This window comes from Nyctibius grandis, chromosome 7 (assembly GCF_013368605.1).
Source record: "Nyctibius grandis isolate bNycGra1 chromosome 7, bNycGra1.pri, whole genome shotgun sequence".
NCBI classification, from domain to species: domain Eukaryota; kingdom Metazoa; phylum Chordata; class Aves; order Nyctibiiformes; family Nyctibiidae; genus Nyctibius; species Nyctibius grandis.
In genome coordinates this window covers 48,504,863-48,576,951 of record NC_090664.1, presented here as the reverse complement: position 1 = coordinate 48,576,951, position 72,089 = coordinate 48,504,863, and the positions used below count along the sequence as shown (strand labels likewise).

Genomic DNA, 72,089 nt, shown 5'->3' with positions numbered 1-72,089 from the left:
AAAATGTTCCTTTGTAGGTGATGGGCACATATTCCTAGCTGGTACCATACTGTCACTTGTACAGTCCCAGCAGATTCAGTGGAGCAGTAGTTGAAAATTTGAATACTTAAAGCAATAGAACTTTATGGCAAACAGATATCTAGGTGCTTTTTGTTGCTTTTGTTTTTTGTCCATTGCAGAAGCTGAACTAAAACTTATTGCAGAAGACTTATTTTAAAGCAGCAAGTATTTTCCTGCAAAGAACTACCATGATACCAGGACATCTGTGGATCTCACTTGAGGAAGGGCTGTACACAAAGCACAGGCCTTTCACCAGCCCCAGCTTGTGACAGAAACCTTCCCCGATTGTATTCCTGCCCTGGGAAGGTTGTTTAGTCCCTGTTGCTGAGGGACATGAAGAACAGAATAAATGAATATGTCAGGAATAGCAGAGACATAGTTGAGGTTGGGATAGGCAACAGGTTACCTTGCAGGAATTTGACTCTGCATGTCTGAAACTTATGGCTTTGCAAAGGTAGATGGCAAACTTCAAGTTGTATTAATAAAGAAACAAAATGTTAATTGAAAACTGAAAGGCAAATTAATGAGTCGTCATCAAAACCTGGCATTCCGCTTAGCTGGCTTTGAGCCATACTTTTGACAGTTAGCAGCCTGCTGGCTACTGGGATTGTATCATTAGTGAATCATTTGCAATTAAACAGGTACAACCTGGACACTAGTGAAAGAATGAAAGCCAAAATTATTGTGTTTTGGTTTGGGAGAATGGAAGAATAAAGCCATGCTGGGTCCAGAAAAAAATATCTGATATAGTGGAAGTATTTCAAGCCATATGAAAGCCTAGAGAATTTTATTTTCCCATTACTGATTTTGGCTTTGGGAATCACAGCAAATATAATCCTTCAGCTGACATAGTTAAGACCATAGTGTTTAAGTTTGGTGATGAGACCAAGAATCATGATTTATATTAAATGCCTCCCAAATGTATTACCTTACTTACTTATTGGTGTAAAAATGCTTTCTTGGTCTGATGGTGCGAAAGGCTTTTGCCTTTTCTGTCTTAGCAGATGAATCAGTGTTAGAATCATAGAATAGTTTGATTTGGAAGGGACCTTTAAAGGTCATCTAGTCCAACCTCCCTCCAATAAGCAGGGACATCTTCAACAAGATCAGGTTGCTCAGAGTCCCATCCAACCTGACTTTGAATGTTTCCAGGGATGGGGCATCTGGGCATCTACCACCTCTCTGGGCAACCTGTTCAGTGTTTTACCACCCACATTGTAAAAAATTTCTTCCTTATATCTAGTCTAAGTCTACCCTCTTTTAGTTTAAATCCATTACCCCTTGTCCTATCACCACAAGCCCTGCTAAAAAGTTTGTCCCCATCTTTCTTATAGGCCCCCTTTAAGTACTGAAAGGCCACAGTAAGGTCTCCACGGAGTCTTCTCTTCTCCAGGCTGAATGACCCCAACTCTATTCTTTACTCAGTTTGATATTGTCATATGTAGAGAGCCAAAAAATGGCTTTCATGTCACTTAAAATATGCAAAATTTCTGTTTAGGAGGAGAGAAAATCTAGACCATCAGTTGATAGGTAGATTGTACCTGAATACCTCAACTTTTCAGCCTGTATAATTTAGCTGCAATTTGGAGCAAAACTGCTCAGGTTTTATATGCAGTGCATGTTTCTGAAAATTTAGCTTCCAGTTAGCTTCATACATACACAATGGAAAGTTTTTTAGAAGACCATTCACAGTTCCTCATTGACTCAAATGGGATCTTCAGCAAAGCTCTTGACTTCCTATCACAACCCTTTTTTTACCCACTTTGTACTACGTGTGCCTCCCCCAAACCAAGCTTCCTTTCACTCTTCCATCTTCCTAGAGTATAATCTTATTTCCTCAAAGTAAGATCCTAGCTTTGACCCCATTTTATTCCCCAACTTCACATCCTTTTTCTGTATGTTGTTCTTTTATCATTTTGAGTTAAACTGAATTTTTTAAAATGTGCTAAAGCAGTCAACTGCAAGTTAGTTGTGAAGGTCAGAAGCCACTTTCCACCCTAGGAGCCAACCAAATACTTCAGTATCCAGATTGTCCAAAGAAATCACTATTTTTCAAACCTGATGACACATTGCATAAGGAAAGTTAAAACCCCTCAAAAACATTGCCAAATGCTGAGATGAATAATTACAACTTAGAGGAAATAAACTATTCAGCCCTGACATTTGGAGAACATATATAGAAGTACAGTTGTACTATTCATGGATCAGTATATGAATAGGTAATTGGAGGAATTTTTCTAGGCTAGGGATGAATGCAGAGCACAATAGAGGGAGAAGATGAACTTATACTGAGGATCTCTTGATGGTACTCACATTTTCTTCCAAAGTATCTATGTCAACAGCAGTTTCTGTTCATTCAGGAACAAAGGAGCCATGTCAGACTGAATGTACAGCTGAAACAAGTGACTGAAATAGCATGGAGAGTTTTATGATAGCAATTGACAAAGGATCAAAACCTAATGATTTTTGTGATTCGTTTATGTGTTTAAACTCTCAGATTTGGAAAAGTTCATAACTTTTTTCCTAACTTTTCCTATTTCTTTCCAAAACTTTGGACATATTAACGCAGTTAAGATCCCATAGTCTTATGAGAGTGTAGGAAGTATAAGTGCATGGGTCATGAGGTCTAATCCCCTGCTGTTTTAGACTCATACCATATTACTCCCTCTAAGCCATATAAACAGGAATCTAAAAGTGGAATTTTCCTTAGACACCATGAGGCTTTTTTAAAACCTCACTCCTCTGGTGATTACAAACAACTTCCTAACTTCCAGCCTCAGTTTATGGGATGCCAGTCAATATTTGACTTTTGTATGGAAATTTGCATAGGTGGCAGAACCATAAAAAACTCCTTCTGCTAACATTTGTGCATCCAAGAACAGTTGTTACTCAACATTAAACCTTTTAAATAAAACCCTCCCCCTCCTCATTAGGCTGTTTCAAAGCATTAGTGTAAATTCAAATTCAATATTTCACTGCAGTGAAGCTAGCAAGGGTTGTAAAGTAAATCATAGAATCATAGAATTGGTTTGGTTGGAAAGAACCTTTAAGATCAAGTCCAGCCATTAACCTAACACTGCCAAGCCCGCCACTAAACCATGTCCCTAAGCACCACATCTACTGTCTTTTAAATACCCCCAGGGATGGTGACTCCTCCACTTCCCTGGGCAGCCTGTTCCACTGCTTGATAACCCTTTCAGTGAAGAAATTTTTCCTGATACCCAATCTAAACCTCCCCTAGTGGAACTTGAGGTTGTTTCCTCTCATCCTATCGCTTGTTACTTGGGAAAAGAGATGGACACCCACCTCACTACAACCTCCTTTCAGGTAGCTGTAGAGAGCGATAAGGTGTCCCCTCAGCCTTTTTTTCTCCAGAGTAAACAACCCCAGGTCCCTCAGCCACTCCTTATAACACTTGATCTCTAGACCCTTCACCAATTTTGTTGCCTTTCTTTGGACTCACTCCAGCACCTCAATGTCTTTCTTGTAGTGAGGGGCCCAACACTGAACACAGTATTAAAAATATCTTCTTACTGAAATATCCTCTTACTGAATGTCATGGGAGTGGGACAATAAAACAAGTGATCACTCGGTTTAAATTAAGATCCAGATTTCATAAGCATCTGAAAGAATGGGGAAACCACAACATATCCATAGCACAACCCTGTCAGACTGCCAGTGAGAGGGAAATATGTGCGTGAGGGGCAGTAGGGCTGTCAGGGCTTGCTGAACCCACTGCAAGGACATGGGTCTCCCAGCTGCAGCCCCTCACAAGCGTCAGGCAGGTACTTGGTTTAGCCCTCCCTTGAGGCAGGACATGAGATATCCCAGAGGCAGGATCAGTGCTTGGGCTGGATTTTTGGCTTTGCATTCAGCCAAAATTGGGATTTAGAAATAGAACACTTAACTGAGATGTTTAAAGTTAGATAGAAATGAACTGGGCCTGAACAACAAAAAACCCAATACTGCCTGTGTCTTCCAAGGGGGAGGCAGCTCATATTTGGGGCATCAGGTCAAGTAACCAGAGCTATGCCCTGAGCAAGGCATATGCTGGGCTTTTAAAGGATTTTTAAAAAACTTATTAACAATATTAATTCCGTATGTTACAAGACAAAAATGGTACTTTCAAGTGTCTAAATTGATAAATTATTGTCCTAATCCAAGAAACAGGATGTTATGGTCTTTATAGGCAAAATGAAAATGATTCTTTAAAGATGTTGTGTATTTGAGGGAAACAGTATTTTTCTTCATGTTTTTATTGTTGAGTAATAAGGTCAAGTTAAGTGTTTTTTAAAACAGGCCATATGGTTTGGGTACTTATCTGAACAACAGAAGCTAGTATCTGCAGGAATGATTAAATTGTCCAATTCATCACCTGGCGAAGACACAATCATCCTCTACAGCACAATTTTCTGCATTACTCAGATTATATTTTAATTTTCAAATTGCTTCTCATGAATACAGCTCCGTATAACAAAATGTCCCCTAGTAGTCAGGATCCATTATTAATTATATTGTTATAAACTTGCTTACTGATTCCCTCATTATTTGCAGAGTATTTTTTCATATCCTACAGAGAGAGGCAGCCAAAGCCCAAGGCACTAATTAAGAGCAGGTGAAGAATGTAAGCAGGAAACCAGGGATAAGCAGTGGCTGAGGGCTATTGCTAAATAAAGCCTTTCTGAACAGCGAATTTCACAGCTTAACAGGATTGTGTTGAGAAGGAGTCTCAATTACAAAGGCACCAGCTCAGAAATACAGAAGGGCTTCAGCATAAAGGACAGCTCTTCATTTTGATTTCTTTTGTCTTCCAAATCCCATATTCATATTTAATTAAATATCCTAGGGCACTGGCTGTATTATGTAGGGTATTACTAGAAAAATATTTATTTTTCCTATGTGAAAAATCTATAACTAGTTTGATAAAACTTATACTTACTTATTAAATGGCTTGATACAACATATTAAATGGCTTGATACAACATACACTTGTTTATTAAAGGGTTTGATACAATAGTTCAACATAAATTGCATGTCAGCTAGCTCACAATATATCCTATGCCTATGTTGTTAAGGAAAGATGAGGGTATTAAAATACAGTAAAATAAATAATAGAACTTCATTAATAGAAAGCATTTTATTTTATTCAGTTGGACACATACAGTGTGATTATTTGGAACTTTGTATTAACTCAGTAGTATTGTGCAGTCCAAGGAATCCCCTTTGCAAACTGGAATGACCCCTGCCACGGGATCTCTGCAGTAAAAGTCACCCCCCAAACCCCCCTGACAACACAGTGCTGCAGGGAGGCTACACACAGACTCTGCCTCTCCACAGCCGACTGCAGCCTGCTGTGTAGATTGCTGCTTCTCCTGAGCACAAGCTTTCAGGCCTCTCACCGAGCGCCCGGTTCCTCCACATGGTCTGTATAAATGTCCTTTTAGACCGTCACTCTGTCACCTAAGGGCCAACCTCTGCCTGGGTACAAGCAAACAGAACTGGAATTGGGAGCTAGATTGGGATTTGGCTTCTGTGCTGCCAAAGGAAAATAAGATGTCCCATAAAAGCAACTTTGTTCTACACTCCACACCCAAACTTACACACAACATACATGAACACACACAGAGTTTGCAATACCTTTTGTTTTGCTGTCTGCTGTAGCTCTTTGGCTCAGCTCTCTTACAGAGGCTTTCTGACCGTTTCACTATCCCAGGTGCTGATCTCCTGTACCTTTTCAAATGTCCCAGGTAGAAGCTCCTTGGTACAATCAGAGAGAACTGGGAGCTTTGTGCTCTATTCAGCCTGCCTGCGGGCCAGTGGTGATGGGTAGAGCTAAGAAGAGACTCCTGCAGCTGGTATTGCCTAGCATAACCATGCAGAAGTTGTAACAAGTGTTTGCTTCTTTAAACCGGTTCTTGAGGGCAGGCTGCCTTACTCTCTCCCCTCCCCAACACACTGACTTTTGCTTTTATTCTGGGGACATCTGTTTCTCTAGCTACAGGAGTCTGTCAGCACTGACAGTGTTATAATTATCCATATTTGTTAAAGGGATCCAATTTTTGCATTTGACAGGACTCAGACTTGCCATGGAGACCTGCAGGTGCTGTGGCCGGCACTGATGGGAATCAGTAGTTGCCAGCCCCCCTGCTCACCTGCACCCTCCTGCATGTTCAGGCTTATCGGCCCTGAAGCAGCTCACCTGCAGATGTCAAGATTATCTGGTCTTGGAGCCACCCAATTAGCAATGCAGGAGAGAGAGGACATGCATGTGGGCAAGGACACTGAAGTGCTTTGCACTCATGTAATTGAATGCAAAAGGGTTCAGACTGATATGCAGCTCATACAGGCACACACATAAGGTGGGAGAGGACGAGAGCTCAGGTCTCTCAAAGGGTCAGAAGAGCCCTCCTGGTGACGCAGCTTCTGTGATAACAACAGATACACACAGAAAAGGGACAGATTCCCTGGCCCGTGAGGGACAGCAAAACAGCACTCGGTCCTTTGTCCTTGCTGGGTGTTGCTGCCAGGGGAAGCATGCTGCCCCATGAGGTGCCACCTCCTCCTCCATGAGCTCACCTCCCTCGATGGCCCCACCAGCAGTGCACCGCTGCCAGTCTCGCCCAGTGTGTCTCTTCCCTCTGCCCATTTCCACGTCAGGAGCAGCCTTGGCCTTTCATTTTCCATGCAATACAATTCAATTTTAATTACATTGCTGAGGAACCCGGAGCTGCCCAGGCAGAAAGACCATTTTCAGTTTTGAAAATATGGTTTGTGAGTGCATCTCATAAATGCATAAATCACATAAATACAAGGTCTGTGCAAAACCTTTAAAATTTTTATTCTCTGATTCCTCTTCAGTCCATTACGGTGTTATTAACTACTATTATCTCTAATAGCATAAAGATGTAAACGCTTATTTGTTCACAGCTTTATATATAATGTATCTCAGAGAAGGCTGTTATGTATGTGACATTGAAAACAGAAAAGAACAAAAGAGCAAAACCAGAAGAAACATATAGTGAATTACAGTATGAAAAGGAAATCTATTTACACACATTAATCTATACAACATCATAGTCTGTACATTTTGTAAAAAATAATCACATTCATTTACATCATCTTTAATTTTTACCATACTTGCCAGAGAAAAAGTTATTGATAAAGATGACAAAAGAGAACTTCAAAACAATACTCATACTACTGTGCCAGGAAAAAGAAAAGCTGCAGGTTATCATACAGTTATTACAGTGCTTTGGGAAATAAAGGAGGTCGGGACATTTCAGCCACTGGTTTAGCTGACAATGGAAATGTTACTGACTTAGATTTAACTACAGACTGTTATCATCGGGCAGAACCAAGTTCAACACAGAGTGGTTAAACCATATCATGGAATGCTGCTTTTAAATGTTTTTCTGATGTACTCTCATAACATAGATATTAGAACACATTATTATTATTATAACATTGTTTTTTCATCAACAGAATAGCACTGCATACTAACTTCAGCTACTTGGTTATGTCAGGATAGTACTAACAGCCCACAGCTTGTATAGGCACTCATGGTAACGTGAAGGTACTTTTGTTCGTAAAAGTATTATTTCCTCTGTCCCTATGCACAGAGAGCAATTGCTTGGACAAAAACCCTTATATACACAGCAGCTTTCTCTGCAGGTTATTTGCCGGTTCTTCCTTTTTATCAGACATATTTAATGCTTGATTTTTCATTAGAGATGTCTGAAAAAAATCTGTATAAAGTGAATTTGGACTTTATTCACAATCGCTTTGCTGAAATGGACAAATTCACAGTCAACAGATGTTTTGTAGAACTCACAAAAATAGGAGACAAATAATGCAAATGACTCATCTTAGTCCTTATGAATGGAGTGTGAGACATGCACTTGGCAATGCCTTATTTCATAAAGCTGTCCCAGACAGATTCGCTGGTTTGCTGAGGGTCTATGCCTGTTGCTTTCCCCTTCATCATGTTAAAGGCAGAGGGAAGCCTGTCTGGGGTGCATCAGGATATGAAGTAGATACTACAGGGTGGGGCAGGCTGCCTCCAACTTGACTGTGCAAGGCTTTTTGTAATGCTTTTTGCCACCAGTGAGTTATTGCTGCTACAGTACAGTTCTAAAGTATGCTGAAACTGGGTAGTTCCTCAGCTGGCTACCTGCAGCACCCAGCACCATGCTGTTTCAGTGCAATCTCTTGGGCTCTCGTGCACTCCAGCATGGAGTACATGGAGTACTTACTTGAGTACATGTCAAGTTCTTAAAATTTCATGAAAGCCAGCACTGCTTTCAATGGCTAAAAGGGTGCTCACCCTACTGCTACGGTTATTTTGCAAAGCACATTAATGCACCTGACCCAGACACCAAGGCCAACATATTTTACAAAGGTACTAGTTTATATGGCAAAATACATGGCAGCAATAATCTCATTGCGTGTCACTAGCCAGCTCCTGGTCAGTTAAAGTGACTATGTAAAGTCAAAGATTTCAAAGGCATGACCGGGTGAGCTGCAAGTGGGAGTGTGAAATATGGTCAATGGTGTGTGCACTCCTGAAAGAGGAGATACTGAAATACTTTCTTTGCTTCTCTTGGACAAAGCTATTATGAATGGAATGGGGCACAGAAGAGAATCAGGAATAATATTTGAGAAAATGCCTCGCTGTCAGAATTTGAAATATTTGACATGTTTAATTTCTCAGAGAGGAAACCAAGACATGATTCAAAGAGCGATTTTCAAGAAACTTCACATAAAGAAAATTTTTGGTAGTCTAAAGCACTTTAACGTATGACCCCTCTACAAAAGACAAAAAGCCAAACACCTAACCCAAACCAAGAAGCAAGTGTTGAAAGCTGAAGCCAGGCAAATCAAAATGGGACGTAAGGCTATTGGCTTTATCACGGAAGGCAGTCAGCCACTGGGACACCCTACCAAATGAACTGAGGGATCTTCCATTGCCTGAACCTTCGAACCATCCTGCACATTTTTTGGAGGATAACTTTGGCCAACCCAAGCAAAAAGGAGTATCTGGGTAACATTAGCCACATAACTGAATGGTGTCTTCTGGAGAGATTCGTCTTACCTCATTTTAGATGTAGAGTGAGAAATCTAAGTACTAGCCAGCTACCCTGGGCCCATTTTATAGTAAGTATACAGAAAAAGGTGATTCAGCTTACCTACCTTAGATGCCCAGCTGAACATTGGATGACCCATCTTCAACTAGTGCCTGTTTCTCTATGATGACTATGGAAGGCACTTAAAAGGAGTCCTTAGCTCAGAGACAGACATCCAGCTTTTAGATACCGAAACCATGGCAGATGAATTTCACCTGAGTTTATTGAGCCCTACATGAAATTGACTCTGCAGAGGAAAATTTAAGTCAACGCTTGCTATATATTTAGATTTTGATCATCACTAGCAATTGGAGAGTAATCCATTGCTCTGTCCCTCAGGGATCAGCAGCAGGTAATGCTGATAAAAACCACCCAGAAGAAATGGTGCTGTCCTGGCAGCTCCAAGGAGAGTAAAGCACAACAATTAACTGCAGGATGAGAGTGAATTGTAGTACCATTCTTGTTCAGTAACTTTACATGATGTGCTACTGGCTTTTCGGTGGGGACAAAAAAACAGGTTTCCTGCTCTGAAGACTTTACAACTCAGTTTGGACCCTGATGCAACCAAAGGGAGAAAGGCAGTAAAGGAATAAAGAAAGGGAGGAGCACTGTGTGACAAGGCCATGACGGGAAAGCATACGCTTGTCTTGCTGCCTCTTCCCCTGATAAACACGTGTAATTGGTGATGCATCGAAGATGAGTACGTTTGAATGCTTGTCAAGTGTGCCTTTCTACCCTAGAAATTTGGGGGCAAAAGTACATCCTGCACATCACATCTCAGGGAACTGAGCAGTCCCAACACCACTTCAGACAAAGAAGCCTAAAGTGCACAGACGTATTTAATTTAGGTATAGGAGCAGCTCCCAAAGCTCCAATGTGTCTTCATATATTTGCAGTTAAGAGTTTGTTGATAAGGTTGTTCAGAGATCCAGGAGAAATACTAGAGTTTAGCAGTGGTTTCTGAGTCTAAAGCCTTTGGGAATACATATAGTTTAAATACAGGTATAGGGGTGTATCTTTAGACCCCACAGGACTGTCATTGGGCAGCCTACTTCACTCCAGATTCTCATAGTTACTTCCTCAAGTGACAACAGAAAACAGTCTGAATGACTGGCGGTGATCAATGGCTTCTTTAAAGTCAAATTTGCCAAAGCAACAATTCATCAAGTGATTATTGTTTAACTCGAACAATACCTACTGTGTAAAGGTTGGTGTCATGTAACATTCACAGAGTTACCTGTTCTGCAGTACTCATGTGAAGCAGGAGGCATTTTCTATTTTTGGTCTGACATAACTTTGTATCCCTCCAGGGCAATCCCATTAAAATAAATTGTGTTTTACTGATATAACTAGATTAAATCAGACAAAGAGATGTATGGACACTTTGATGGCTGCCAACAATATTGCCAGTACTGGTAATATTTTCAAAAGCGTACACGTATGCCTGCCAAGACATGCCCTTGCTGCTGTTCTTCCCTTTCCCTGGCCATATTATGGACCTTGGATTCTTCTAGCTCCATAGAATCTGTTATCTGAAATATCAGTGCAATTGCTTTTATGGATCAGAGGTACTCTGCAAATATGTATTATTCCCACTTGCTATCTAGAGTGGACATGGTTAAACGTGACATGAGAAGTAAACATCACTGGGTTTATTTCTTTTAAACAGTGCAAATGGTCCGTGTATGTTTATAAGAATATGTCAGTTCTATGCCTTTTTTTTTTACAAAGTGGCTACATAAGAGGCTTGGTGCTGTTGAGAATTCCTTCTATTTATGCCTTTTATGGTAATTTTTAGGGATTCTGTCTAATTTTTTTTTGCTGGAGTCATGGTCAAGACTAAATTTTAAATCAGCTCAGACAGATACAGAATAGAATTAAGCTAAAAGAATTTCCATTATTCTTTAAATGGGAGTTGTAACTGTATTGCAATATTCCTTGTTTTAGATGCCAAGTATGTAGTTCTAGAGATGTATTTCAATGAAAACATTATATAAAAATGATATTTTCAATGGGTAGTATGCTATCCAAGGCTATTTATCCTGTGCTAGCAATAAAGCACCTCTTCAGAAAATTATTTAATACAAGATCAACACAAATCTTTCTGATTTTAAATGGAAGAGAACGACTGATGATTGCAATAGCGCTATTGGAAAATGCTTTTTTAATCAAAACTGTTACAGTAGCCTTTTCTGTATGGACTGCAACGATAGCTCTACTTTCTGCACCTAAACATAAAACCAGGCACTTTTGAAAGAACAACAGGATTGGAATCAAACTCTGTACAAAGTAATCTCTGAAACTTATACAACTAGCTGAAAAGTACTACCTTTTTTCCCTCCCTATAAATAATGTTAATGATTTCCTGGATTAGCACATTAAACTCCCAGTGTGGTTAATTATAGTCTTACATTTCTCTATTTTTATTTTGTTTTCCATAATTAGGAACAAATTTCCTAATCTTTAAGGAAAGAAATGTTTCCTTAAGTATAAATAATGTGTAAGAAATTTTCTTGCTTCCCATCAACCTTTTCAACATGTACCAAAGCAGTCTGCATTGAACAGGACACCATACATCTATCCTGTAGGCATGTTGGAGGGTAAACGGACCATTATAGTAAATGAGTTTTTAAATAGTTAAGGCTAGTAAACGGCAAGAGAACACCAGAATTAATATGAATACCATTTAAAAAGCAGAAAGCATCCATGGGGCACGTGTTATTAACTGGTTGGCTGCACAAACCAATTTCCCAAATACCAACATGTAGAAAAGCAAAGCACTAAACTGTACATTTTATAAAATATCACATCAAGCTGCATAATGAATGATATATCCCACAGTTTTTCATGTTCTGGGAGACCTAGCTCATTTATATCATGGTGGTCTCTGTCTGCATAAATGACTGAGCCCTTGAATTCCGGTGGAGCTGAGAAATGCTTTCTGATCCGTTTCGAGAAATTGAAGAGCTGTGGAGTCTGTAATCTCTGCCTGCTGTCTGCTTCCAGCACAAACTCCGCCATTTTCTTTTCAGCTCCCCTTGCACCTGTGTTAAAAAGAAAATGCACAAGATGAGCTGAAAATGTTCTTTTATGTGAGAAACTTTTTCACGTTTATTTGCTGTCACATGGGGACCTCTAGGAATAGAATCATAGAATGGTTTGGGTTAGAAGGGACCTTAAAGATCATCCAGTTCCAACCCCCCTGCCATAGGCAGGGACACCTTCCACTAGACCAGGTTGCTCAAAGCCCCATCCAACCTGGCCTTAAACACTGCCAGGGAGGGGACATCCACAGCTTCTCTAGGCAACCTGGGCCAGTGTCTCCACCACCCTCACAGAAAAAATTTCTTCCTTACATGTAATCTAAATCTACCTTCTTTCAGTTTAAAACCATTACCCCTTGCCCTGTCACTACAGGCCCTGCTAAAAAGTCTTTCTCCATCTTCCTTATAATCCCCCCTTTTTATACTGAAAGGCTGCAACAAGCCAAAGCCTTCTCTTCTCCAGGCTGAACAACCCCAACTCTCTCAGTCTGTCTTCATAGGAGAGGTGTTCCAGCCTACTGATAATTTTTGTGGCCCTGCTTTGGACTCACTCTAGCAGGTTCGTGTCATTCTTGTACTGAGGACAATCACCTCTCTCGACCTGCTGGTCATGCTTCTTTTGATGTAGGATACAATTGGCTTTCTCAGCTGTAAGCACACGTTGCCGGCTCATATCCAATTTTTCATCCCCCAGGATCCCAAGTCCTTCTCTGCAGGGCTGCTCTCAAACCATTCATCCCCCAGTTTGTATTGATATTGGGGACTGTTCCAATCCACATGCAGGACCTTGCACTTGGCCTTGTGGAACTTCATGAGGTTCACATGGGCCCACTCCACAAGCCTGTCAAGGTCCATCTGGATGACATCCCTTTCCTCTAGAGTATCAAAGCAGTTTTTACAAAGATTACAAAACTAAGGCGAAGACTGCATCTACACTGTCTGTGAGGAAGTACCCCAAAGCTAATTTCAAAATCAGTTTTGTGTCACTTGTGCTGCAACATTAGCTTTTGGTATCTAGGTATTAATCACGCATACTTAAAGCACAGAATCAAATGATTAGCCCAAAATCAGGCATCTTGTGAATATCAAAGACTAGAATAGCACTCAGGAGACCTCAATGTCAATTCCCTGTGCAAGCAGGTGTCTTCTTCTGACAGATTCCTCCTGTCAGACACTGCATGCTGTTTACTGCATCTACCTTAAAATGTGGCTGGCATCAGAAGGATTTCCTTCATCTTCCTCAGCTGAGATTATGAAAGCTACTACATGCTGAGCACTTGGGAAAATCTGTTGCTGTTCTGGGGGTTAGATTCTGTCAGATTACCCTAAAATACTTATTAATGGTGTTTCAAGTTGTGGATAAATTTCTAGGCTTGTTACACCTTCACTTGCACAATCCATATTGCTTGTAACAGAGCTAGAATTAGATCATGTTAAATAACAGAAGACACACTTACTAACACTAAATTTGCAAGGAATTAGATTTCAAACAGCTCTTAACTCTTCACACAAATACACCAATTTCTCCTGTTGCATGGAAACTGCCACATATGTATTCTATAAATAGGAATGCAAACATCTAGAACAGCTTCATGTATCAGAGTGGAATTATAGGGGCACTTATTAATTTACTGAAAACAGTATTGAACATCTTTTGTAGGAAAGGTGAGACTTACTTCACTGTTCAAAAAACAATACAGGACTGCAACAATCAGCCCCTGGAAAGAGACAATATTCCTTAGTCAGTAGGCAGCACCAACCTAGGTGAACAAAAATTCTTTTGAATAATAACTTCAATATTTACCTGAAAAGATCCCAAACACAACTCAAAGATTATTTTATAATTATTGGAACTGCGGTCAGGAAATAGAGCAAACACTGTGTAGTGAACTCCAAATAATGGAATAAGCAACAACGTGGATTTTGCAAGTCTCCTGGGTAAATAAAAGAGAAAAAGCTGGAGTTTAATGATAAGCTCTTGTTCCACTAAGCTAAGAACCCGATGCAACATCGTTTACATAAACCTCGTATGACTTCAGATTTATAAACAGTCTTAGAAAGAGTCATTTATTGCAAATTGTTTTCCTTTCAGGCTTGCTATGAGATTAGCCACATAGTAACCTCATAAATTATCGTGTGCAATTCCATGTTAGACTTGATCTTTCTGACCTTGCACTCTTCCAAAAGGTGGCAAAAGGCTGCAGGGCCTCTCTAAACCAAAAGGCCCTTTTTCAGTTGCCCTCTGTACAGCAGCAGGGTGTAGGACCTGCCTTTCACTTTGGCTCTTTGACACAAATCCAGTTCCCAGCCTGGTTTCATGGAAAGGTTTTTGGGGATGGGGCTTTACTGCATTATTCCACAGGACCACATTCGAACAAGTGTCACGAGCTGCCATCAGATCTCTCAAGATATTTTTTACCTGGCATAAAGGGTTCAGAGTGGAAAAGAATAATGTCTTTCTGCAAAGTCACACAGACAAGTCCTCTTGTATAGAAGGTAAAAATCTCTCTCTTGAAATTAATTGATGTTAATTTCCTTTAAAAGTGCAACTGTATGGTTAGTCTGTACATTGTACATACACAGTATGCAAACAGGACCTAGGAAATGTAATCCAGAAGAATCTCAACTGTGAGATTTTCATGAGCAATTTCAGATTTACCCCCAAATACTAAAATCTCATAACTATACTGATGGTATTAAGCATATATCATTAACTAATTTTTAATGTCATCAATTACACATACATTTCAGCACGAGACACTACTGAAGCTAAGGAAGGAGAACTTTAAATTATTAAGCAGAGCAGCTCTGACAAACTGCCTGCGAAACCACTGAAATGATGAATTCCTAATTATCCTTTATCTGTCACTTATTTCATTCTAATAACATCAGGTTTACACATTATACAGGGCCAGTCATGCATGATTATGAATGTCTAGTATCAGATAAAATTCAAGAAGTTATAATGTTGAGTCCCATAATTCATCACTGTCTCGATGAATGTAACTTGATTCAACAATGAAAGGATGCTGTTGTGAATCCGCCTATTTTAACAGAAAAGTCAAGGTATTTCAAGCAGTTTTATTTTTCTGTGTCAGACTTCACAGCTTTCCTTTGTTCATAATGTCCCAGAGGCTGCATCTGTTTATGTGGAAATAATCAGTTCTGACAGCAAAGTTTCTCAAGAATAGTAAACCCCCTAAAATCACATCTGAAGGTGATTCCAATAAGCAGAACAAATAGGATTTCCTTAGCAGAAGAAATACATTTACAACTGGAGGAGATGACGATGGCAGCAAATTTCCTGGTTTCCCAAGTGAAATGGAAAACTGGTTTTATTTGAACTTAACCTTCCCCACTGCAAAAGTAAAATGAGCAACAAAGAGGACGGAACCAGGTACAAGCAAGTGGGACAGAGGAAGGGAAGAAAAATGGTGACTTGCATGAGTAGTATTCATTTTAGATTCATATTTCACTTTCACTCCATTCTTGTTTTAATGATTTTTGTCTAGCTGATGTTACTTTCTCTGTACTGCACTTACATTTTAGTGAAGGAAAGGGACAGACAAAATAGCCTTATTCTTCTCTGTATTTTAGAAAATGCATTTGCATTTTGAAAAATGAGCCTTCCAGACCTTTAATTTGCTCTGTAGATGCAGTATTTCTTGAGGAGGTTAATCTACTGTTCCCATGGGTATTGGCTAAAGACCATCCAATCCAAACTTAATCAGGCAATCAAATGCTAAAAGCAAATAATTCACAGGGCTGAATAATGAAAGACAAGGTTGCTATTAATGAACATTTTATACTATGAAGCGCTACAGTAAACTGTGGAGAAAATGATGAGACTGATAGGAAGGGAATGACTCGTTTTCATAAAATCTATATACACCACACGGAAAAAAAGAAAAGTTCCTATCACCCAAAGTAAACTTGAAGAGATTTCCTGTCCATAGGTCGGTCATTGTGCTAAATAATAATGTGGCAACTGCATAATTTCGTCTAGGTTGATTTGGTTCTCCCACATGTTTAGTTAATTCAAGCAGCAAACACAAAAAGGACCCTTGCAGCTCTATGAAGCAAAGCCTTATGTCAGTCTAGTCATGTCACCTTTTTGTGGCACATCAGAATTCTTCACTTTTTGCATCAAATGTGTCACATTGTTTACAAAACACATAAGGTCCTAGTTCTCTTGGCTTTAAAGATATGCTTTATTTTAGCACACTATGTTTTAGACTGTGTTTTATCTGCTTTTAGGACAGGAATTCAATATTTTTTAAATGAAGAAAAGGTGTTATCCAGGAGCACATTTTCAAAGGCCACTTGCATGGGTTTGAATTTTCAGTGTTCATGTTAGGTTTTGTCATTGAAATATCATATTAATGTCCTGAAGTGTCAAACTCAGTGTCTATATCTGGGCTTTAAAATAAGACCTACTACAACAGACTCTTGATTCTGGATTACAGTATCCAGCAGCTATTATTCTATGATTCTATTATACTAAACAACAATAACTGATGTGGCAATATAATAAAGAACAAATCCAATTTTAGCAATGTATTTAAATTGCCCACCAACATTCTTTGATTCTAAAGCTGTGGAAACAATGAATGTTAGGATTTGATGTTCAAACCAAAACACAAAAGAAGAAAGCCTAAACAGAAATGAAGTTTATCTAAATCAGAAACACTTGTTTTCCTCTAGAAAAATAAAGATGATATTTTAAATCAACATAAAACATTATATTTCATTTTTTACTTTTTAGGAACAACAAAATTTCTTTCCATCTCGTAAAATATTAAAACAAAAAGTACTTTAGAAATGAAAAATTTAAAAAAATGTTTTTAAGGAGGTTGAAGCAAAGTGTTTTGATCTTGAAACTTTTGTTATATCGAAATGAAATATTTACACATTAAAAGAAAGATATTACTCCCCATATCTTTTGTATCAGCACATTAATTCATGGATTAAATTCAAATTCAAGAATAACTTGTTGGTCTTTACAAAATAGCACATTTTTTATTGAATTTAGTGTTTGACAGAAAAAAATATGTTAGTCTCTATTTCAGCATAGTGATAAGATCTTTATTAAACCACATCTAAAAGTACTCCTGAATTAAATATAATTATAGTATCACAGCAATTGTTGGTAGCAGGTTTCAGCAGAGGAAATCTTGCAGTGATTATTTTAGTTCTGTATATAATACCTAAAAATATGACTCACTTGTACTGTGACTGGTCATTTCCTCCAACATCTGGAGATCTTAACTTCTGCAGTAAGATTCTTATAATACTAATGAAAAGTATAAAATTCACCTGCAAAGAAAACAAATATAATGGTGATTTCTGACTTCCCCATTCAATACACAGCACAAAGAAACGCTTATCTAGTCAGACAAATCAGCTGAGCAGTGAGTGTGGTGTACCTCCTGCCAGAACACATCAAGATCTACAGTCAGACCTATTGTCTGCTTTCTGCCCAGCACACCTCTGCATGGCCACCAGTTCTAGTTTGGCTGGCAAAAGCCTTTCAAAGACCCAGTTGTCAGCAATGCCCTCCTTCCAAAATCTCAGCTGAAGACAGGTTTCCTAGCAGGATGGGACACTGGATGTGGTTTGGTGCAACCATGCATTGTCCTAAATTGTCATATAGATTCATAACTGGAAGCCCAAAGGAAAACGTGAGTCCCATACACAGTTTTGACCCTCTCTTGCCTCTCACCTTGACTTTTAGTATTTTGTATCTTAATTAGGGGAAGAGCAGATTGTTGCACAGGCAATCTGTCCACTCCAATCACAAGTACCTGTCTGTCTTGGGCATTGACGCAGACATTATCACTGAAGAAACTGAGACAGAACAGTAGTATTATTTTATTTCATAGAAAGTTGCATAAAAAAAGTTATGATCAGACCCTGATCAATCTAGAAAACTGAAGTATAAAACTCAGTGGATCCTAAATCTCACTCCCATTATTTCTTCTTCCTTGGCTTTTGGCATCTTGTGTTCACCAGCCCTTCTGGTGCTGGATTGTTTGCTGCAGTCTAGAAAAGCACACACTAAATACAGCATGCCCGTAGTAAAGTGAGGGAACACCTGGAATCCACACCTTCACAGCAACAACATGAGCTAAAAACTACAGCTTCATAAACAGCTGCATCAAATGCACACAATTTGAAGAAATCAACCTAGAGAAACATTTCTATATCACTGTGAAAATGATCATTTTATTGTTTTTAACTAACCCTATCCCAAAGCCCAAAATCAGGAGGTCAGGTACCCAACCAGACAGTGCCTGCCTCACTGCTCTAAACCTTCAGTCTCTGCCTTGATGTATTGCTGGAACTCTTTGTTTTCCAGTCTTAACAATTTGGCTGTAAGCTTTCCAAGTTCAATGAATTTCAGTGTCTTCTCTGACATAGTACAATTTGTGATGTTAATAAATAAACTATGATCATAGCAACTGCATGCCCCTCTGTATTTAATATTTTGTTTGAAATGACAGGTGAAAGGAAGTGACAGGAACTGACAGGGATTAAAAAAATGAGGAAAATTAAATAAAATATTTTTGAAAAAAGAATAAAAAAGAAATGTTAGAAAATATAGGCCTTTACTGAACGTAACATACATTTTTCAGGCAGATGATGTCTTAGAAATTTTCCTTGATGCAAAGTCTCTTGCAAAAGCAACAGGCAGAAACCTGTTGTTGCTGATTGTATCTACAGACTTACCACGGCAGAGTGTACAGACCAAGGGATATACATTCAGTTTGCCATATGCACTGGAGCCAGTATTAGTGGACAAAGAGAGAGCTTCCATTTCATTGTATATTTGTTAGCCACAAAATAGGAGAAGGAAAAATCTTTATTCTGTATTTGCAAAGGGATTGGCAGAATAACTTCTTGTTCTTCACAGGCATCCCTAGTTTCTACTGTAACAGAATAAACTGTCATCCATTTGGTTTCTGAAGCATCAAATCATCTGCTAAACTACACTCAGGTGATTCACATTCTTGACTGACATTCATGTATTACTTTTAAGTCTGTTTTCAAACACATACCTTTCTGTTTGTAAGCACAATCTTGGATTAATGAAAAACAGACATTCTTGTTTGGAGTTTGTAACAGCCCGTGGCACTACTGAGCTTGCAAATCCAGCCAGATGAAACTGGGTATTAAGATCTAAAGGTGGCAACTGCCACTGACTTACTACAGTGGAGCAAATTAATTTCTCTAAGATTATTATTGAATTGATCATTTGTTAAAATCCTTTAAAATATATATCTGATTTAGAATAGTATGTTTCAATAAAATATGAAACAGGTAGTGCCCTGGAATTTTACTTCTAGTATTGTAGCTTTTCAGGCTCATAAAATCATTTGAGCATAATGTCTTTAAATAGAATAGAGTATGTATACTGTTCAATGAACAGCTAAGAACAGGAAAATGAGAAAATAATGTGAATGCAGAGAAACTGCAAGAGAGTGATGACAAATGATGCCTCTTTAGTGGAGTAACGGCAAGATGCTGTTGGTACCCTTTTCTACTGATTGACTTCTCTGACGATAACTTTTTGAGTCTAAACATATTGCCTGAGCATGTATCATTTCAACTGTCTTCATGTTTCTTCTTTCTTGCTATTTAGTCTCTTACAGTACCTACAATGTGAGATAACAAGATCAACATTTCTCAGTTACTTGGATGTGACAGAAGTACTGTTTCCACCCAAACACCACTCCTTCCCAAATGAGAGCAGTTTATGCAAGTGGCAGTATGGAGAAGGCAGTTGTGGAGGCATTTGCTAAATGGAGAATATGGGTAACACCACATTAACTGTTTGGAATAGTCACCCCCAATTAAATAACTCTGAAATGTGTATAGCATGAAGTGTGGAAGCCTGCCAAATAACTTTTCTCCAGCGAAAATTGTCAGGAGGAGATGCCAGGGAAAGTTTCTGACACATTGAATTAACTGAAGCCATTCCCACTTTGAGAAGTGACTTCAGAACTTGCTCTCACAATACTGTTTAGTGTTGGATAATAACCTTATAGAGAGTATAATCTTCTAAGCAGTGAAATGTTTGGAGCAAACACAGAAATCGATGGAAGAGAGTGAATATGGCATGACGACTGAGCGGACTTCCTGTTAAATCTAATGTGGTTAAACCATTGTTCCTTAAAAGCTTTGCTTGATTTCCTCTGTCTTTCAAAAGCATACTCATGGGATCATCCTCACAATCCGGCTCTATTCTACTCTTCTGTTCTTCACTCTTCTTCCTCCTCTTGAAGACTTTCAATATCAGCCATACTCCAGGCTTGCTTTCATGCCATTACATAAGACAGTTGATGAGAGTTCTCAGCTTAGGTGTTCTGCTCTCCTTTTTCTTCCTGAAATTCAGCTTCTTTCAGAGTTTTCCTGTGTTCACCTCATTGACAACTTACACAGATGTCCTTCCTACTACTGAAGCCATTTGTTATTGTTGGTCATCCTTGTCACTATTCTCTGTGAGTCTTCCAGTCTTCCTACATTCTCGAGCAGACTGAAGGCACTGTGTGAGTGAATATGATGTAAGTACATCATACTTCTATTGAGAAACATGCTGACTCTTTCACAAGACCTATCCAAAGAACTTGCAATGATCTGTTTTCATTACTGAATGGCAGGCAGTACCGACCTCATTATTCAAAGATTTGAATCTTCAACTTCTTTTTTTAATAGAAGGTAACAAGAAATGTTGAGGCTTATCATGGTATATGTATATTGAAAAATATGTTCTCATGAATGTAGTGTTTTTCACTCATCAATGACCAATTTTATGTGACATTTCAGTAAGTTTGCATTGCATCTTAGCTGCCACAATGAATGTTCTGGTTGCAGTTTGTTGCTCCAACAAGATACGTTACTTATCCAGCAGGAAAGGGTGAGTATCACTGCTTTTATAACCCCCTTTCACAGCTTAACTTTCCAAATGCAAAATGTAGTTAATCAAACAGCAGAAGAATCATCTAATCAGAGAAGTAAGTGGCTTCACATAGTACACACTGCAGACTCACTTGGCCATTTTAGTTGCTCTCATCCCTAAAACAGGTTGTTTAAGAGAAGAAACATATCTGGAAGGAGATAGCAGATCCTAAACATGTGCACCCTGCAAGCCAAAAAAGGTCATTAGCAAAATGTTCCCCTATCTCTTACAATCCCTTTGTATCAAATCAGTAATAGAATCATTAGAAAAAAGAGGAGAACAACTGTTCCTTTGCCTCAAACAGTGAATCTGGTCCACGTTTTATACCGGACTTTTGCTGACTGACTAGTGCTCCATTTTCTTAACTCACAACTCATTTCCCAGCCTTTGCTAAGATTCAGCTGCAATTCAAGTCTACCAATGAGCACTTGGATAACTTCTGTTCCAGGTCTAGGACTTCTTTGGAGAAGCACTGTTTTCTGGCACATGTCTACCAGACAGCTGTTTAAATGTAACATCCAGAGAACAGACTTCCATCTTTCTGTAAATATCAGGTGGTTTGTTTTGCTTTTATCTTTTAGCATATTTTCTTCACTCTGGACCATCCCCCATTCTCCAGCTCCTTTGAGGTACACGTATTCTCTTCATGCTGTGGTTCTGTTGCATGCCCAGTTCTTCATATCATAAAACGTGTTTTCTGTGAGTCCTTACCTGATGTCATTTCACACATATGCATACTCTGCTTTCTCTTTAAACACTGTAGAATTCACTCTGATGAAGATGATAGGAAGTTCTCTCAACTCGATTTTCAGCAGGCACAGATTGAAAGGCAAGCCCAAGTGTAATGTGGACTCCTGAAATCTTGTGTAATCTAATACTGCTCTACTTTACTGACTAAACTGTTAAAAATAAAGCAAGTGTATCTGAAATGTATTAATTTGCACTGTGACTGTTTTCAGAAATGAACATATAAACATAGTATATTACGCACAAAGTTAATTACACAATCGTCATCGTGAACAGGAATTTTATTATGCTACTCCAGTAATTCTAATGAGTTCCACACAGGAAAAGCCCCATGAAACATTCTCAAATGGTATTCTTTTGCAAATACTTCATGTTCAACATATATTTCAGTAGGCTACCAATTAAAGAAAGATATACACAGCCAGAGTTTTTTATGGCTGCAATAATATCAGATTCTCAATTGCAGGGCTATCTATTTACATGTAAAACCATACCTGCAATTAATTGAAAAGTATAATTAGATTTCTGCTTCTCCCAGGCTCATAAACAGGAGAGATGTTAAAGAAAGAACAACATACAAATAAAAGCAACTGCTCATTTAATAGGAGGCAGATACATTTTGAAGGCAACAAATTTTAATGGCTTTGGCATCTGTTTAACATTTCTCCTGCAGCGCAATTTATTTTCATTAAAACAGAATTCTTGCATATCTGTAACCAGCAGTAAAGAATAATGGCTATATGCACTGCACAATGCTGAACTGATCTATAATTCATGCTTCAAAGTTCACTTACTATAATAGAAATTAAAATTGGTATTCGTATAACCCACCAGGGACCACCATGCTCATTTGTATCCCAGCAACTATAAAAAAAAAGAGGGAAAATGATGTTGACATTAATATAATCTGGCAAGCAAGACCTATGAGGAGAAGTATTTCTTATATACAAGTCAAAGCACACTAAAATAATGCCTGTTCTAGCCTAGAATTTGGCATTCAATCATCTTCTGCTTTTAATTTTATTTCCCTGGTTTTAATATGCATATTCAAAACAGCTGAAACATCAGGCACACTAGACTGTACCATTAGACATCATGGAGGATGTTGGCCTTTAGGGAAACCAAGCTTAGTTTCACTTTGTGTAAGGACACTTTTCCAACAAGCACTTAACACCAGCCTCTGGGTAGCAGGAAGATGCAAAGCAACTGACAGATACAACTGAAATGTCATAATTCCTTGTGGGATATTTAGGTTACAGATGGCTGGAACTGCTTTAGGAAAATGGGAGACTGAACCTGAAACTTTGTCTGAAAAACTGAAAATTTAATTTTCACTATGGGCTCAGCACATTTGGTACAAATACTCTGAGAATAAGTGCTCTGAAAGATTAATCTTAAGCAAGGGCAATAGCCTTCAGAGTTCCTCTAACTGTGATCATAATGACAAAGGAAAAAGAAGTTAGCCTTCGGTTTACGTTAGGGGTCTTGCAAATAAAACTTAGAAATTATGTAGGACAAGATTTTTCAGTTTAATTACAGAATCAATTGAAAAATATTAGTTAGGTTGAAAAAAAAAGGAGTGTGAAAACTTTGTCCCACTAGCTAGGAATGTTCTCCCATTCCTTGGGGCCAGCAGGAGCAGCAAGTCTGATCTTCCTACAAAATTCTTATCTCAGTTCCCCTTCCCATGCCGGGAGCCAGGTCTGGCTCTAGTAAGTCATAGCTTTACCTGACTACATGCATCTCACATATGTTTACATCACATTGCTTCACTTCTGGGAATGTAATTTAGATATACCCGAAGTAATCTAGATTTCAATCTTTTGAGTTGCTAGTTAGCAAATTAGAATGCCCAGCATCTTACTGCACTGTATTGCAGTGCTGAACCCAAGGACCTTCACTGTTATTTTAAGTATTATTTTGACTTCCAAAGCAGATAGCTCTCAACGTGGGTCTCAAGGGGTAATGTTAGTCATAACCTATCTCTGCCCTCTCTTGCCCTTAGAGTTTTTCAAATAAGCAGCAAGCAAGCATAAACAGCATGCTGAAGAGCTCCTAAACACCTCTCTATTGCCATATCTGAAATTTCAGTTCTGTGCTTGTCCCCTTCAGAACACCAAACTACCTTTGTGTGAACACCACCACATCCAAGGCAAGGATTGTATTGGCACACTTACCCAGTGTCCTCTAAAATGATCCGTGTCACTGTCCATGTAACAATGAATATGGTAGGAATTCCTGAAAAATCCCAAAGAGGTTTAGAGGATAATTCCAAAAATATAAGTCCACAAAAAAAAAAAAAAAAGTTCAGCCTGCTGGTAACCAATTATTCCCCAAATATACAGCATATAGTAACCAGCTTAGTGAATGGAAGGAGAAGCCCATCTGATGAGCTACATGATGTAGGCAATGTATCACAAACAAAGACTGCAGCCATAATGACTAATACACAAAGAATACGCCTTTCTTAGGTTTCTTTCAAGCTGTCAGAGTGACCTACAGGGAGACAGATACAAGTTATGCATTCCCAATTCACTTCCAAGGCCTACAATATAAAACTGAAGTGTAAATAACTTTATAAGGAACTATTCCCACACACACGGGTTTATTCCCATTTCCCAGCAATACCTAAATGTTTTATGACCACCTATTACTGGAAGCTTTAAAGTGCTCTGTATAAATATCATTGCACTTTCCGGAAATGAAAGGAATACATGTATTTAAAACCAGATAGACAATATTACTGGGCAAATAGCATAGCATAGCCTGTGGCTGTGCAGCTAAACTTTCTTTTTCCTCCCAAATTAGGACAGTCTGAATCATATGTTTTGCAGTGGCAGTCCTTGCACCATCCTATCTATCTCCTGAACAATTGCTGGGCATTATACAGATTGGCACAGGTCAGAGCCACACCAAGGAGCAAGCTAGCAGTTATGCTTCAGCAGTTTTGCACCCGCTCTCTCCCATGGTACAGTGGCCGTAACCTATGCTGGAGCTGCACTGAGGAACTAGTGAGTCTGAGGAGTCATCCAACAGAAACGACGTGACTACTTTGGTATGAAATATTGAATCTGATGAATACATACACACAGAAAAAAAGAATATTATTGGAAGATGTTTAAGTTCTTACCCCATCCAATCAGCAGGTAGATTGTGAAGTGTCTGTTGGGGGAGAATATTAGCACAAGGAGGATGTGGAGGTAAAGTCCTTCAACTAAGAGCCAGTAAAAGTTTGCCATAACACCATACTGAAAAAACACCAAAATAGCCTTGCAGCCCACCTGAAATATGAGAATAAGGATCAAAGTTGTTGCAGGAAAGATGCTGTATTATTCTGTTATTACTATATCCTATGGGTCTTAACTCTCCATGTAATACTAGTAACCCAAATCCAGTAGATTTTTTTTCTACAGTCAAGCAAATTGAGACATTGTAAATGTTACTGTGTATATAAAAAGAATGTAAATGAATTGTAAAAAAATTCTTTAGATGGCTCATAGCAAATTCGGTCAGAAATTTTGAAAACTTCATAGCATAAATATTGTAAAAGGTGGTGGTTATCAATAAATGCACACATTTGCAATAGTTAGCTAATGAATGGCTATTAGATTAAATTATCATCTACTAGGTGGCTAATAAATACATTAAAATCCCAGCTGGCTTCCTAACATAGTAAAAATTAAAAAAGAAACTGCTTTATGAATTTTTCAAGCCTAAATGGGAAACTGAGTGAAAAATATAACTTTACATGATGAATACTCTAAGCAGACTTAGAAGTAAAAGATGAATGGACTTTTAAAAATTATGTTTTCCCTTTAGATGCTTTAGTGTTTCTTAGTTAACAAAACACATAAGCATGTTTCATAAAATGAAGTCCCAATATACTCATAGTCTGTGTGCTGCTCTTCAGAATTAATTTTCAGATGTCTGTGCTGCTGATGTTGGTACTTCCCAGCAGAAATCTGTGATGCAAGAATTGAACATAAAAATGTTTCTGCTGAGACTGAGCTGAGAAATTTAATGATATGGTGAATGTAACAGACTAAACAAAATGGACTAAATAAAACTTCTAGTTTCTGACAGCTTTACTCCTTTCCCCATTTTAAATACCCTTCATACCTCTGCTGTTTCTGTTAAAATTCCAAGTACACCAAATACCCAAGTATGTAACTTACTCATCTAGTGATTGATTCCTCTGTCTAAGCGCAGCTGTCTATTATGAAGTGAGGCAGGGTCCCCAGTCACCAGCTGGTAAGCCAGAAGGGCATAGACCTCCTAGAGATACTTCTTTGTATCCATCAGCCTCTTGTGGTGCCTCAGATATCTCAGTGCATTGCAAGTAACATAGATGCCAATATTTATGGCTGTGTACAGGCCTATATAGACAACTAAGTAAGAGCCCAAAGGGTTGAATTAATTTCACCTAATTTTAGCTGCCTACAAGCAAGGTTTCTGGTGAAAGCTAGCCACCTACTAGCCAACTAGCTCCTTATACAGCTCATGAAGAGAGAGACAGGCATGTCCAGAGAAAGTCTCAAAGCAGATGAGCTAGACTGTCCAGTGAGAAAGACAGAAGCCCAGAGAAACAGCTTAGTTCAGTCATCTCATTTGGTAAGACTAATCTTACCTCTGGACTTTGTATCCCCTGAAGGGATATCCATTGCAGACCAGTAATGGGCCAGAAAATTTAACATGGAGAAAATTAAACATTTCAAAATGCACGCTGAAATTTGCTTTTATGCTTATGACTATTTAGGACCAGATTAGCAGTCAAAATCTAAAATTTCTGTAATCTCTTTTAATTTCCAATACTTCCCTGTATTATATTCTCAATTTACATATCAGAACCCCGCATCAAAATATTTTCCCTTCCTCCTGCAGCTAATCCTGTATCAGGTGTATTTCCAGATGCTTAACAGCAAAGGTATCTGTCAGTAAAGAGCCAAAATTATGGCTCTGTGTCATTCAGATCCAGGACCTAGTTACATTGAATTTTGTGAGTTTTTAGACATCTGTGCATGCAGCAAAACTGTGGAACATCACACATGTGACAAAAGGGGCAAACCCCACATGCTGTTATGTAAGAAAGGTAGCATCCAGTTAATGTAAGACAAAACAGCCTTGCCAAGCTGGTGTCGGATCATCCCACATATAATGCAACAGAAATTACTCAACAGTCCACAAAAATGGACATATTCAAATAGCAAGGTATGAGGCTTTGCAGCCAAGAATAAGTGGAGAATAAAAGAAATTGCAGAAATCAAGTAGTATTTTGAGAATCTAATCTTTCAAGGACCTAAGAACTTTTGATTACCCCTGGCAGTCTGACTACTAACTGCCTACCTTGGGTTTATTAACGCAGAGCCTATTCGTCTTCATTAGAAATATCCCAGATTACTAATTCATACATACAGCTTGGTAGTCACTGCTAAGAACTTTATGCTTTGGGACAGTATGGCTTCAGCAATATAACAAATCTTCCTTCCATTTTTTCTCAGAAGCTTAAATTGTAGTAAATTAAATTCAGAAGGTATTCAGCAATGCTTGTCTGGTTCTTCTGCAGCACTTTTGACTGAAACAACGGAGGCAGAGAATGGGGAATATCATATAGTTGTCAGTCTTTTAATAGCAAGACTTGAGATTTTTTTTAACCACTGTGCATGAAAATGCAGTAATCATACTAGCTTGCCAAGAATGCAGATGACAACACTTCTGTCATAGCCAGAAAGTACAGAGGAGTTACTGAAGACAACTTATGCAAATATTTATTTCCCTGACTCATTTCTCTGTCTCCATTGATACCTGTCCAATTCCTGGACCTCTGATAAATCTGCCAGAACATTTCCAGATGAGCTGCCTTTAATCATTCCCAGCTGATGGCACTTCTGTTTGTCTTAAAACTCTCCCAGATGATTAATGCAGCGGCCATATTTATTCTGAGCCATAGCCGGTCATGATTTGTTTTGGCAGGTGACATGATGTCCCTTCATGGACATGCAAAATAACATTAACTTCTCTCACTTGTGCTGCAGCCTTCTTTCTCTGGCTACTTCTAATAGACCATTTTGGTAGTAATTATATTCTCTACAGAATTGTCTATTCTGACAGTTTGGTATTCCTAAATATTTAAAAGGATCGGGGCCGGGGGGGGGTGGGGGGTGGGAATGGAGTGACACAACAGTATTACACCAGGTAGCAAATGAGGTTTATTACCCATGAGGTTTGATCCTCTGGACAGTGAGCTGTGTTGGAGCTGGAATAGAGAATATCATCCTTGACTAAAACAGAGATTGCTCTTAGAATGAAAGAGAGGAACAGGTTCAGATGAATGTAGTTCCGAGTACAATGAAGTTTTCTAAGAAGAGATTTAAAAAGAGGCATTTTAGATTTCAAGACAGAAAGCTCTTGAACAGTCTTCTATTACTCTTCAGTTGTTTCTTAGAAACATGAACCTTAAGTAAGAGCATACCCTTTGCTCCTTTGTCATATTGTCAGTGTTGCCTTGCTGTTTTCTTTTATCGTCATCATCCTCATCATCACTATAGGCTGTCTAAAATATACACATAAAGTATCTCTTACTCCTTTTCAGCATCACAGACCAAAAGATCCCAGTGGTATTTCTCCCACACTTTGACATAAGCTGACAATAAACATAGATTATGATATCCTTCTGTGTGTGCACTCATCCCAATGTTTTTCTTGCAAATAAAACTTTGATTATCCTGGATATATTTCAGCCATGCTCTCACCTATTATTTTCTGGTTTAATTTTTCACTTAACTCCTGCATTTTGCTGTATAATGGCTTTTCATCCTATGATGTGAGCGTACACAGGAACAATTAAAAAAAGCATTCAAAACATTAGATCGCCTATCCTTTCTATCCAGTGAGATGTGAAACTTCTCTTCTTTAGTCCAGCAGCCATGTGAAAGCCTGACAAACAAATGACAAATTAAATATTCTAGGTAAGTGAATGAGTGCTCAGGGAAAGCAAGTTATATATAAATTGAGGGCTTTTCATTTTGAAGACATTCCTGTCAAGATCTTCCCATTTAACAGATTTTTTTTTATAGCAAATCCCCAGAAACCAAACTGCTAAGATTTTTTTTTGGTCAAAACCAGCACCTTGAACTGCACCTGGAAATAAGCCAGAAGCCGGGGCATTTTAGCAAGTACAAGCAGTGAAAGAATGAAGATGCAATAGGATGTTGTGTTTTGCAGTGGCAGCTTCCAAGGAGTCTTCATGTTTTGATTTTTACAAAGAACACTAAATAATCCATCCTGAAACTACTAAAGCAAGGATAGTTACAGTGAGTGTAGGGAAATAAATAACAGATGCATCTTGTTAGCCCACGGTTTGACAAAGGGCATAATACCAGGCTGAACTTAAAGCAGTTGTCAAAAATCCAGTGATTTCCGTGGCTGATGCATGTCCTTTGCTGAAACAGGTTCTGAGAAAAACTGAAATGCTGCTACTACATTGGACTGCATCGTATGTTCCTATGGAATTCAGAGAGACATGCAAGCTGCAAATGGGAGGAAAATATTTTCCTTGAGTAACTAATTTAGATGATTAGTTCATTTCCCATTCAGTAGCTGAAATAATAAATGCTGTCTGTCAAACCAACATTTTGGAGGTAGTGGGCAAGAAAGTATTTTTATTTGGGATATGTATGATGATTCAGAATAACAAAGAAATGCTGTTCTTTTGACAGTGAAACAAAAGCTTTTTTTATTCCTTTTATATGACTACGCCATGGTACAAAACTACCATGTGAGGAATGTTTACAGACAGTTGATGCACATGAGAGCACATCTTACAGAAATTACGGAGATTCATATTTTTCTCCTTGGTAACAAACACATATCAGAGAAACTGACTTTTTTGGAAGGTTTTGTTATACTGGAGTAACCCTGAAGGAAGTATAGTAAGATCTATAGTAGGTTTTAGAATGTCAGTGTTAGTAGAAATATGCTGTTCTACAGTTTATTTTCACTCTGAGTTGGAACAAACCAACCCTTTTTAAAATATCTGAAAAAAATACTATTTATTTTCAATCATTTTGATTTCCACTTTTCTAAAACTTTATAATATATTAAAACTTAGACATTCAAAGTGAAGAAATAGAAGCTGCATTCTAAGAACGGTAAAGCAATTCCTTTTGACTAAATCAAGATTATTAGCTTTGCTGTTCATAAATTGTTTGCAGAAGGAAGAATCTGCCTGACAAACCGGCAACCTCCAACAAGAAAATATTGTGCTGGAAAGTTACCAGTTAGCTCTAATTATAGTAAGTACATAGAGTATTATGTGGGGAGTGGCACCATAGGAACTTGAAAAATGCTGTCAGCTTAATCTGGCAAGTTATTTACAGGTATTCACGGTTTATGTCTTTGTTTTGAGATTAAAAGATTAATCAGATATAAAATCATTTCCTTTCACAATGCTTCTAAAAGTGACCTTTACAGATATTAATAATGGGAACCCATATAATGTTTCTGTAAAGATTAAAATCAAGTCCAGTTCTTTGGAAGAAATGCAAAACAGAATATTGCAACTGCATGGAAACTTTCAGAAACAGCTCTCCTTTCCCCACTTAAGAGCTCTGGCTTTCGTGTGCTTATAGCTGATATTGTGAACAACTGCAAGGCCCTGAGGCTGTATCTGTTCCGCCAGACAGTATGTAACAATATATAATGGACTGCAGAAGTCAAGTCGTAATACTTAAAAAAGAATTTCTACTTCCTTGTCATGAACACATTACCTACAATTAAATTAAACTCCACATTATTCCATGTTTGATTTCATTAAAAATACTGCACATATTCAGGATTAAATGAAGTATAATCTGAAGCATACATACACAAATCCAGCAATGCACAATTTTAATAATCTCTTGTTTTACTAATATCCAGAGTGCAAATCCTAATCCTGCTGGATGAAGTCAGGATTTTGACAACCCTACTGCTTTAGTAACTTCTGATTTTTAACTCACTGCTTAACTACCAAATCTTTAGACAGTTTCACTTGGAAGAGTTCTTTGCTCTCCTTTTTAAACACAGCAAGGTGAAAGTTTGCTGGTTAAAATCAAAGGTGAATGCGTTTCAAGGGTGAGTGACTGATCTTTATAAACAGTATATTGACATTCTCTATATAGAACCCCCGGACTTTTCAGGGCAAAGTAGGTTTCTTGGATAGGAGGTGTTACTAGCTGAGTAGCGAAAAGTTAAAAAGTACAGAAACATTCTTACTTTCCAAACTCTGTCCTTAAAAATTACCATTAATGTACGGGATGCCCCACAACATGTCTGAGAGATAAACAGACGTACACATATAGCCATTTGCGTTCACTTCTATTATTGATAATTTACAATTGCTTCAGCTGCAGCCTTCAATAATAACTGTCTGCTTGCTACATGCTTGGGAAACTATCTACTGAATAGGGCATTTTTACAATTTATTTGGGTTCCTAATTCAACTCACTATGTTAGGAGGCCCCTACATGCCCTGTAGATAACAGAGAAACAGGCTGCTTTAGGGGGAGACTTAGAAGACCCTATGTTCCCCCCTGGAAAAAAGCCTGGGTCTTTCCACTGACTCAACAGAGATTGGGAAGTTCTCAACTTGGATATTTAAACTGAAGTCGAAGGCTTTGAGTACACCTCTGAAATTCTTGATCTGTTTGTTATAACTGACTTCTTGTGATGGACAACATTCAGATGTCTATAACTCACTGTCTTAAATGTGTTATTAGGTTTTAACAGTTTTGAAAATGCACAATCTGTCCTGTAACATTTGCTGGTAGAAAGAAGATAACCATGAGTGACTCAATTCATTTTTTCGAAGATATCCCAAAATGTAATTATGGGTTATGTATCTGCTCTGAATAGTCTCTGAATATTTAAATATAGTACCCCTGGAGACTTCTCAGCAGCTTCTGCAAAATATGGCTGCCCACTTATCCAGTGTTGAGACCAGCATCCTACTAATTTTCAAGAGCAATTCAAGGTGTTGATTTTAATAATCAAATCAAAAATGCTTCACATAATCCATTCCTAAATGACTATTTTTTCTTACATGGGCTGTAATGTCTGTGACTTTGTAAAGTGCTTTGAAATTTTTTAATATGATTGGTGCTAGCAAAAATCAAGTTAGCATTACATTATTGTCAGCTGTTTAATTGAGAAAAGTGTAAAACCGATGCATTTTCTAAATACCTGAGCAATCAGACAACACTTAAAACTGTCTTATCATTGTTCATATGTAGTCATGAAAAACACATACCTGAAAAGGCAAAGAATTATACTTCCTGTTGTAAGAGCAATCAGAGATACGCTGTGTCCAAGGGTATAAATTGCCTTCACCCTTACATAGAAGTTGACCTGCACAGAAAAATATACATGCAGAAACCACTTACTGATATGTAAAATTGACCATGAAATGATATAGTTTTCTGTTAAATAGCTCTGAAGACTAAATAAATAGCATTATTTTCATTCTTTGCTCTACAGTACATGATAAGAATGTAATATCTTTATTCCAACATATTTTTGCAATGCAGCATCTCCAGCCACTTGACCTCAGTAGAAAATTCAGCCGCAGGAACTCAGACACACAAGCTGGTACAATTTCAGCTGATTATCCCATGTCAATGAGGTCAAAGAAAGTATCAGATTCATCAACTTCCATAAACACAATCAAACTGGGAAGAATAAGCCACAGTTTGAAAGAATGGATTATCTCTGCAAGAGAGAATCTCTCTCAGTCCTGCTGCTCCAGTGTACTTCGTAATGCATTTATACATGAGTTTAATTTTAAAGACATGTTTAAGTCTCATTAATTTCCTAATCTAAATGTTCAAATACTTGATTAAATTGTGACCCAAACAACGCTTTCTTTCTTTAGTAAAGTTATTTGCTAAAACTTGGAAAGGAAATTTTTCAACAGAGGAAAAGCAGACTGAAGTGCACAGTCTGCTGATTAACTGCAGTTATCTGTAAAGTTACCAGCTATATATTACATTAAATCCTATTCTGAATGACAACATCAAGAAAAATAATGCTAAATACTCTCAGAATTAATCTCTCTTTTCATTTAGGCCTACAACAAAGTCATTGGACCAACATTATTTTCCAATGAAGCTACATAAAATATTAAAATTGTAAAGTTTTTTACTATGTTATGAAATTAAAGTTTTTAATAACAGTGTAGAATGCGCTATGTATAACAGACAGAACTTCAATATTTAGTGATCATGGTTATATTACTTTCTCGAAGAATGTTTGTAAAAAGTAGCAAGGAAGTAATACTTTTAAATAAACTAAGATAGCAAAAGGAAAAGCAAATCGCTGAATATATTTATTTTTATAGCATTTAAAAGGCCAAGTAAAGAGGTAACTTTTGCAATCCTGATTCATGATGAACTTAGCTGGACATTCACTTAGCAAATATTATACAGATATGGAAAAGACTAAATGAAATGTTAAATGCAATGAAGAATCTTGAAACTGCGCTGTCGTAGATATGGTTAAAGGGGAAAAATAAAGGAAACATAACTGCCACAGGTCTTAAGTGTATTCATAGCAACTCTCATGCTTGTTAGGAGCCAATAGTGGTATATGAGGTATCACAGGAAACAGAAATCTCTTTTTATAATTAGAGAAGGAAGCTGTGATGGCCTTTTTAACAACAGTCCTGACATTTTAATGTTTTGTTTGCTTTACATAATAATCATTTACTGCACAAAGAAGGAAAATATGGACTTAATGAAGTTTCCAGTGCCATTAGATTGACCATAAGAAATTTCCTCAGTTAAAATAATGAATAAATATTGCTTTTTTTTTTTAAATTGGTGTCCCTGAGTGGTTAAAATGGTAAAACCTGAAGTATTACTTTATTGCTCTCTATAGAGCCTGCTGTATATTTGCAGAGCCCCAGTGCATTCCTAGGGACTCTCTGTGGGCCTAAATCGTAGGCTCTATTTCACCTAGCGTTAGGTGTCTACACTGCAAATATAAACATCTAAGGCAATGTAGGGTCTCTTCACAGGGCCTTCTAGGAACCACTTCTTGTATCTGTGTAAGCAGTCAACACGGACTTCATTGGAAATATTTCTACAGACAACGAAGAGGCCCCACAGTGTAGCTATCCAGAGTGTTCAAATGCTTGCACTTGGACAGATGCCCCCAAAAGATCCTAGTTTTCCACATGAATCCTGTGTTTGCTAAAAAGGACTCTTAAGTAGTCCTCTGTTTCTTGAACAATGTTTCTAAAATTGTTTTCAAATATAATTCTAAAAATATTTTTTCCAAAATTAACATAATTTCACAAAAAATCAGTTCTGAAGAACTGCCCTTCGATTCCCTGCTGGAATGGAAGAATTATACTCCCCAGTTCAGCTCAAGAAGGAGGACCTGGGTAACTATAGACCGGTCAGCCTCACTTCCATTCCTGGAAAGGTAATGGAACAACTTGGCCTTGGTGCTGTCTCTAGGCACATCAAGGATAGGAGGATCATTAGGGGCAGTCAGCATGGCTTCACCAAGGGGAAGTCATGCTTAACCAACTTGATAGCCTTTTATGAGGACATAACCCGGTGGACAGATGATGGTAAAGCTGTGGATGTGGTCTATCTCGATTTCAGTAAAGTGTTTGACATGGTCTCCCACAGCATCCTCGCAGCTAAACTGAGGAAGTGTGGTCTGGATGATGGGGTAGTGAGGTGGATTGTGAACTGGCTGAAGGAAAGAAGCCAGAGAGTGGTGGTCAATGGGACAGAGTCCAGTTGGAGGCCTGTATCTAGTGGAATCCCTCAAGGGTCGGTACTGGGACCAGTACTATTCAATATATTCATTAATGACTTGGATGAGGGAATAGAGTGCACTGTCAGCAAGTTCACTGATGACACAAAACTGGGAGGAGTGGTTGACACACCGGCAGGCTGCGCAGCCATTCAGAGAGACCTGGACAGGCTGGAGAGTTGGGCGGGGAGAAATTTAATGAAATATAACAAGGGCAAGTGTAGAGTCCTGCATCTGGGCAAGAACAACCCCATGTACCAGTACAAGTTGGGGGCAGACCTGTTGGAGACCAGCGTAGGGGAAAGGGACCTGGGGGTCCTAGTGGACAGCAGGATGACCATGAGCCAGCAGTGTGCCCTTGTGGTCAAGAAGGCCAATGGCATCCTGGGCTGTATTAGAAGGGGTGTGGTTAGCAGGTCGAGAGAGGTTCTCCTCCCCCTCTGCTCTGTCCTGGTGAGGCCGCATCTGGAATATTGTGTCCAGTTCTGGGCCCCTCAGTTCAAGAAGGACAGGGAACTGCTAGAGAGAGTCCAGCGCAGAGCCATGAAGATGATTAAGGGGGTGGAACATCTCCCTTATGAGGAGAGGCTGAGGGAGCTGGGTCTCTTTAGTTTAGAAAAGAGAAGACTGAGGGGTGACCTCATTAATGTTTATAAATATGTAAAGGGCAAGTGTCATGAGGATGGAGCCAGGCTCTTCTCAGTCACATCCCTTGACAGGACAAGGGGCAATGGGTACAAGCTGGAACACAGGAGGTTCCACATAAATATGAGGAAAAACTTCTTTACAGTGAGGGTGACCGAACACTGGAACAGGCTGCCCAGAGAGGTTGTGGAGTCTCCTTCTCTGGAGACATTCAAAACCCGCCTGGACGCGTTCCTGTGTGATATGGTCTAGGTAATCCTGCTCCGGCGGGGGGATTGGACTAGATGATCTTTCGAGGTCCCTTCCAATCCCTAACGTTCTGTGATTCTGTGATTCTGTATGTGATTCATTTTCAGACAGCTCTAAAAACTCTGCCTACTGACAAGCACTGCAGACCACCCCTACGCTCCTTTAATTTGGCTTCTGTCATAGCAAAAGGAACATCAGCCAGTCTCCAGGCAATTTTCTGGGAATAGAGTGATAAACAGTTTCTCAGCAGCAATTACAACAGCCCATGGCACCAAGAACACCGCAAATACGTTGGGCACCCTCCTTCATTTATTCAACCTGACCTGCTCTGCAAAATTATGGGAAAAGGATGCACCGATAAATGACTTAACAATTTGGCAGCCTCATGTCCCCATCAAAAGTATTCTGGAAGAAAAGGAATTTTATTTCCTGACCTTGTGCACACCAGGAATTGCAAATATAGTGTAAAGCTTAGAAATGAGGCACAGCAGTTCCACAGTATGTTCTGTTTGTTATCATCTTGTTGGCATTTGCAGATCCTATTTCTACCAAGTGTACAAATAGAAGCCTGAATGGTCTCTAAATCAAAAATTCTTAACATCCGCCATGTAAATATTGTAAATTTGAGGGAGATAAATGTCATTTGCAAAAGAAGCCACAATGACAATAAAACTGTGCTGTTTAAATACTGAGTGGAAGATTTTTTGTTCACTTTCATGGAAAAATCTGATTGGCAGAGATACACTTTTAATAGTAACAGTGATGTTCAACATCACATTACTGCAGAGCAGAGACAGCCATGCACACAACACCTGGTAAGAGTGACACAGGGACAACTTTACACCACTCTCATCTTCTTATCCTGGGAACTACCAAGTAGCTTAACAAATCCTGACATGTTAAAGTAACCACTGGCCTCCTGTAATTTGCACTTGTTAATAGCCTTCAAAAGAAAAGCACTTAAACCAGGACTTCTGATGTAAATCGTGTCCTGGCCCTTCACAGTGTCCAGTAGAAATGACTTCTTCCCTCCTATCCAGGTTTCTCATTGTGCTAGAAAACCTTAAAGCATCTGTAAGGTCCCTTTCTGCTGCTGAGCGGCCAAAGTATGCTGTGAGTTGATTATAAGATCTGCTTCAAAGACAGTCTTAGGTTTGCAGAAATAACTGAGACAAGAAGTGTGTGAGATTGACACATGCCAACTCATGCATTTGCTGTTAAACAGCTGACTAAACTGACCCAACTGTATACTTTTCTGTAAGTGCCATGGTCTCTATACTCCAGACTTAAGATTAGCTCCCTCTCGATAGACATTAAACTTCCTCCCATCACCTCCTTACTTCATTCACAAAACCTCTGGTGCTGACTGTCCCACTGCTGACATTTGGGTTAGGCCTTTGTATTGGTTTTGGCTGGGACAGAGTTGATTTTCATCACAGCAGCTCGTAGGATTTGTGATGAAAACGATGTTGATAACACAGGGATGTTTTAGCTGTTGCTGAACGGTTCTTGCACAGCATCAAGGCCTTTTCTGCTTCTCACACCACGCTGCCGGAGAGGAGGCTGAGGGTGCACAAGAGGTTGGGAGGGGACACAGCTGGGACAGCTGACCCCAACTGACCAAAGGGATATCCCACACCATATGATGTCATGCTCAGCATATAAAGCTGGGGGAATGAGGACGAAAAGGGGGACGTTCGGAGTTACAGTGTTTGTCTTGCCAAGTCACCATTACGTGTGATGGAGCCCTGCTTTCCTGGGGATGGCTGAACACCTGCCTGCCCATTGGAAGCAGTGAATGAATTCCTTGTTTTGTTTTTCTTCACACGCAGTTTTGGCTTTACCTATTAAACTGTCTTTATCTGAACCCACGAGTTTTCTCACTTTTACTCTTCTGATTACGGGGGAGTGTGTGAGCAGCTGTGTGGGGCTGAGCTGCTGGCCGGAGTTAACCACAACAGCCTTGAATCCATTTTTCTGCAGATCTTGTAAAGAACTCTGCACACATATGATATACAGGAGTTATTAGGAAGCTGACAGTACTAGAAACATTGTTATTATGATGCAGGGATCCATAAAGTTATTTGAACTAATAAAACACATTTAGCTTACAATAAAGATATCAGCAATTTTGATGATATAATTCTGTTGCTAGTGACTGCTTATCCTGTATTTACATGAGCGATCAAACTGTCCGGAAACTATAAGACATAATTTCAACTTGCACGCTTCCTTTCAACAATAGAAGGCAGCTATTCTTGAACGTTTGACATTTTTGAGAACTCCTTACTCAAGTCTTTGGCTTCCACCTGACACTGAATATAACACTAGTTTCTCAAAAATGAGCCATAACATCCTTTACTACTAATTCACCCAAAGGGTTTCTGTATCTACTGCAGGGAGTAGATTTCAAAGACTGTACTATCAGTATATGTCCTTATCGTTCTGACTGACTAATCCAGGCTGTACAACATACACAAATGCAAGCATACTACATGTCTTACTATCACATATAATGATTCAGCTAAGCTGTATCAGGACCTTTACATTTAATGTCTTAAATCACAGTCAGTTAAAAGTGTGCATTCTGCTCATCAGTATAGAATACCTCAGTCGTTGATATTTGTTCTATCCTTTCAAATACATAAAGGAAAACCAAATAGAGAATACCACCATTCTAGCTACAAAATATCTAAGCAATAAAAACCCCATTATCAAATTGCCTTTTTTTTTTCTTGCTGGCCAGACTAACTAAAGTGAAGCTACAAACTCACTACACTGAAATGAACATGTCAGATCTAGCACCAGATGATTTCAGATCAGTTCATGAGATAAGAACACCTTTGCTGGCTATCATGGATGATAATTTGTTACCAAGTAAGAGAGGATAGAGATCTGCCCTCATCTGCCAAGATCCCACTTGCAACATTTTATATTACCAAAAGGTTTGCCTAACTTTTCTGCCTTTTGTAGCAACAGACATACTAGCTCCCTTCCTTACACAGCCAGAGACGCTGATTACAGAATCAAGACCTGAAAAAATGCAGTCAAGAGAGACATTCAGTTCACCCTTAAGTAGACATCACTGTTTGGGCAACACAAGTTCCACTGACATAATGAACAAACCATACCTACTTGCCTAAATGTAGTCATCTAGTACTACTTGAGATGCCCTAGGGTATCCAAGACACCTGCATGGCAGATGTGACAAAGGACCTCTTTGCTGGAATGGCAGTGGCCAGTCAAATGGCACTAGATACCTATGTGTAGGCAATCACATCAAGCCCTCTTTCCACACACTAGTGATTAGACACCTACATCTCAAGTAAATACATAACCTCAGGAATTTTGATTTGCAAGTTGAATTTCAGCCTTCCAGTGGTAAGTATGTGAATTTAAATGCCTGGAAAGAATTTAATGTGATTGTGTTGGCATGGACACGACTGAAAGACACAAGAAATTTGTTCCAGCACCTGCTCTGATGTTCTGAACACAGCTGAGTCAGTTCCCACCAGATAAGAAAACCTGCCACGTAAGGTGAAAGGTTTCACATTTGGCTTCTGTTCTGAATAGGTGAGAACAAATCTCTTGTCTTCTGATCACTTCTTCTGATGCAATTATTTGCAATTCAACAGATTCACTGCTTATAAAACAGTCACCACTTGTGTTATCATACAATTGTCTCATCTATGAATTGTAATTTTATGATGTTAATAATCCTTTAAAAGGCCCAAGCATACCAGATCTAGAGAGACTGTATATTCTCCTTAATTTTTGTCTTTCCTTGAAAGTTTTTGTTTAGGAAATATGTAAATTGTTTGGTGCTAAGTATATCAAATTTATATCCATGTTTAGTCTGCATTGCTTTTGCTCACTTTTTCCATATTTTTGCCCATCTTCATTTCAGAATGAATTGCCGTGCTCCGACATTCTTTTCCTTCCCTCATTCCTGTCCTAGACACAGCACCTATTATACTTTCATAAATTAAGAACACAGAATCAACTGATTTACAGACTCTAATGACCAACAGTCACTATAGCCTTTAGATAGCATGCACTAAGATGTTTATAGGAATGATTCTGTACCAGAAGTCATTATTGGGAAATTGCTGTCAGACCAATGTTCCCATGGGAAAGCCTTGATTCTGCTTATATGCTCTGCATTGCTTCATGTCAAGAATAATTTGAACTCAATATTACTTCCTCTTTTCTTGGAATCCATTAGACCGAGTAACACCACTGAAAGTTATCTGGTTTATGTAATTCAACTGAGTATTTTTTCCATTTTTTCTGGAATAATTTTTTTTGAGATCTCTCTAAAATTGATTTTAGGATAAGCACTTTTGCCTTCCTGTAAATGTTTTCCATGCTCAGGAATGCAGCGTTCCTGTTTACTTCCTCAAAACAAGTTAGAATAATGGGCAGGACAGTACCGTAAAGTAACAGATGCACTAACAGCCGCTGAATTTTGCAGGGATGAGGCCATCTGAGCTAGGTATCAAGATTTTCTTTATAACCAATGAACAGAAGCAGCAGAGTGCTATTCATGCCATCCTAAGACAAGCATATAAAATAATTTAGAAGGATAGTGAAGTAAAAACACCTACTTTTTCTTCATTAAATACGAACATAACGTAGAGAGACTAGTGCAGATGCAGATGACAGATGTCTAAAGTTAGACAACATGACTCTGACCCAGGATTTTCTCCACTGATTTGGTCAGCTTTCCACCAGGCAGTAAAAGCATTACAAAACTTTGATTTTTTTATTTCCATTAAGATTTTTTCCTTTATTATTTTTTTTTCCATCTTGTTGTGAAGGCCAACATTTGAAGCCTGGCATTTATTTTTGCTTTTATTTGGAATTTTTCCAGCTGAGATCCAACTCTCACGCGATTTCTGATACCACAAGTCTGTTTTCTCAGTAATAATATCATGAAGAAAAAATACAATACATTCTTTTAAAACCTTTTAAATAACTACTGGTCACTAGGTGAAATGGATAAGGTAAGTCTCATGTAGCTTAATACACGTAACAGTGGGATATAATCTTTCTAAAAGGTAGGCAACTCAACAGAATTAGCCATTGTCCCCTGAGAGAGGGGGAGTCAGTGGAAGAGAACAGACTCTTCTACTACTTTAAATATTTTTCAACCATTAGACTGTATAATAATAGAGTGTTTTGTACTTTGGCATAAAGAAAGTAGCTGTGGTTCAAACAGCATTGGGTTGATTGAAACATGCCCAATAAAAAAGTTGGCCTTGTTTCTTTTTTTTATCATTCCATACCATCTTGAAAAATCTATCTAGATTTGATTTCAGAAAAACTCCATTGGCTGAATCTTTTGAAATTGGACTTGTCTCACTTGTATCTGATTTCAGAATTCTTAAATGAAGGAAAAAAAAGCAAAACCCCACACAAACTTTCTAACAAAGCATCAGTTGTCCAGCCACACTGATGTCACTGCACTTTTAATTTAGCCTCTGGCTACGTACTCTGAGCTTGACAGTGACTGTCAGGCAGGCTGCATGTAAAATGACTTCCGTCACTTCTACCCACTAGGGAGAATAGAAGAGGTTGTCTTCCTACATAAAAAACACAGTATTTAAAATAATGTTTCTGGCATTCTGTTCACATGCATGACCTCTACAACAAATAGTCTAATGAAAATCAAAACAAGAATCCTGTGTACTTTAGTCTAGCACAATGGCTCTTACTGTCAGCTATGAATCTATTTGCTGGCCATTCAGCTGCCAAATGGACAAAGATGAAATAGGTACATGGAGGTATAAGTCAGGGTTGAAGCCAATCAGCCAAGAGTACTTTGACATTACCTTAGTACTGGCCATGGTCATTTTGTTGAAACTAAGTACAAGCAAATAAGAAATAATTACATAATTGAAATTATTTTATCATATGACACAGATTTTTAATTATTCTCTATTCTACACTTGAAATTGTGGCTAATGAGCACATTTCCTTCTTTCAGACCATTTTACTGTATTATACTGCTCAGAAATCTTAAATGTGTTAAAAATTTTCTACTGATCAAATATTAACCCTGCTTCTCAAACTACTGCAAAGCTAAGTAAGCACCACTACATTTTGAATCCATTACATCAAATATTATCAATATAATTGTTTAAATTCAGGTATTATGATTTTCAAAAACAAGCAAAAAGTTTAGATTATCAGCATGAAGCACTTTATCAGACTCAGCATCAAAGAGGATGCAATCATATTGCTACCTAAATTTCCTGTATGAGCGTAAATAGAAGTGTCTTAATTTGTCTGTAAGACCTCTGTAACTCCTAGGGGCTCAACAAAAAAATCGGCAAATGGTGTTCTGAAATTATATGTTTATTAAATATACGCACAACCCCCATAAAGACAAAGAATTAAATTCTGCATTGTGTTGTGGTAGTCAAAAACCAGGAAATAAGATTAATATTGACTTAGTTATAGCTATTGATTATTTGTCACTACGCTGTGTTTTACACACTACCATTTAGAAACAAACTCTTTATATTTGCTGCAAAAGAAACAGGTAAAGCAATAGCAAATCTGATAGCACATAAAAATCAATATAGTTTATGTAAGATGGGCATATCTTATTTCTTATTTACTATTCTGTGTGAACCATAATTAGCCAGCTCTCAGTTAAACTTTAGCTTTAACCTCTGAACTTACTTAATAAAAAATTTGCAAGATTGGCAGGAGTAAAATGAGTGCAAAGAAGGTAAGGATTGACCAAAATAGAATTTAAAACTAAATTATAACTATATTTTTAAAAGACTTTGACACAGAATAAATATCAAGACCTCTTTATATTTTGTAACTGTAAACTGATTTGAGTCATGCATATGAAACTGCAATGCCACAAAGTTTTCTGCAAGTGTAACAAAAATAGTACTTTCGCAACAGTAGTAAGAACAGCTGGCCTCTGCAAAATATTCACATGTTTATCCGAGCACTACTGATTCCAAAACTGAAATCCAACAATTTAAAGTTTTGAGGAAAATATTCAAATTACAACCACTAAACTAAACTCAATAGGTGGTTAGACATAGCAAAAATCAGCGGCTTCTGATTTTCAGAACAATTCTACGGAAATGTTTACAGAACCTGTAACTGCTTTCTAGACTACAAAGATCTAATCCTAAGATGTTTCCTCTTTTCTTGTGGCTACCTAATGTTAACAGGTTTTAAAAGAGTATGAAAAAACACATATATAAAAATAAATTGTATTAGTACAAGTTTGTGTAATTAGTGTTATCTTCAAGACACTTTTTTTGTAAAATCTATTCTTACGCACACTTGTGTTTTGTTTTATTAGAACAGACACCTTTTTCTGCTAATGTTTCCTTTTAAAGTTAATTTTATATTATTTATACTAAGTTCAGGAGACAGAAGTCTTCTGTTTATTTACAGAATAGACACAGCACAGAAGCTTCCTAGGCAAGACAGTTACCCAGTGGATCTTTCAACCTGAGCCTTGGTTTGGAAGGACCTCTAGGGGTGAGAGGGTAATTCAGTGCTGAAGGACAAAACGCCCTGAAGAAAATTTAGGGCTTGATTTTGTCCAAAGGAGTTTCACTATTGACCAGATGTCATCCTTAACGTAGAAGAAAAACACACACCTCTTTATTCATTTAACCAAAAATATAATTGATCACTACTTAAGTATTTACGATCATTATCACCCCACGTGACTCCTCATTTTGTTTATTCCGTGGGCTAGTATATTCCTGTAATACTGGATGTAAGAGTCTAGTATTCACAGACATGAATATACTTACAAGTATATTAGAATTTGTGGTCTTACATTTTCCTGATACATGTGGCAGAGTAGATTCCATAATATCCAAATATTCATACTAGAAGAACATATCAGAAAACCTTAAACTGTACAAACACTGTAAAATCAGAACTGGGCCTAGAAAATTAGTTCAGTGCTTTAGAAACACTGAAATGAGCAAATGCAAATAGAAGTGGAATAAAGAACCCTAGTTCTTTCCTTTGGCAAACTGAACTTTAACAAAACAGTAGCCATTTCTAAAATCTTATAGTACTTACTTATAAGAGAATAAATATAAACTGAGATACAGAGATGGATTCCATGTTGTGGACTATTTGCATTTTTCTTATCAGGCACTTCTACACTTTTTTAAATGGTTCAGAGCAAACCAGAATTCACTAAAAATATATGTAATAAAACTGATATTCCTCATGGTATTTAATAATCTTTATGCAAGTAATTCATTATATCCCTTTTCTGACACACTTCTCCTGCAATTCACCTTAAGTCTAAACATCGCCCAAAAAAGATGAGACCAGTATTGCCTGAAGTACCTCTTAATAATAGTAGCAAAGATGAGACCAACATTGCCTTAAGTATCTCTTAATAACAGTAGCATCATTAAGTAATGAAAAATGCAGAATGTAATCTAAATAAATATAGCATGCTTATAGGCACACAGAAAAAGCATTGGTAGATGACTGCCCTGAGGGAAGGATTTAATTTAGATTCAATACAAAAAATCCATTAGTTCAGTTCAATGATCCACTTCACAGACAGTATTAATGCATCTGTTTTCTAAAGGTAGGTGCAGTCATTGAAGACAGTGTTTGTTTGTGTCAGTCCTGACCTCACTGCCTTGACTCCTCTTGTCTTGGGTAGCACACCCAGAATGTTATCTCTGACAGCAGCCTAAGAGTGAATGCTTCAGGCAACTGGCCAAATAGGGGAATACTTCTTCCATAGCTGATGCTTCTACTTATGCACAAGTTGCAACAGTATCAGCACATTTAACAGCCCTGAGGATCTTTCTCTCCATGTATTTGTCTTTCTCTGACCCTATGCATTCAAATCACATAGCCTGTAACTTGTATATATTGGTTTTTGTGTGATTGAATAAACCTCCGGCCAATTCATGCTAAGATTAGACAACACTGTATTAACTGACTCAGTCATTACTTTAAGTAAAGTGGACACATTTCAGTCCCTTACATTCACCAGGCATCTTGCTGTATATTAATAATATTGACGGAGAGTTTAATACCCTCTGAGAACAGCTAAGACACATCTCTAGCTTGTTCAGTCTAGACTGCAGATGTCAAAATATGTCCACATGAAAGGAAAGATTGTAGTGAGGCTGGGACTGGGTTAACACACCTTGATGTGTGTTTCTAGCACGGTCAAATCAAGCTATTCATTTTCCCATTGTGCTGCCATGACCTTAACAGAAATATAAAAGGAAAAAAAAAAGACACTTATTTGAGGAGTCTAAAATTTGATCTTGAATATTAGAACTGACTAGTTTACTTACAGGAAACAGACTGGAAGTATATAATAAAGGTTTAGATCTACAATTTGATGTGATAACAACATATAGACAGTTTGTTCAGACACTGTCACACTTGTCAAATTGGTCCCCTATAAATACAGACAGAAGCACTAAAGAATACTAACAGAAGATCTAACATAAAACAAAACATTCTATTCAAGGGTTCTGTGTCAGTAACTTATAATTAATTTCAAAATGTTAAGCAAATAATTTATTTTTATAGAACCTGCTGATTTGACATGGAATAAAATTTATCCCATTTGACATGGAATAAAATTTGAACGTTTTCACTCCAAGTAAAATCAGTGCAAACTGTGGAAGCAGACAAGTTTTTTCATACCCTCAACAGTATCAGTGAACTCAGCAGAGAAATAATGCATGACATGCTTATGGTATTTTTAAATAAGCTTTCTCATTTCAGTGTATTTTCAGCATAAAAATTTGGTACCTATTAATAAACTGCCTGTTCAGTATTTGCTCACCAATCTCTATCATTTAAACTTTCTCTAGAATATTCAAAACTGCCCAAAATAGATGCAAATCTGGAGAGATATATATGTCTGTGTGTATGTGCATATATATAAATAAATAAATATAAAATATCTATAGAAATAAGTCCCCTTTGAAGTGAAGATACAAGTCCATATCCTAAAAGACAGCAAAAAAATAAAGGAATAAATATTTAATTGGATCTATAATGGAAATTCATTCAGCAGTGGAGATGCAGGCACCAAACTGACACCAAAGACAGTTTCTACCTACTCCTTTAACATTGACTTCAGAGAAAGTATACAGAAGAAAATTTAAGACTGACCATTAGAAAAGCATTTTGTCACCTTCCCTAAAATATGATCTCCTTAGTTACTGTAACTTTGAGGGCAATCTCACACACCACCCACAAAGCATATTGTTGCATGATATTTTTATGTCCAAAATATTTTGTACCAAAATAGTTAGGATTTCATTTTTAGTTCTTTTTGTTGAAATTCTAAGTCAAACAAAAACGAACTATACTGATTTATGTTGAGTAAATATTTTTTGTTTTGAGGTGCTACCACTGAGTGCTAAGATCCGAATTCAAGAAAACATCTTCTTTCTGTGTAAATCTCACAACTGCCTGATATTTGCGCTTTTTATATTGTCTCCCATGAAAAGATGGATGTAAATATATGCTTTCCTGTTCCCCTTTTCAGATTTTGTTCTAATAATTTTTGTCCTTTCTTTAACTACAAAATCTATAATATTTGCACAGGAACAGCTTAACTTCTGACAAGCCAGCACTATTGTATCCACTTTCTGACTTGTCAGCTTTAAGGTTAGAAAAGAATTATTGTCTTGTCCCACTGAAATAACCAGTTTATGATCTTCAGGCAAACAATATTCCCTGAGCAATGACACTGGTACTTGAGAAAAAAAGGACAGGGCCCTCGGGCCATGCTGCTTGGAATGCAATAGTGCTTGCATTTCCCCTTTCCCTCCCTTAAACATGCTATGCATTTATTCTGTATATTTTCTATGTTAGATATCTATGATATTCTATCTATCTATTTACTTTGGTTAATCATTTTTCCAGTACCTGCTTTCCACTTCTTTCTTCTGTTTTTTATCCTCACTGGTTTATTATTCGTTCTTTTCCAGGCTTTTGTAAATGTTGCTACTACTTCCAAATTTCCAGTTTCTCTAGGTTCATTCCTGCAAGTATAGTCAACTTGCATTTCATTCTTCTTCAAATGACTAATGAATATGTCAAACAAGAACTGCTTTTCTATTATAGTGGTTCATCTGCTAATTAAGTATTTTTCAGTACTTGAAATGTTATCTTTCGTTAATTTGAATTTTTAAGTCTTGACCCATTTTCACTCCACATGACGATGTCTGAGTTGAATGACTGTGTTTTAAAACAGCTGTTTTAGCAGTAATGCATGTCCATCCCCAAGCTGTCAGATGATAGCAATGTTTTAGAATGTGTCTTCAGAAAAGTTGGGAAAACAACACACTGTATTCATTTTCTTTATTAACTATTTTCAGCTACAGTAATGGCTGGGCTACAGAGGATAAAAAGAAGGCAGAGTTACTGAATGCCTTCTTTGCCTCTGTCTATACTGCTGGAGGCTGTCCTGAGGAGCCCCGGACCCCTGAGGCCCCAGAGGAAGTCAGGATAGAGGAGGAATCTGCCTTGGTTGATGAGGGCTGGGTCAGGGACCAATTAAGCAATCTGGACACCCATAAATCCATGGGCCCTGATGGGATGCACCCGCGGGTGCTGAGGGAGCTGGCGGAAGTCATTGCTAGGCCACTCTCCATCATCTTTGCTAAGTCGTGGGCAACGGGAGAAGTGCCTGAGGATGGGAGTAAAACAAATGTCACTCCAGTCTTCAAAAAGGGCAAGAAGGAGGACCCAGGTAACTATAGACCGGTCAGCCTCACCTCCATCCCTGGAAAGGTGATGGAACAACTTGTCCTTGGTGCTGTCTCTAGGCATATCAAAGATAAGAGGATCATTAGGGGCAGTCAGCATGTCTTCACCAAGGGGAAGTCATGCTTAACCAACCTGATAGCCTTTTATGAGGACATAACCCGGTGGATAGATGATGGTAAAGCTGTGGATGTGGTCTATCTTGATCAGAGGGACCTAGACAGGCTGGAGAGTTGGGCGGGGAGAAATTTAATGAAATATAACAAGGGCAAGTGTAGAGTCCTGCATCTGGGCAAGAACAACCCCATGTACCAGTACAAGTTGGGGGCAGACCTGTTGGAGACCAGCGTAGGGGAAAGGGACCTGGGGGTCCTAGTGGACAGCACGATGACCACGAGCCAGCAGTGTGCCCTTGTGGCCAAGAAGGCCAATGGCATCCTGGGGTGTATTAGAAGGGGTGTGGTTAGCAGGTCGAGAGAGGTTCTCCTCCCCCTCTACTCTGCCCTGGTGAGGCCGCATCTGGAATATTGTGTCCAGTTCTGGGCCCCTCAGTTCAAGAAGGACAGGGAACTGCTAGAGAGAGTCCAGCGCAGAGCCACGAAGATGATTAAGGGGGTGGAACATCTCCCTTATGAGGAGAGGCTGAGGGAGCTGGGTGTCTTTAGCTTGGAGAAGAGGAGACTGAGGGGTGACCTCATTAATGTTTATAAATATGTAAAGGGCAAGTGTCATGAGGATGGAGCCAGGCTCTTCTCAGTCACATCCCTTGACAGGACAAGGGGCAATGGGTACAAGCTGGAACACAGGAGGTTCCACATAAATATGAGGAAAAACTTCTTTACAGTGAGGGTGACTCAACACTGGAACAGGCTGTCCAGAGAGGTTGTGGAGTCTCCTTCTCTGGAGACATTCAAAACCCGCCTGGACGCGTTCCTGTGTGACATGATCTAGGTAATCCTGCTCCGGCAGGGGGATTGGACTAGATGATCTTTTGAGGTCCCTTCCAATCCCTAACATTCTGTGATTCTGTGGGCTTTTAAATACAGAAAGGGACGGCAAGAACTGCATGTGTTAACTAGAATGGCAGAACATCTCTGCAAAACAGACAGAACAGGTCTGCTAGAGCTATTCCACACATACCAAAATCCAGAAAGACCCAACCAGCCAAGTATCTTTATTCATGAGAGGACTTCATCTGTTCATGATAACAAGAGTTCTACTGACACTATGAGTTCATCCGTGTAAAGAAAATCTTGCTCTGTTAGCCTCAGCAGAAAACCAGACAGAAAATAGATAAAACATGTGATGGAAAAAGTACTTCCCTCAACAAAAAGAACAAGAAATAGGATCTGGAAAATGAAGAAATTCGTTTTTCCATTTATACAGTATTTAAGATATCTTGATAGCTTTTTGAACCACTTCTAATTGCTAATGCAATTTGAAGTCCAATATAAATTTGCAATAATTCCAATGACCTAAATTCATTCCATTTTACTTAAACACATACCAGCAATCAAGTGGTGCATGCATTATTAATGGATTATTACAGTATTAGGATTTGTTATAATAGAAACTTCTACAAATAACACAATGAAAACCACAGTGCATAAGCCCATTAACACTGAAATATTAGAAATACAGATGCATTACTGCAATTACCAACTGTTTATAGCCATGAGTTTCCGTCGGAAAGAGACCTGGGGGTGCTGATCGACAGCCGGCTAAACATGAGCCAGCAGTGTGCCCAGGTGGCCAAGAAGGCCAATGGCATCCTGGCCTCTATTAGGAATAGTGTAGCCAGCCGGTCTAGGGAAGTGATCGTCCCTCTCTACTCGGCACTGGTGAGGCCGCATCTTGAGTACTGTGTCCAGTTCTGGGCCCCGCACTTCAAGAAAGATGTTGAGGTGTTGGAGCGAGTCCAGAGGAGGGCGACCAAGCTGGTGAAGGGTCTGGAGGGTCTGACCTACAAGGAACGGCTGAGGGAGCTGGGGTTGTTTAGCCTGGAGAAGAGGAGGCTCAGAGGTGACCTTATTGCAGTCTACAACTACCTGAAGGGAGGTTGTAGTGAAGTGGGAGTTGGCCTCTTCTCCCGGGCAACTAGCGATAGGACAAGAGGACACAGCCTCAAGCTTCACCAGGGGAGGTTCAGGTTGGACATTAGGAAGAATTTCTTTTCATAAAGGGTTATTAGACATTGGAATGGGCTGCCCAGGGAGGTGGTGGAGTCACCATCTCTGGATGTGTTTAAGAAAAGATTGGACATGGCACTTAGTGCCATGGTCTAGCTGACAGGGTGGTGTAAGGGCAACGGTTGGACTCGATGATCCCTGAGGTCTCTTCCAACCTGATTGATTCTGTGATTCTGTGAACAGTTACTGAATTCTACATTTCTGATTTTATCTTATATGACATTTGCAATCCAAGCATATGGCAATCAATGCTACCAAGAATTACTACAGGTTCCTCTAATTCTGACAGAGTAAAATGGGAATTATTTATAAGCAGAATATGTCTGATAGCTGTATTGCACACCAGCATTTAAATGAATAGAAAAAATGTTTTTCCTACCTTATAATCATCCTCGTAGTCATTATATCCACATGTACTTAAGATGTCAGGAAAAATATCTGACCATCCATTACTCGTACAATTTTTGCTAATATTTCCTGTAAAGCAAAATTTGAGAGTTTAAATCAGAAAGATTCAAAAGTTTCCTCATCAATGAATCTGCAGACAACCTAACTTTGTCATTCTCTGTTAACATGCTGTATTTCCTAGCACTCCTGTTAAAGCAACCCAGCCATTGCCTTTCATGTGGTCTTCATTGATATTACTTTGGCTTTTACTCTTGCTCCGAGTTGCCTTTGCACTAAAGAAAAATGCAATTAATTCCAAGCTGTGACAGCAGGCTTCTGCTTTGGTATAATAGCTATTTCTGTTACATCTGCAAAAGCCTGAAACATTTTGCTGTTTTATCTAAAGTATTCTGGAGGGAGTCTTTCAGCTCACTCTATAAAGTGGATAATTTGTAGGTAAAGTAATCTGATAGAAAAGTAATTTAAGTGAGAGTTGTTCTAACCTCCTATTTAAGCTTTTCTGAGAAGGTAATACCAAATGATCTACTGAAGAGTTATAAAAGCTCTTAGATGATATGGTGATGAATTACGGCTACAGCAAATGTTGGTAGAGTTGGTAATGCACTTTAAAGGCCAAATTATGTGATAGGTTGAAGAACGAGGAACTAAATATGCATGCTGGATCTCACTCTTTGAACCAATCACTGAAACAATGTAGTCCAAGGAACTTACAGGAGATTTGCAAGTACGGTTGGAAAGGAATTTTGAACATCTATTAATTTCAGAAAGGATTTTTTGGTTGGAATTAAGAGAAGTTGTTGACTTTTTTCTCAGATGAAGTCACGTAGATGAGATGGGGGTAACCCATGATTCTACTCCTTCATCTAATTAATATGAATTAATCTTCATAAAACATGGAACAGCCTCAATAGGAGAAAACTGAAGAGTTTATGTCAGAATAAAGAACAGTCATTAAAATTATTATAACTTACTCTTACAATGTTAAATCATAAGCAACTTCCCCTCACCTTTCTTACAGCAATTTTTATATTCGCGATACTTGAAATCTATAATAACATACTGCTTTGGTTTGGAGTTTACCACTGGTCTTTAACTGACTTAAAGATGCCTGTTCTTCACCACACAAGAACAACTTTATATGTAAGAGATCAAATTTGGCCAAGCATAATCAAACGTGTTTATATACAGTCCAAACTAAAGCTTTTGTGATTTTTATCTTGCTAAGTGGTTACTTGAATTTCTTCTGTGTATAAAATCTTCAGTGGAAAGTTGTAAATATCCTACAAATGGTTGACCAACCAACAACCAAATCTTTCTAGCTTATAACAAGTCCTTGACCTCAAACCACAGTGTCTCCTCAAAAAGGACCACTTCTGCCATTTGGCATAGACATGGCAATTTTAAAGAAAATGTATTTATACACTCTGGAGAGTCTTCACTTTAAAAGTACATCAAGATCCTCTGACTAGGCAGAGCAGAGGAATGTGTTAACCACAGAATAGAACCACAAATTACGTCAAAGCCAGTTTTGCAAGAAAAAGACTCTATGTACTCAAGATTTTCTCAAGTATGTATGTGCTCACGTATTTTCTACTATTAATACTGTAAAGCCGTCTTGCCTAAAGACAGTTAGGCAATGTTCTGTGGAAGACATCGTTTATTTCTACACCATCGTTCCATGCAATTAAATATTTCAGATGGCAACCTCATTTAAAACCTGTAACTTGGCACATACATTTGAATAAAAATTCACAGAATAACTTTCTGATACTCACATAATTACACATCATGTACAATACAGAGAAAACATTATAGCATAGCATGATTGCTTTTACAGTAAAAAGTCATTTAATGTAAAGTTACTAATATTCAATACAGAATTAATTATATGGTATGCTTAAACTATAATCTTGACCATCACAGAAGAAATTAAGAGTCAGTTGTCCAAAAGCTGTAAAGATGAGAAGACAACTACTTTTTGTAATTCACAATTTAAAGTAAGAAATCCTTTAAAGAATTGATGGTATTTAAAAGCCTACTTATGATTTGGAATACTTCCATAAAAAAATAAGGTATTCTAGATCATCTTGTAGTAGAATTTTAATTCCTCTTAAACCCTGAAAAAACTAAAACATACATCTCACAAATCTGTCTAAATAAAAGGAGTAAGATTTATTGCTTAAAGATATTTTTAGCATTTCCTGCCATAAGAATCAAGTGAATCTGAAATGTGCTGTGTATGAATTAAATAAATTACATATTACTAAGCATAAGCAAATTATAAAGGTGCTGAGATACTTAGTTAGATCTTAATTGAATTAACCATGCAAGATGTTTGCTGTCTTCTTTCTCAAATTATAGAAAGACAAGATTTAAAAAATCCTCTTAATTGGACAGGTACCTCTAAAAAAACCACCTTGTTAGTTCCACAAGCAAGAAGTAAACAGGCAGCTGTGAAAAAAGTTGTATATGGGAAAATTATAGCAAACTATAAAAAGGAAGTGATCTTTCAGTCTTGATGACACCACGCCTGAGTGAGATAGAGTTGCAATGTACTGTGAAGGTTTCAGACTTAAATATTTATTGCAGTTGTTTTACAGGAAAATGAAAATGTTATTGTAATATAAGATACTAACAGTTGTTAAATATCAAACATCCAGACTTCAGAGAAAGCGTGCATGCTCTAGCTTTTGACAAATAGACAGAAGCAGTGTGATTCAATTCAGATTTTGAATTTTTGATATTTATTAGTTTGCCTTGTCTCATGACAACACCTTAATATCTTTGAGTCATTTGAATACTTTCATAGATTTCACATGATTTGGTGTAGTGAAGATTACACATACTTTCCCCTTTATAAACTGTTTAGACTATCCATGATAAACTAATCAAGACTCACCAGCTCCAGGAATGAAAACCTTTGCTCATCTGTAGATTGTTTTAGTTATCTATTTTTTACTGGAACAAGACTTAATCAACAGTTTTGAGAATAAAGGTATTTTAGTCATACCGCAAGTTAGCCTCTATGTTAAAAGTAATATTGTTAAAAAGTTCTCCACAGTGACCTCAAAAGCAGAATTAAATCACTGTGATAAGTTTTGCATCTTTCACCAGCTCCTTCTGACAAGGTTTCTCACCTGAGCAATGGCGATAAGTTTTCCTGCTGCATTTTGGGATACATACGTGAAATGCTATGTGTGCATCATCTGTTTTTAAAATCCCACTAACAAGCCAAAGTGCAAAATTCAACCACAGTATGATATATTGAAAAGATGGTGCAGAAAATGGTAGACTTAAAACAGTTAATGTTTCATCAGTCCGAGACACTGATCAGCTCTTTTCAAGTTCCATTAAAAAGCAGAATAAAAGGTTTCATAGTAACTACCTTAAATTGCAATAGTGATAATTTTTAGGTATTATGTGTTGGCTCATTATGCTCACGAAGGCAAGGCAGAGCTCCCCTCCTAGGCGCAGAAGGAACAACCTGCATGTGACCTGCTGGCAGCTGTTAAAGATGTCAGTCAAGCTCAGCTGCCTTAATAATTAATATAAATATGTCAAAAAGAGCAAGCAATGCCTTCAGGCTTGATAAATGTCACTATATCAGAATATATATTTAGTATCTGACTCAAAGAACACCATATGGACCACAAAGAATTATTTGGTCTTTTCGTGATGTATCATGAACAGCTCTATTAAGAATCTATTATTTTAACTCTTTAAAAAGAAAACAAAAATCTTAAACTGCAAAACCCTCCATTTTTAGCATATTATGTTATAAAATACCAAAGAGAGCCAGCAAAAATACACTTTAAAATGAAATACCTGGTTTGCCAGAAAAAAGGCTAAATACTTTTGGACAAGGGACAGTGACAGTCTCTCCAATCTTCGCAGGACGCCAACAGGTGATGTTATCCCAAACTCCAACACATCCTGAAACAAAACCAGCAGTAACAGACTTGAAAGCTCAGTCTGGTCCAAATCATTCTACTGTATTTACCTTATAAAGACTTGGTGGAAGATTTGGATGAGTAGTTAAAGAAAAAGTAGACTCTTTCAAGAAACTTGCAAAGATGGTATTTTGTATGAAAATGTTAAGGGAATCATGATTCTGTTGATTAACCAGCTTATTTTTATGTCAGTTAATGCATTGCAAAATATTTCATTAAAACTTTGTCATTTTGATGGGATCATGCTAAGAAAAGCTAAGAAAATGTAAAAAAAAAGTAAAGGTCATTCATTGGACTCAGCAACACAAATAAAATGAAAGCACATCATGACTGAAGAATTTTTGGAACAATGGTCATGGCCTAACAAAATAATCTCTCCTAAACTAAATAACAGAGATTTGAACAAAGAATGCTTCTGTATATTTATTTCAGAAAGGGGGGTCATAAAATGCTGTAGGCATGTTTTATAGTAGTACTAGTAACAAGTTGTTGGTAGTAGACAGTAACTACTTGTTATGGTTTTGCCCATGCTGATGTCTCTATAAATGTGGCTCAAAAGTAGTGTCTATCTTGTGAAGGAGCATAAATCTTCCTATAGCCTGCTACAGGCACTTGGATCAAGCATGCTCTATTTGTTTAAAGGTGACTATAATGTATGCCTTCTAAGCCAAGTGAAGAGTTATGAAGAGTATAAGAGTATAAGCCTTATGAGTACAAAGAAGTAAGGAAATTATGGAATTAAGGAAAGTAAGGAATTATGAGTACAAAGAAGTAAGGAAATGTTACTCATATTATATCAGTTCAAGTTTTCTCCAAAAAAAAAAGATCATGTGCAAAATTTTGGGCATTTATATCTTCAATTAAGGCAATTGACAATAGACAATTTAAATTTGTAATTAACGCTAAAGAGAGAAACAAAACTTTTATCCTACCAGTACTATCTCCATAAAATTGTTAGAAAGTATAAGGGACAGTTTGTACCCTTCAGTAGAGAACATGAAACTTGGATTAGGAACTACTCATATCCATGTATAATACTGTTCTTCAGAATATTTACAGTATTAGCAATTCACTATTCGTTTACTCTGTGCTGGTGAGGTCATGCCCAAAATCAAGCCACTTGAGTTAAATGAAGCTGGAAAAGAAACATTTTAAAGTTCTATATTTGTGTTAAACCATCTTACTGCAATTAAACTTTGACAGCTTGTGTTGATGTGGCACTTAGTGCCATGGTCTAGTTGACACAGTGGTGTTAGGTTAAAGGTTGGACTCTATGATCCCAGAGGTCTCTTCCAATCTAGTTGATTCTGTGATTCTATGATTTAAAAAGTGTCTAGCACCCTACTCTCAAAGTTTAAGTTACTTTCAAAGTACATGTAAACTAGGGAACGCAAGAGAATAGGGTCTGGATGTCCTGGTTGGGCCCAAACCAGGCCAATTAGTCTTAGAGAAACCAAGGTCACTGCTAAATTCCTCACTGCTTACGAGTGAAGAGCCGAAGGGGGTCGCACCTGCAGGGAGGAGCAGATGGGGCAGGTGGCCCAGAATTGACCAACGAGGTATTCCATCCCATACACGTCATTCTCACTTTCCTGTTTATCACTAACCCACTGCCTCCTGGAGATGGGGCCCAGGAGGGAGGGGCCCTCCTGTCTCCCACTGATTGGTACCAGCTTTGCCAATTCTCCAGTTAAAAGCCTGCAGGTGTGATGGCAGGGGGAGCTACTGCATTTTCCCCTCTGCCTGTGCTGGGGGGAGCAACTCTGCCTGAGGAGGATTTCCAAGCTCTCAGTCTTGGCTTTGTATATATTTGTATATATTTGATTATTTCTATTATTATTGTTATTATACTCTTTTTCATTATTATAGTTTATTAAAACTGTTTTAACTTTCCAACCCATAAGTCTCTCTCCCTTTTCCCTTTCCCTTTCCCTTAGGGGGGGGGGGAGAGGGTTAACAGAGAGCATCTGCCACCTGGTTAATAGCCAGCCCAGCTTTAAACCGTGACACTGGAGATGAAAAAAGAAGATAAGAGGAGGATTATGGGCTAAATTCTGCATTTGGTCACCAATTCCGTAGAGTCATCTTTATACAGTTTCCCAAGGAAATGCTATTCTCCAGAGGAGTCACTTGTTCATGGGGCTGGGTCTTTTTTCACTCCTCTTAGGATTATACAGCTCTAAATGCAGCATCTGTTCTATATTCAGAAAGATGAGGCCAAAAATAAGGGGTTACTAATGGGAACACTTCACAAAGTTTATCTGCATGGGTAGATTACATGTAATGCCTTATTCTCCACTGCCTTGTATGTTGTATCAACCTCCAAAGAGGTATGCAACAAATGTATTACTGTTCATTACCTCACACACTCACCCATGCTCACTTCAATGCCTTTTCCAGTCAAGCACCAACAATCTCCAAATCTCCAGTTTATTGCAACCTCTCTGGGCAACCTGCACACACACAACTTCCTCCATGAAGAATTTTGCCATGAATCTAATTAGGTTTTCTCTTCCTGCAGGTTGCTTCCATTGCTTTTTTGTTGTGTTTTTTGTTTGTTTGATTTTTTTTCTGGTCACATCTGAGAGGAGTCTGGCTTCATCCCCTTTATAAGTCTATTAGGTAGATGAAGACAGCAATCAGATCACTCTTCTCCAAGCTGAACAAACCCAGCTCTCAGTCAATCGTTATATGATGCATATTCTAGTGCCATCTCCATGCCCTCTGCTGAGCTGAGTAATGGCTTTCCTGTACACAGGAGACCAAAACTGGACATGGTACTCCGCTGGAGATGCAGTCTCACAGGAGTCAAATAGAGACAGACAATTTCTCCTCTTGATCTACCCGTTTGCTAATGTAGCACAGTATATGGTTAAACCTCATCTCCGTAAGGGTACACTGCTGACTCATGTTTAAATTAATATATTTCTAAAGCAAACATCTAAAATGGATCAGAAGAATTGCAACCTAAAAAATGCTTATTTCTTCCCAAGCGAGCCTGAAGTTGCTAATTCAGTTGCAGAATCTAGACTGTAGGTACCTGTCTTTAATCAATCCTGTTCTAATTTGCTTAATACTGTGTGACTAACCCCATCTTGTCAAGTTCTCCAGTTACCTGAAGAGGACTAATTGTTTTGGTTCCCTTAGTAACTTTGACTCACAGAATCACAGAATCAATCAGGTTGGAAGAGACCTCAGGGATCATCGAGTCCAACCATTGCCCTGACATCACCATGTCGACTAGACCATGGCACTAAGTGCCATGTCCAGTCTTTTCTTAAACACCTCCAGAGATGGTGACTCCACCACCTCCCTGGGCAGTCCATTCCAATGTCTAATGACCCTTTCTGAGAAGAAATTCTTCCTAATGTCCAACCTGAACCTCCCTAGACCAATATATCGGATTCCTTCTTTTACCCTTACCTTAGGGAAAGGGAGATTTACTTAGGACTAGGAACTGTGAGAGTGACATTCTTTCTATCTGTATTCCACAGCTGGCTGAGAAGTTCCTCTTCCCATTGACAATTCACTCTTTCAGGTTTCTGGTCCTTATCTCTTGAATGCATGTTTTTAGCAACTAACTCAGAATGTAATACTCTCTGAACTCCATAATCATTCCTTTTTTCCTGATGATCACACAGAGTTTGTCCTTTCTAGGGTATCTGCTCCTACAGCTGGTTCATATGTTTCTTTAAGAATTAACTCATGTTTTGACTATGCTCTGTTTTACCCGACTACCCTCTACTCCCTCCGGCACTTATGGCTTTTCTTTTAGCATTAGTAATGATATCTCTGAGGTGATGTTGACTTGGCCATGTACGTATAATTTAAGAGGTTTACATCTGAGCAAGTCATCTTCGTACCCTTTGAAGTCAATGGAACTTAAACATGCCTAGGTGCTTCCTGAGTTGCAGTACTGGATTAAAATTAAGTCCTACATCTCTGTGATGCTACACTGGGGCTTATACAAAGCAAAAGAATATTTACTTCAGCCAATTCAGGTCATGCTTCCTTCTCAATTGATTTTAAGCCAGAAACAACATCAACAATGTGACATACAAGAAAGACAAAGAAACTATTTTCTTCATCTGCCATCACTCAGAACTATAGTGACAAAATTGCATCTCTTCTGGCTTTGATGGATGTACTGCCTGAGCCAGCATAAACAAGCCCTGGAGTACACAGAATAATTAGCATCTTATGTGACTTCAGGTCTTTTTAGTTCATCCCCATTTCCACTAACAAGTGAGAGCTGAGATGAGTCATGGAAGTTGTTCATGCACACCCATAAAAGCTGATGACTTTCACAAATTTTCCCTTTTGTTCAGTATATTCTCTGTAAGATGGTGGATTTGCTACAGTAACCTGCAAACAGTTCTGAGGCCTTTATAAATTTTTGCTACGCTGCTATATGGACTGGGCTAAGGTTTCGCTGGAAAGGCAGCGGGACACGTGGACTTCAGAGCTCCACTAGTACCTTTTCTACAAAAAAACACAAAACTCTGATCCAGGCTTCACTTATATGAAATATTACACAGAAAAACAGAGGTCCAAGTGCTAGTCCCACCAAATTAATCAACACAATTTGTATCAGATCTCAAAGCTAGCTTGCAGGAAGGAAATCAGTATACAAGTTTTTGACATTTAAAACATTACAAGTCACTAATATTTTCTGGAAAATGTATTTTTTCCTCAGTATTTTAGGACTTTACAGGCATCTACGGCACAGGAGAGAAAGATACTTTTTCAGACTCATTAAATCAAATAGATGAAATAACACAAAAGATGTATTTCCTACATGTAGACTACATTCAGATGCATCAACAATCATGAGAGTGAAACTTGAGTGGCTGTCACCAGTAAGCCTCAATTTATGTATATTTACAGGCTTATTTATTATGGTACAGGAAATGTGAGAAAACTGCTGAAATGTCCTGGAGGCATTTATAGCCACTGAATGACTACAGCGTGCTTCTGAAAACTGGTCTAGGGCTGAATGCTGAAATGATGGTGTTAGTGGTGCGCTGCTAGGGGCTGTTAGAAGTACAACTGTTAAACAATATGCACTTTTCTGGGCTTTCAACTCACACCTTTCCTCATTTCCCCCTCCTCCTATTACTACAGATTTTTGACAATATTGCAGTCATATATCTTTCTCTTCTCTTAGCAAATCACACCCTGATGCAGAGGTGGGGTACAATTAACAAGTCCACTCTTACTACACGTATCAATTTGTCTCTTCCACCCCAACAACATATCTCTATTGTACAACACAAGCTTAATTGTGCAGAATTGAAACTAGCAATTAATTTCCCACTGAGCCTGGAAATTCAAGATGTGGCACAACCAGAGACTTTGGTGAGTTTCACAGGTCTTCAAGCAGATATTGCTCTTTACCCACCATAGTATCCTTTTACAATAACTATGACGTATGCAATATTGTCAGAGGGTAACACAGCATGATTCACTTCATCCTAAAACACATGAACACAGGCCAGATTAATTGCTGCCAACAATTGCCTGTTTCTCCCCAGTGACTACAGAGCAGCCTACAGTGCTGTAAATACCTACACTGTTGGAAAATGAAGGTGTGATAAATGCGATGTTAAATGTGTCTCTTTCTGCAAACAGAATATCTAGCTTGATCAAGCTTGATATTCTACTCTCTACTCACTTACTCTCTACTACTCTCTGTCCAGCCATTAATTCATTCAGTGTTAGGATTTCCGGACTGTCATCCACCACTGCCACATTTTATAAAATCATTATGTACGCTTTTATTCTCTGGAAGTTTTACCCATCTCTTGCATATATAAGTCTGTTTCTTACTATCTCCAAAGGACATTAATCAATTAAGATACAAAAAATATTTATTTCTAGCTTTAAATAAGGTTTTAAGTTTTAGTTCTAGTAACAATTCTACCAATAATTCTATATAAAATATCTCACATTTTAAATCAAACTTAAATTGCTCCAGTGTTTATTTTCATGTCTGCAATTTTCTTTATTTATTTTTTAAAAATATTCTAAGTACCCAAAAGTATTTTAATGTACATTTATATCCTTTTATGTTCATTCATTAAATTAGTCTCTGCATTCAGCTTCAATAAATTCTCAAGCCTTAAATGTTTTTGTCCTTTTACCCTGATATGTACACATATAAAGCCAGTCCACCTCTTGATCTGCTTTAGCTCCCTGACTTTTCCTGTGCATCTCTACTACTATACTCTTCACCTCCTTCTTTACCTATTAATAAAGCTAGCAAAGAAAAAAACCCAGGTTCTTCATCTCTGTTTCTGTGATGTCTAGAAGAACTCCGCTCCACCCTACATATAACAATCTCTTTTCAACCTCTTCATTTGCATCATTTATTTCTCTGGTGTGTCATTCGCAGCATATCCAAGGAAACAATCAATCTTCCCAGAAAACCTTTACTCAATGACTGGCTCGAAAGTGTGACCATGGTGTCACACCTCTACTGCTCTTCCCTACCGTTCCTCCAGATTATACTGCAGATGCTATTCTTAATTTCAATGAGATCACTTACTTTATTTGAATGTTCGGTCTTTAATGCTTGTGATGTACTTGCAGATACTTTATAATGAAAGGAAACATTAACAGACTACAAACTACATTTTTTTTCTCGATTTTTTCAGCTTACATAAGTATTGCCGCCCCATTCCTCATCCTGCTATCTGAGATCCAGTCTTTGAGATACAAGTTTGCTTACCTACATGTGCTTCTTCATTTATAAAAATGTGTCACACTGAGTTTGTACTGGAAAGTTTTGTTTACATATACATTTTATCCATATATTAACCACTAGGTGGCACTTTGCATTTGAATTTTAAAAATTGCCAAATCGAAGAGAGGTTTAGCATTTTTTAAACTGTCCGGGCGTGCATGATACATGAAACAAAAAGAAAGTGCTTTGAAAATCAGCCAGAAAGTTGACAGCTAGTCCAGGGTTTATTTTTCAAACAGGGAAACATTTTTATTTTTGTACTTAATTTGACAAAGCAGAAGCAATCTCACCTCTTACGGGCAATGTTTTCTAGACTGTAGGTCTGAACGCCCCAGCATGTCATTTAGGCTGCATGAGAATTTATGAACATATAGGGACTGAAATTCTTGCTGCACTTTCACACAGTAAGAAAGAAAGGAAAAGGAGGTGCTGGAGAAATAGCGAGCTAGCAAACTGGAAGCAAAGCAAATACACAACAGAACTGCTTAAAGCGGTAATCATAGAATCATACAATCACAGAACGGTTTGGGTTGGAAGGGACCTTGAAGATCATCTAGTTCCAACCCCCCTGCCACAGACAGGGACACCTTCCACTAGACCAGGTTGCCCAAAGCCCCATTCAGCCTGGCCTTGAACACTGCCAGGGAGGGGGCATCCACAGCTTCTCTGGGCAACCTGTGCCAGTGTCTCACTACCCTCACAGTAAAGAATTTCCTCCTAATATCTAATCTAAATCTAATCTAAAACTACCATCTTTCAGTTTAAAACCGTTCCCCCTCGTCCTGTCACTAGGAAGAAGATAGTAGCAAAAATACTGTTGCTCCGTGCTACTTTGCTAGAGTTATTGGCTGTCTACTTTTGTCAGGGCCCTGAGTGCACTAATCGGCCTTAATGGCCCTGATGAGCCTTACATCCCTGCCCAGGGTTCCATCTAAGCTCAGGGCCGGGCCTTCAGCCATGTTGTGGGTGCACCTGACTTCAGCTTCATCACCACAGTGCCTATGCCTGCCTCTGCCTGGGCCCCGACCCACCACTCTGGCCCTGCCCGGCCATCCCAGGGCTGTGTCCAACCCTGGTTCCCTGCTCCAGATCCTGACACCCCACCCACCCACAGGCTGCTGTTCTCAGCTGTCCCTGCCCCAGGGAGGTGCCCGATGCCCGGGGCTGGGGCCCCCAGATCATCCCCTCTGCAAGGAGCTGCCAGCCTTCAGTCCTGTGAAAATGACAACACTGGCTGCTGAACAGTCAAGAGGCAGCTCCAATACACGTATGTTGAACTAAAGCACTGTTGTGAAATTGTACAGAGTGCATACAAGCTCTGATGATTCAGAAACAGTGAGGAAATGCAAATGTAAACTTTTTAAATTACTGGTCCACAAAAACTACTCACACACAGCAAGGAGAATTTTGGAATTCTACAGTATACATCAGATTTAACTAGTTAAAACAGAATGACGAAACCAGTAGAGTTTAGCTCATATTCACCTAAAATGTTTGCAGTTTATAGGTTTTCAAAAGCCAGTCCTGTTACCAGGAATGGCAAAAATACTGTTACTGAGATTTCTAGGGGATTACTGGCTTTTCACTAAATGAAACATTTCAGAAGAAATGCCTTATTTCCTTTCTGAAGAACAGTTTCCCACCAGAGAATCAAAAATCTATAAGCCAATTTTAGTTTTTAATGTAATTTACATATTTTTTCAGGTACTGTGAGGAAATCTGGAAGTTGCCAGCTAAAAACTTTGAGGAAAAAACCCTCTGAAAAAGAAAACACATTTCCATCCAAATTTTCTCCCAAGTAAATTCTGTGTTCCAATTGCTAAAAATGTTCTTTGGAGACAATAGCATTTATTTTTCTATGACTGGGCAGCACTCTAATCTTACCATAAGAACACAATTTTCTATAATACTGGAAAGATATTAATGGATGTGTAGTCAGAGCTTTAAGAGGTACCTTCATCTTCACGTTGCCCCAATTTAGGCATGCTGTGCATTCTTCAAAAAATATCATTAAATATAAATCTCCTGTTCATATAAACCGTACCACAAACTATTAACATCTCTGTAAAGTATTTGGACCATATATTTCTGTTAGTTTGGATTATGTCTAACCCACATGCTATTTGTTGTATTAGTTGGAGCTTTTTACTGCTTTGGCATTCAAGATTGCTTCCTTGTGGTATTTGAACTTTGGATGTCATGGAGAGCAGACTGCCACGGCCACAGCTGTCTTTATCAGGACTCAAGCACAAAATTATGTGGGGCAGTATTTCTTTCATAATCTTCTGAAAAACACAATAAATTCACTTAAGGCTGTGCACTTTTCTTTTTCAGGGTTCCAAATGTCATTTATTAATGTCTACTGCTGAATTTCTATTTATGTTTTGGGAGTGGGGTAGAAATTTCAGACTTTCAAAATTGTAGAGTGTATCTGTGGCCACATGTTGCCTCTCTTCTTTCCAAAGAAGTTTGTTATAGTCACTCTCGGTAACCTTTATTACATGAGATTTTTGAATGAGGCTGATCAGGACATTTTCTTGGTCTTTACTGTTTATCTCCTGTTCGTTATTTTTCAGTAGGCAACTCCTTTCATTCAAGGTTCTTTCTCACCTATTGCCCAGCCCCCCCAAAAGATGAGCCAGCTCTGCCTCTCTTCTGCCCTCAAATAATTAAGTATAGCTTCCACAAAGCCGAGACATTGTCAACACCATACGGATGATCAGTTTTATGTGGTGTCATTAATGATGACACTTCAATTAATGGAAGCCAAAAGAGACAAACATTCAAAGCAGCACCTTCAGCTCCCCTCATAAAAAAATGTGTGAACCAAAAAGTAGCAGCATGTCTGTGCTACAGCTAGAAAAGCAGCAGCACAAACATTCAAGAAAGCTAAAGTTGTCCTGCCAAGAGCTACTGGTGCTGCTTGAAGGGAAGTTCCATGATCCCACTATCTCATTTAACTCTACCTTTAATGCTACCTTGGATAACTCTAAGCAGCACTGCAGTCTGAACTTCACTCATTTGCCAGAGAAAATAGCTGCAAAACCAAACAAAAACTGATGGAAGACCTTGATGAGATTGGAAAGACTAAAAAAGGGGGAACCTTGAGAAGATTCCTTTTCACATAGCAAAAGAAAGGCCTCATTTGGTTTTGTGGAAGTCTCCTATTTACTGATATGGAGAGAGTGATCATCAGGTTGGCTTAGTTATGCTTACAGTCAGTCCTTTTGTGCGATACAGAGATACGTGTGTGTGCATGTGTGGGTTTGGAATGCAAAATAGGCACCTTTCTTACTAGAGAAATAACCTTAACAGCAGAAGTTGGTTGTATAAACTAACTTCTGGACAACCTGCATGAGTCCAACATTTGCATATTCATCCCAGTGTTTTGAAGAGCTTTCAGAAAGATGTATTCTGTTTCATTCACAAGATCATGAGCTCAGTGCTGGAAACACTGAGTGAAATTCTACAGGCAGTGTAATTCAGGAGATTAGATTACACAGTGACATTGATCCCTCTCGCTTTAAATTTATGAGTAAGTGAGAGTGTCATTTTGGTAGTTCTGTCTGTTTTAATTTCCCATTACTAACTGCATTATGAAGCCTTTCTTTGAGAGGTTTATGAAATTCTTTCCAAAGCCATTTCTCTTTCCGTCTCCATCCCTTCCTCAAAGTCAAGATGCCATATCTAAAATTAAAAATGTTGTCTGGCATACGGGTCTCACAAAAACACATTTTGGAAAGCAAGAGTCAAAAAGACTCATTTAACTGTGCAGCCACTCAGTGCAAAATGAAAAAAAAAAAAAACCCCAGGCGTCATTTTTTCATAATTATATCTTTTTAGAACTTTTTGTTGTAGAACCTTGTTATAAAGTCTGCTGACTGAGTTTTAACATTTTTGACCATAAGACTTCACTTTTCATTTAAAAGTGAACAGAAATGAATCAATTGCTTTATAAGGTAAAATTTTAAATACTGAATAAGGAGGAATTTGCAGTTGGCCATTTTTTATGTATTTTCAATCACTTTCATTGGGTGCTATCTATTTTTTTAAGAATACAAGCCATGGGTAGCAGGTAAAAGATAAATTAGTGTTTTCCCATATGGACCTCAAAACCTGTAGCTGTTATGAGCTCTTTAGAATGGAATTAATCTGCCCTCCGAAAATGAGAGTGCAAAAAAAAAATCCTCTCCTAGGCTTCCAGCTAAGGCGCATCCATACCTCAGGTGTCAAATTATAGAAGGAAAGAAGAAAACATATGCAGATGGAAGCTAATGCAGTCTTCATAAAATAAACAACTAGATTTGCTGGAGAGCACTACAGAGAGGAAGGCACTGCCACAGATCTTTGGAGAGTGACTTTCTTCCCTAAATGGAGTGTAATGCTCTCTACTAATGGAAGAGTATGTGATAATGTCTGAAAATCCCCCAAAGGGTGCAAAGCAGGAGGTCCGGATGTCTAACAGTTTGACGTTGGCAAATGGGCAGAATTTAGTCAAACTGGGTCCTGTGGTTTTAATATAACCTTAGCATTGTTCAGAGGATATTTACACAGTATTTATACAGTGTTTCCTTGCAAAACACACTATTCCTTTATTAAGCCATGAAGTCAGCAAGTCCTTCATAGACTTCACAGTCAATGATTTTTAGGTGCACTACAAAAATTACTCGTTGAAATTCTACAGCCCATGTTATGAGGCAGCTCAGGTAAGATGATTATAACATCATTTTATTATGTAAAAAAAAAAAAAAATCAAACCAATACAAACACCTCTAAATCTTTCCTTTATGCCTCCCTAACTGGGAGCTGAGAAGCATTAGATAAAGTATTCCATACACAATTGCAGCTAGGCCAAAGGAGAAACTGCCTGTCCCATACGATCCTGTAAGATCCTCCAAAATTCAGTAGCTGTGCATGCCAGCCAAATTCTGGAGCATGTTACATAGAGGTGTGAAGGCTTCGCAGGTACCCAAGAAGTTAATGAAAAAATTCCCACTGATTTTTGATAATGGAGACCCAAGCCCCCTGCAGAAAATCTCAGTGAACCTTTATTTCCAAATTCTAGACAGAACCTTCCACTAGATTTCATTAGAGCTTTTGTGAGGCAGGTAGCACATACTACAGTTAGAAAAGCGTGACAAGGGCTGTATAACCATCTTTCCCACTCACGAAAAAGTTAAATAGGTTTTGTGTATTTATTGTAATGAATTATGTTTCAAGAGTACTACGAGTTTTAAATGTGGAGCTAGGACTTGGACTAGTTCCAGCTTGCCAATTTTCATTAGTAATTCTTCTTTATCAGCAGTCAGAGTATCACTGTGACAATCTGCAAGTCTCTGCTCAAAATACTCCTTACATCTTTGTATGAATACAGAGAGTTTATTAGGAAAATAAAGACACAGAGAGAACAGATATTTTTGGAAATGCAAATGCATGTATTTAACATAGGCTCTTCTGAACAGGTTCTTGGTAAAGGTATCTATAATGTGAAGCATAGGATAAATTCTCCTATAACATTAAACATATAGTTTTTAAGGGTTCATTACCACAGGGGCTTTATTCCAGTCTCCTACAAAATGGAATATTCCCTCTGTTTCAGCCAGGCATTCAATTAAATGTATAAATCCTTCCACTGCTGTTTTATCACTACCTGCAGGGCTGAATCAACACCATCAGACATACTGTCTCCTTCCAAGACATGAAGTTCTTACACAGCAGTTTGCCACCCTTCTTCCAATGAAAAGAGGCTATGAAGAAAATATTGACAGAAAACTTCTTTCTTCCCCTAGGGAACCCAAAATAAAACTAGTATGCATCACAAGGATACCCTTGGAGCAGACCAGCATCTGGATCACAAAAGTGGATCTTGCAGAAAGCTTGACTTTCAGAACTCTATAATAGCTAATAATGAATTTATTAATTGAAGACTTAATTCATTAAGCTGTGCTAGTAATTATTTCTCCATCTGGCTTCACATTAGTATTATTTATGTAACAGCCATCTCTCTTCACCACTCATATAAATAAAATAATCTAAATGTAGATCAATTATTCCAGTAAGATTTTGCTTGGAAGAGATATCCATGTAAATTATTCACTGTTATTATAATTCTTCTCATTACTGATCTGGATTAATCAAAAGGAAAAATTATAGTAAAATACAAACTGTTGATGGTCCTTTTAATTATTTTATTGTATACAAATTGATATAAGAGTATGTACTGAGGCAGTTACACATTCAAATCAAGAAGAGAGGTGGAGAAAGCATCATGAGTTGGGACTCATGTTTATGCTCAAAGGGCACTGCAGATGGCAGGTCCCTGAGGTAACATAATCATCTTCACAGCTCATTCAAAAAGGACTGAATATGAAAAATCAAATACACTATGCATCACCTAGCTCTGCCAAAGAAAAACAACTGCACTGCAAGAGCTGTAGTATTCCAAGGAGCCCAGATATTCTGAGATGATACATACTGGGACTACCATATCAAAAGGCAGGACATCGATGAGGCTTACAGCTTCGTAGAACTAATTTGAAATTAAATACTTCCAGCCACTTAAAGATCATTTAACAACAGAAATTTAATGATTAGTTTTAGAAGTAACATTACTTTGTAAATATCAAAATAGTATTTTGAACTGAAAAATGTTCAGTTGCCTTTGGATCTAAAATTTCCTTCCCTTTTTTCTAAGTCTCACTGAAAGCCCACCCTTCCCTTCAATATTTCACGTTACCAGAGGAGTGTTGGGCAGGTAACATACACAAATGAAGCACTCCAAGAAGCACTTTTACCTTTTCACCAGTAGATGTGTAGAGACTGCTTTCTGCTCACAAGTTCTGGCATATGGTTTACAAAAGATAACTAATCATAAAACATTAATACCTTTGTCAAAAAAGAAGTAATAAATCCACACTTCCAACTTTCCTAAAAAGCCAAAAACTTTTAACCAAGTTCTGCCCTAGCTACTTTAATGTTACAGATTTGCTTTTCATTTGGCTGTCTGGATTTACCTGACGCCTTTGTATTTTGCTTGCTGAACAAATGGCTTTATCAGCAGCTTCAATTTACACGAAAAATATCATTTTTTCACAGTCTTGTGTTCTACTCACATGAAAATGTAGCAAGGAAATCTAGTAAAATCTAAAATTAAAAAATAATAAAATACATCTCCTCTTCCTTCTTTCTTCTATTAAATTACTATTGGCCATATCTGTATCTATATCTTTATCTTTCTATGTAGAGAGAAAATACAAACAATAAAGTCACAGAAAGAATTTGCTTTTTGAATGTAACATCACCATCCAGTGTTTCCTTTACATGACTTTATAGTACTCTGGGTGTGAATCTGATCTTCTGTCTGAGACATCTTCTTGCTGGGAAACCCAGAGATCATTCTTGCCACTAGTACTTTACTTTCAGCCATAGCTAGAGAGAGATGCTTGGATCCAAGGCTTTCAACTTTTCCTCAGCTTGTTCTTTCTGCTGGTCCTGTCATCACCAGCCTGCAGCTTCTCTGCCAGTCAGAAAATACTAGCAGCAGGAGCTTAAAACATGAGAAAGTATTTGCTCCCATATAGTGTCCCACCCGGTGCATGCCTAGTGCCTGGCACACCTCTCACAGCATGCTTGCTGCAGCTGTACCTTTAATGCAAAATCTGCATAAATTCTAAAATACATAAAATTATAAGCACAGTACAGACAAATCTGGCAACTGCAACAGCAAAGAAGGTAAAGGGAGAAAATCTTGAATACCCCAGTTGTCTCTACATTACAGCTTTTCTTACCTTTGTAGTCCACTGGCTTTGCATTCTTTAGAAGTTCCATGCACCTTGTTTCCTCCTTGTGAATCTCCAGCTGAAATCTGCATTCTGGATGGACACCACTCACCTGTGTCAAAATAACAAATAGGCCAGGGGCTTGAAACACGAATTAAAATGTTTTATGAAGGATGCAACTACCAATAATGAAATCCACAACTTTAACTGGCACTGGCGTTGCCAAAGTACATGATAGGCATTTTACAGACATAGTCATTGCCCATTTTAGCTTCTCACACATAGACTTTTCAAAATAAAATGTTATAATAATCTACTAGAGCATTCACTGGCTCCTTCCTGTAACATTTCAAGGCCAATTGTCATTTACAAGAAAATATTTTACTTTCTAGTGCATTCACCAATATTGTTTCATGAGACTTTTTCCTCCAGAAAAACTGTGAGTCGGACTGAAGCAGGAAAGAAAACCCATTTGCTTTTTTTGCTTTTGTAGTAAGTTAGGAAGCTGAAAGTTTAATACGAATCACAGAACATGAAAACTGATCTAACTGCATTCTCTTTGACATGGTAAAATTTGCTTTTCTTCCCCTTTCTACCATGTATATTTTACCTCCTGAAGGCCCCAAAGCATGATTATTTGATTCAAAAAAGTGCTACAGAGGAAGAAAACCCCACTCCTTTAAAAATGAAAGCACTATTGCCTTTACTTGTTTATAGCCCTGCTCCCAGTTCCTTGGTTTTCAGAAAGGGTTGCTTATGTCTGTGGGAAGAGACAGGGATGTAGCAGTATTGGGTAGAGAAACAAGACCCCAGAAAGTTGTTCTGAAGTCAGTTGGATTCACAGAGGCAGACAGAGCCTAATGGAGAAACGTGCAGAGTCCATGAGAGAGTGCATGGGAGAAGTGACTGGAGTAGGTGACAAAAGGAAAAATAGGAAACGCCCCTGGAGCTGAAGGGACAGTGAGATTAGCTCAAATGAATTAACAGCATAATGAAATAAAATGTGACTATGCTGTACTTCCCTCATCCTCACACTTGTAGTACCAAGAAAAGAGTGGTCTCTCTCCAAGCTTCTCTCTCCCTTACATTTTCTAGGAGACATTTAATAGCAGAATTCAGTAATAGCATCTGATTTGTCAGACACCGTTTTTTAAAATGGCAATACTTCATTAATTAAGCTGTGATCATGGACCCAGAACCTAGGACCCAGAGTTAGGACTGAGAACCTGGTTATTCTGCGGTCTCCTTGTGGGCAAGCCACTTGCACAATTTTTAAAAATACAGCGTAACAGCCATAAGCACAACAGCAGAAGCTGTTACGAAAACTCATGAAAATCTGTCTCTTCTCCAAATGTCTCATTTCACCATCTACAACATCAGAACCTTACTTCCTTTTTCCCATGTTTTCTCTATATTGACTATTGAAATTATATGTTTTCAGGGCAGATTTTTTTTTCTTTTTAAAGTGAATTTGTACAGATCCTTAACATAAATTAAGATTTCTAGCACTTATAATAGGAAGTTCAGCGTTATACTGAATATATCTGTATTTTGTTATGTATTATCTACGTTCCAGATAGCTCCCATGTAAAATAAAGTCCCATATATACATAATGTTTTCGATTGCATTTTCCTTTCACATAACAGATATTGAATACTATTTTTTTCCCAACTGCAAACATTCGGTAACTGAGAGCAGATCTCCTACTCATCAAAAAGTATTTTAATTACTGGGTCTTGGAAAGGTAGGTTCCAGTAAATGGAAATGTTAGCTAAATGATGGGTAAATCAAAGCAGCTACCGCAATTAAGAAACCTGCCGAATAAGTGACTTCTCTCTCTCATACTTACAAAAGAACTGCAAGTTTCTCAGTATCGGTAATCTAATAGCGAAGGTTACTTTGAGAACATAAATTTGTTAGTACCCAAAGGTAACATATTACTTTTTAAACCCCGGATGCATGCCAAACTGTAGTATACTTTGCTCTAATACACACCACCAGTTTCATTCAGATGTACTCCACCAAGCTAAAGAGATTTAGGGTTCAAGACTATGTGGCACTGACCACGTCCCAAAACACATCAAGACCTCCCCAAATGGATTTTGAGGGCACTTAGCACCCTTCAGGGCTGCCGCTCATCCATCTTTCCTTCTGCTTTACCAAGGGTAGGTTACCCTTTGTAACCACTGAATACAGAACCATATTGTGTTGAATACTGACTACAGTATTTGACTGCAGCGTTGCGCACCGTAAAGGTACACAGTTAGCTGGAAATCCAGCTGAGGAGTTTCTTGGCGTTTTTAGTGGCTTAATAGTTAAGGAAAACATTTCTTCTGACAAGCAGCCTACATCTACCTTCAGCATGGTTTCCCAGCTTATGGTGGAAACGATCTGTTATTTTAAATTTACAGTAACAAAAATTTGAAAGATTTAGAGGGCAGATTTTTTTATTTTTTGTAAATCACGTTTCCAGCAACGTTATAGACTTTTACAAACAACCGAAGAAATGCTTAAAAATACAAAGACGTTAAAAGCAGACGCCTGAAATTTGAAGGCTTTAGTATTCTGAATGCTTTGTACGTTGTTATCCGGTTGCATGTATTAAAGAGAAATTAACGATGCAGGTTTTTCCCCCGTATTACGATAGCTAACCACCCTCTAGACCGTACCGGGGCAGTGCTCTGTGAAAACTCTTCGCAAACTCGTGGGGGCCACCGGCTGCCGGGGCAAATAGCGAGGACCAAGTGACTCGGCGACGAGCGGCCCGACGCCTGCCACCCTCAGCGCCGCTCCGCCGGGGACGGGGCCCGGGCCCGGCCCGCGCTGCCCCGCCGGGGCGGAGCCGTGCCGGCCCCTGAGGAGCGCCCGGGGGTGCGGGGCGGCGCCCCCGCCGCCTGCGCCTCTGGCCCGGCTCGCCGCTGCCTGTGCGGCCGGGGAGCCTGCCCCCGGGAGCGCGGAGGGGAGGTGGGCTGGGGGTGCCGGCGGGGGCAGGACCCCCTCCGCTGCGAGACCCCCGCCCGGGGACACCCGGTGAGCGCGAGCGGCGGAAGTCACTTGTGTCCTGAAGTGAGTGCGGAGGGGCCGAAGTCTCCGCACCTGCTACGGCCACCGCTGAGCCCCCCGCTCCGGGGAACGGGGGCAGCTGCGAGGGAACCGCGAGCCCGGGGGGTTCCGCACAGGCACCTCAGCGACGGGGGCGGCGGGAAAAGACCCGTCCGCGGTCTGGAGGGCCGGGGCCGGGGGTGAGCGCGGAGTGACTTACCCGCCCCAGGCTCCCACAGAGGGAGAGGACGAGGATCGGCAGGTTCCTCATGCCAGCCAAGAGCCGGGGCCGGCGGGCTCCGCTGCCCCGCGCCGCTCCGCGGGCCCCTTTCGAAGGCGGCGAGGAGGAGCCGGGTCCCACCGCGGCACCATAGGGCCCGGGGGCCGCTGCCGCGCTGCCGGGCCGAGCCCCCGGCCCCGCGGGCAGCCACCGCCCTGCGGCTGTAGGCGGCTCCCGCACCTGTCCCCGGCCGCCTCCCGCCCGCCTGCCTGCCTGCCTGCCTGCCTGCCCGCCGCTCCGGCGGCCGTCAGCTCCCGGCCCGACTGAGCCCCTGCCCGCCGCCGCCCCCTCCCTGCACTCAGCTCC

At 38.7% G+C, this 72,089-nt stretch overlaps 1 protein-coding gene across 1 annotated transcript; it reads right to left on the bottom strand.

Annotated features, from left to right (window-relative positions):
* Positions 1-11,699: 11,699 nt before the first annotated feature.
* Positions 11,700-71,774, bottom strand: VIPR2 (vasoactive intestinal peptide receptor 2). The gene is made up of 13 exons (XM_068404885.1): positions 71,724-71,774; positions 68,470-68,572; positions 53,813-53,920; positions 49,959-50,056; positions 32,218-32,315; positions 28,146-28,287; positions 25,063-25,213; positions 24,110-24,170; positions 22,727-22,796; positions 17,451-17,542; positions 14,031-14,160; positions 13,903-13,944; positions 11,700-12,226 (listed from the first exon to the last, which is right to left on the bottom strand). The coding sequence occupies exons 1-13, from the start codon at positions 71,772-71,774 to the stop codon at positions 12,053-12,055; spliced, it is 1,320 nt and encodes a 439-aa protein (XP_068260986.1). The 3' UTR covers positions 11,700-12,052.
* Positions 71,775-72,089: the final 315 nt, after the last annotated feature.

Coding starts and splice junctions, on each gene's coding strand:
- VIPR2 (XM_068404885.1), bottom strand. CDS start 71,774: ATGAGGAACCTGCCGATCCTCGTCCTCTCCCTCTGTGGGAGCCTGGGG. Junction 68,573..71,723: donor TCTGTGGGAGCCTGGGGCGG/GTAAGTCACTCC, acceptor ATTTTGACACAG/GTGAGTGGTGTCCATCCAGA. Junction 17,543..22,726: donor CAATTTTAATTTCTATTATA/GTAAGTGAACTT, acceptor TTTTCTTTGCAG/GTGAATTTTATACTTTTCAT.